The sequence below is a fragment of the Prunus persica genome, chromosome G6, assembly GCF_000346465.2.
Source record: "Prunus persica cultivar Lovell chromosome G6, Prunus_persica_NCBIv2, whole genome shotgun sequence".
NCBI classification, from domain to species: domain Eukaryota; kingdom Viridiplantae; phylum Streptophyta; class Magnoliopsida; order Rosales; family Rosaceae; genus Prunus; species Prunus persica.
The window spans coordinates 15,555,098-15,627,186 of NC_034014.1; the positions used below are offsets into that span (position 1 = coordinate 15,555,098).

The 72,089-nt window shown below is 38.3% G+C and overlaps 2 protein-coding genes across 2 annotated transcripts; one reads left to right on the forward strand and one right to left on the reverse strand.

Moving 5' to 3' along the window:
• Positions 26,295–31,164, forward strand: LOC18778246 (carbamoyl-phosphate synthase small chain, chloroplastic). The gene is made up of 10 exons (XM_007211668.2): positions 26,295–26,644; positions 27,222–27,354; positions 28,891–28,979; positions 29,059–29,119; positions 29,208–29,275; positions 29,386–29,514; positions 29,596–29,705; positions 29,815–30,162; positions 30,405–30,570; positions 30,778–31,164. Exons 1-10 carry the CDS (start codon positions 26,515–26,517, stop codon positions 30,825–30,827), a joined length of 1,284 nt encoding a protein of 427 aa, XP_007211730.1. The 5' UTR covers positions 26,295–26,514; the 3' UTR covers positions 30,828–31,164.
• On the reverse strand, positions 33,709–36,803 carry LOC18779708 (actin-7). The gene is made up of 5 exons (XM_007211382.2): positions 36,654–36,803; positions 35,599–35,669; positions 35,106–35,499; positions 34,409–35,022; positions 33,709–34,280 (listed from the first exon to the last, which is right to left on the reverse strand). Exons 2-5 carry the CDS (start codon positions 35,656–35,658, stop codon positions 34,215–34,217), a joined length of 1,134 nt encoding a protein of 377 aa, XP_007211444.1. The 5' UTR covers positions 35,659–35,669; positions 36,654–36,803; the 3' UTR covers positions 33,709–34,214.

Sequence of the window (72,089 nt, forward strand, 5' to 3'; positions counted from 1 at the left end):
TAACAATTCTCGTAGTTGAGTAAGTAAATATATTTCCAGTGAGCTATCTCTATGTAAATCATAGAAATTTTCAGAGTCCGCATATCTAATAACGCTTGGGCTATTTATAAGTTCACTTGAAAGAATATGCCCATACATGGTGTTATGCGGAAATAGCATCAAATATACCTCACATCATCCCAAAATGATGGTGATGGAGTTGAGCCTTATCTGGAAAATATGATGTCCGGTCCAATATACTTCCGGAAAATCCTTAAAGTGCCCAACGGATAATCCTCATAAAAATGCTTCAATACTTTCTTAGTATAAGCAAGAATCTCGTTGGCATAATGCTCGATCTTTAAGTCGAGACAAATATTTCTTGAATTCTGCAGAAGTTTTAATCACATCAATGTACTCACTGAGGTAATTTATGCATATTAATATTGAGTACAAATTTTGTGCTTCAAGCACATGTCCTTTAGGGACTTGCTTTATGTAATGTCAATCCTCTCAACGGATTTTGTTTAAAAGGGATTAAACTTTATGACACATTATATAGCTTTAACCCAGCTATTTATACATCTTTAGGAAATCGCTTCTGGCGATATGCTCCGTGCATTTAATAACCCTTAAAGATAATATGTTGGTCTCCGTAATTGTGTAATAAGGGGGGGCACAATTGAATCTGTAAATATGGAGAAAACCCAACATTCCTTGTTTCTGCCAGAAACAGTGTGTCATACAAAGTAGGTATATTCCCTTTTATTCCGAACACCCAAGTATAACATTCAATATTAACAAATTTTAGGGTTCGTACTGTGGGTTGTTCCTTCACGTTCATTCTTATCTATAATGGAATTACCTCATTCCATTTTGGCCAATGATATTGTCGACATTTAATAATTGAACGTGGTTCCAATCAACACAGCCCATTGATGATTTGAGTAGCTACTCCAAAACCAAAAATTGTCATTCATCAATTCATGGTACTGTGGGTTGTTCCTTCACGTTCATTCTTATCTATAATGGAATTACCTCATTCTATTTTGGCCAATGATATTGTCGACATTTAATAATTGAACGTGGTTCCAATCAACACAGCCTATTGATGATTTGAGTAGCTATTCCAAAACCAAAAATTGTCATTCATCAATTCATGATCCCATCATTCTCATTTGCATGCGCATGCATCAATTATAAGCATTTCTTTGCTTTTGGGTACCCAAGCCACTTCAGAGGGCTTTTATTATGTGAGAATGTGGATTATAACCTCCAATGGAGCGTTATTTTATAGTAGGGCGTGGATAATCTCCATTTAGGGAGTTAGAACATTTAGAACCCATATATCTGTCATGCTGCAGGCATGCCATAGATTAATACATACATGTCAATTAATTTATGGGACTTTAACCCATATAATTTGCTACGCATTAGGCGTGCATAATATCAATATTGACATGTCAAAGGATTGTCCTTTCGGGACTTCAATCCACATCATTTGCTACGCAACAGGCGTGCATCATATTGATCACTGCTATACCCATATTTTGTTCTTATGGGACTTTAATCTGTGCAGTGTATTATCAATGTATCCAACTTGCAATCTGTAAAATTTGCGTTAATAATTCATGGATACATACAAGCCATTCTTTTGGAACGGACTTATCTCCCCATTTGGTTACCTTTCAAGATAAAATATCAAATAGGTATATAAGCATAAAATAACACAAGTATTGCTTACATCCTTAGGTGGGAGAAACTTTTCTCAAGTATCATTCAAGCTCATATCGGCCCAGTAAATATAATGTAGCGCTTGATGATCTAGTTATATCCTGCAAGAGCAAAATCACAACTCTTTTCTCTGTCAAAAACAAATAACCCTCAGAGTTAGGATCACTCCATGGATTCTTTCTTCAGATGTTCATTCTAAAGAAATAAAATCTCTTATGAACAGAGAGTTATAAAAAGAGAAAAAATAATGCAAAAAATAATGTGATATTGATTGCAAGAGAAGGTAAGCAATCAAGGAAGGAAGCTGGTGGGAGCAAACAACAAGCTCTCATTTCTTCTAGTTTAGAAGAACTTCCGGAGATTAGAGCATAAGGTTGCCTTCACAGTTCCCTGATGTGGCGGAAACGTGATCAGGGATAGTCTTGCTTCCTGAATGGATGATCAGAGATAGTCTTGCTTCTTGGGCATATTGAGTGCTTACTGATAAGAAAAATAAGTAGATATCGCATCACTAGGTATGGAGTAAACTGGATGTCTTCTGCAAAGAAAATTTCGTTAGTAACACATTTATACACAAATACAATGAATAGGTAGAACCGGTGAATTTCAAATTAACCATAGGAAAATTGCGAGATTCTCGGGATGCTTTTGAAAAAGTAGCTCCGTGAAATCCGTAAAGCAAGATCGGCTTTGAAAATAATACTTGAAAACGCCGAAAGTGCCGACAGGCATTATTAGAGGCCACGTGAAGTTTTGGACTCTGGGAAAGAAAAAGATAATATGAGGATTCGAGAAGATATTGGGGTCCTGAAAAACAGTAGCCATATTTCCTCCTATAGATATGGCCTTTGCAAAACTTGATTGGAGCAACTGCGTTTCAACTCAAATTTCTTCATTTTCTGAAACTTTAGTTTTCCTAAGACTTTCTTCTAAACCTTCTTAAAAAAATGGCTTCCTTCAGAAGCTTCCAGAACATAATGTAATTTTATAGATTTTACAGGGCCTGCACCTTCATTGCAGGTGGAAAAAATCTATCTGTTGTATGTTCCTGTAATAATAATTGCGCACATTCTTAAACTTGCACCTGTGGTTTTTACGTCTTTTCAAAATGACGGTTTGGAACCTTGTGCCTTATAGGTTCAAATAACCACATTGTCTCTCCTAAATTGCATGGTAGCCCGGAACTTTTGGCCTGGGCACAAACTCAGAATTTATTTGCCCTTTTCAAATGGACATGAAATGTGAATTGAGTAAAAGCCATGATAATATCGCAATATAGTAGTGAAGAGCATTAACTACTATATACCCACAACTTCAAGTTCAGGATCTCTCATATATTTGGATCCATGGGCTTCCGGCCCAGATATAACAAAATATGTGGGGAGCCTCAATTCATTATTTGAGGTTTATATTGATATTATCCATTTCGCGGTGTATTCTTAACAACCGGAATTCACAAAATATATTTCTTCCTTGAGGTGTCGATTATAACAAAATCGAACTTTAAATTCATCATCTTCTTATGCCAAAGAAATATGTGGCATACCACAATTTGCAATAATACCTCAAGGGGTGTCCATTTAATTGTTGGAACTTCAGGTTCTCAACACTGTTAAATTTTGAACTTCAGGCCAAAGCCACATATTCTCATGGTATGGACATTTTTACAATTTTCTGTACATATTTCGGGACTTCAAGCCCTTACATAATTGTCCATATTTTGAGGAACTTCTGGCATCTCATTTAATTGCTCATCCATGAGTTTAAGGAACTGTATATAGTGACGGTTTGTATATAGTGACGGTTTACCCAAAATGGTTCATATTTATGCATACGTCACTATTCATGTGAATAGTACTATTCATCAAGTCATGAATACGTATCTATTCATCTGCCAGTACAGTTATCATCAATGTGTACGACACCATGAAACTACAGGTTCCCTTTTGTATATAGTGACGGTTTACCCAAAATGGTTCATATTTATGCATACGTCACTATTCATGTGAATAGTACTATTCATCAAGTCATGAATACGTATCTATTCATCTGCCAGTACAGTTATCATCAATGTGTACGGCACTATGAACCAATACGGTACTGTTACATCATTAAGGAACTCTAGGTCCTTATTTACATGTCAGGGATCAAGGACCCTTAAGTCCGATCACATGTTTACAAATACAGTACCGGAGAGACTGCCAGCTCTCATATTAATATCATCATCAAGGATCTTCAAGTCCTGATGTAATTGTATGATGAGGATCAAGGAACTTCTGGTCCTGATCTGCATACTGTAAAAACTCATCATACAGCACAATTAATCCATAAAATAAATTGCTGATAAATAAATTACTGGTATGGACAATAAACCCACACCACACTTTAAATAAATGTAAATGTGCGGTAAAATAAATTCATAATTTAAATTGCTTGCTGTATGGACGTTAATCCCGCACCATACCTTAAATAAATTAAATAGCTTGCTGTATGGACGTTAATCCCGCACCATACCTTAAATAAAATTAAATGTGCGGTAAAGTAAACGTGCTTGTATGGGCACTAATTCTGCTCCATACATTTAAATAAAAGCAAAGGCGTGGACGATAAACCCGCACCACCCTTTAAATATTGTCGTATGGGTAATAAACCTACACCATACCATAAATAAAATAGATAAGCAAAGGCGTGGACGATAAACCCGCACCACCCTTTAAATATTATCGTATGGGTAATAAACCTACACCATACCATAAATAAAATAAATGTGGGAACAAAAACCACCACTAAAAATATAAGAAAGTGAAAATTACTGTAGGAAGCTTTTCCAACCCCCCTTTTTTTTTCTTCGTTGGAATCTTATCAACACCATGATTCATTAGTTTGAAAGCTAGACAAATTATGTTGGCTTTTCTTCTTTACATCAACATAATGGTTAGTAGTATAAATAATAGTGCAGCACAAAAATTATACCTGAGAGCTTCTCGTGCTGATAACGTGTTATAAAATGACCTGGAATATGTAAGAATATTGAGCTGCACGTAAAGTAGATGAGACACAGCATTTAACGAGGTTCGGCTATGCCTACGTCCTCGGAGAGCAGCAGCAGTAACTTTTCACTATATAAAATATATGGCTACAACTTTAGTGTTTACAACATGTGTGGCTCACTGAATTTTCTCTCTGCTCTCTCTCTCTTCACTCATTCACCCTCTTTCTTCCTTCTCTTCCTCTTGTCTCTTTCCCCTTCACTTTTTCCTCTTCTTTGTTTCTTTCCGTTTCCCTTTCTCTTCTTTTCTCTTTTCCCTTATTTCTTTCCTCTTTTCTCTTCTCTCTTTCCTCTCTTCTTTCTTTCCTCTTCTTTGTTTCTTTCCTCTTCTTTTTCCGTTTCTCCCTTTCTCTTCTTTTCTTCTCATTTCTTTCACTTTGCAGGTTGCCTATTTATAGGCAGATTGGTGCAACTCTCGTGAGTGTGCAGTCAGAAAAAGTTGCCGACAAACTCTACCCAAAGTCTCCAAATGAATAGTTAGTGGGCTCCACACAAAAACTTTACAACAGTCTTGATCATGTTAGACCCTTTTTGATTTCTTCAACTCATTTGTTTTTTTTTTCTTGGGAAAATGTAGGAGGGTCGACATGTTACACTTATCGACAATTGGAACAACATGCATATGCACAGGAATAAAGGCGTATGGATCAATGAAGTTGCTGAGAATAAGGGGGTAAATGGTAAATTTTCCTATACTTTTAGTAAGCTACATGTTCAACTTATTTTTTTATGTTTTATGTTTGACTTTTACTACACACAACTAGCACTTCCTTTTTTAGAAGAAAAATGAAAGCAGCAATGAGAAATGTACACTTCAGTAGGAGTCTGCGATTTCAAGCAACCCTTCTGAACCAAATCTCAGTTTTAGATGTGCACCAATTGAGGATTATGACTGTTTACACCATTCAAAACTAAAATAAACGGGCACCAAGGTTGACACGCTTTCTCCCCCTGCTCAAGTACCCCAAAGGTACACACAGATAAAACCTTAGAAGGAGAGTGACGTCAACACCTTTTAACAAGTCAAAGGAAAACACTCTTTTGAAGCGGCAACCACCTGCCGAAGCTCCCGATTGCCGAACCTAATTTCCAGGAACACGTGTCACTTCCATAGATGCTTGCACAAAGTCCCACATCGAAACTTTGTGCAATACTCCCATTTTCACTTCCCTATAAATAGGGAACAGTGCCCAAGTAAAAAGGGGTACTATTTTCTCACATTTACTGTTATTCTGCCAAAATTACAACACATAGCTGACTTAAGCATCGGAGAGCCTTCGGCAATCACCACACCGGTGTCCGAAACTTGACGACTACTTCTTCCTCCATGTCTTCTGCAGGTTCTTCTAACTCTGAAGGTCCTCACCTTCTTCCCTGCTGAAGATCCAGCACTTCTCTACCAAAATTGACCATCCCCAAAAAGAGCATCAACAGTTTGGCACCGTCTGTGGGAATCGACCTCTGAATCCCACTTCCCTCTACCAGCCCACTAGCTCCCTCTCTCATCAAGCCCCCTCACCTCTTCCACTCCCCACACTCTGCTATGTCGAGCGAGGCCAGCCTCGATACCCAGCGCCACACCCCCCCGTGGAGATTCCTCCCAAAAGAAACCTTCAGCGGAGGGGAATCTCCAGGCAGAGGTGGAGCGCCTCCACGCCAGTGTGGCCAAGATGACGAAGAACTACGAACACCTTCGTACCAAGAATGTCGAATTGAAGCACGACTGTCGAGCCTTGAAGCGCAACTAGAAAAAGACTCACCACCAGGGCGTCCAGTAGGATCTTACCCAGGGTGTTGAACACACCCAACCGAACCAGCTAGTGATCTCAAGTCTAGTCCTGACAAGGCCAAAGGCCACCTTCATCCAGAGACGACTAAATCACAGCTCCTCCACATCTCCCAAACGAAAGATTGACCCCATGTTCCGACTAAGATCTACAAAGATTACAGGGACCATATCTTGAAGCTTCAGCCAAAGCCTATCCATGTTCCTGTCGACCTCGATGACCCATGGATGGCATACTAGGCCCCCTACCGAAGCCTACCCACTTACCCACCGAGGAGGGAGCGGGGGACTCGGATGACTAGGAACCTTATCACCTCGAAGACTGAGAGTTTTACCATACCGAAGAGTTTAAGGAGTAGGAAGCTTACCCAACCCCTACCCACCCACACCCTAAGCCTTCGGCACCCGGTCTTCTCCCTCATGCTGACCCGGCCATGAGGCTTCTCTTTGAGAAGGTCCGACTTCTTGAAAGTGAACAGCGTCCCAGCCATCAGCCCCTCTGGATGAAACCACACCCTAGCCCCTTCACTGAAAGTATCCTCAACTATCGTCAAGAGAAGGATATTCAGCCACTCCGCATTGCCTTCTACATGGGCAAGGAGAATCCCCTCACCCACATCCACTCTTTTCAATCCGGCCTCGAATGTAAGGGTCTCAACGACGAAGGCATGTGCCTCATTTTCCCCTTTACCCTCAGCGGTGCTGCTCTAAATTTGTTCTATTGGCTGAACCCTCGCACTATCAACTCCTTCGATAGCTTGAAGCAAACCATCCTCGACCATTTGATGATCCAGACTGATCGCTTATACTTCGTGGACGATCTGTATATGTTTCGACAGGGTGAGGACGAACCCCTACGGCAATATGCCGCCCGCTTCAGCCACGAGTATTCTCGCTACCCAGAGACAAACGACCAAGCTGCTTACGGAGCCTTCAAAAGTGGTCTTCGTGAATCCAACTCTTGTTATCTCATCCATAGCAACCCATGGAACAGTTAGGCCAAACTTATGAAGTAGGTAGCAATCCATGCGAAGGCCGAATACATTAACTCCAAGCGTGGCCCATCCAACTCGTCACGGAGCACTTTTGGTGATCCTCCACCTGCTTCAGCACCTACCCCAGCCAAACCTCACCATTCCGCTCATGCCCCCGATAATTAGAATCCTCAGCATCTAAAGAGGAAGGATGGCTACCAGTACACCTTCAGCAATAGGAAGCAAGGCCAACACCGTAACCACCATCAATCCGGCGGCAACAACCCTTCAAGGACAAATGGTCGTGCCCCGCTCCCCTTCAAGCCCAAGCCCAGGTTCGAAGTATTCACCACCCTCAACACCACTTACAAAAACGTCCTGGTCCATGAGGCACCCATTATACCTAAACCTCCCCCCCCCCCCCCCTCCGAAGACCAACCAACAAGCCCATGCTGAATACAGGCGTCTTCTGTTGTTTTCACCAATTTACTGGCCTATGTTAATGGTTCCTCCAACGCCCAGGGTTGTGAGGCGACCCTCTTCCTTATCTTCCCAGATAAAGTCATCCTCGGGTACGCCCTCTGCTTCAAATTCCACGCCTCCAACAATGTTGTTGAGTATGAAGCACTCTTAGCCGGCCTTCGGGCTTGCCAAAGAGATGAGCGCTAAACAAATCCAAATGTTCAGCGATTCACAACTCGTCGTTCATCAAGTCAACCAAGATTTCAGCGCCAAACACACTTCCATGATGGCATACCTATAGCATACCTATCACCTGCTGACAACTTTTGATCCTTGACTTTTGCTTATCTCTATCATCACATGTTTTCATTTTTGTCAACACAATTGATACCAAAGAAAATATGTCTAATATCATAGACAAATCAAGGCAACCTTGCCGCATGGCAAGGCAAAATGTTTATACAAAACAAAAATAACACATCACTGTTCCAAAAATAGACAAAATACATAAAGCAGGAAAAGCCTTCAAGCCTCGGCAGGCGGTGCATCCATGGCAACAGGCTCAGGGGAGTAGTGATGGTCTCCTCAACTTCGCCAAGGTCTCCTCCTAGTGAATCTGCTCATCCACCAACCGGTCTAGGATATAACTGTTTAACTCCTTTGAAGTTCGGTATGACTCGACAGCTTCGGCTCGGGTAGTAGCTATTTCCTTAGCCTTCTTCTGTTCGGCCTCGGTGAGAGCCCGCTCAGAAGACGTCAACCTCTTCTTCAGCTCATCCATCTACCTTGCAAGGGCCGCCTTTTGCAAATCAAGGCATTCCTCTCCCGGATAGTCTCTTGCGCCTCCGCTATCTTACCCTTGGCCATCTCCTCGTTCCTCTTCATTCTTTCGATCTCCTTATCTGCCTTAGCTAGATTGACGTACATCTCGCCAAAGGCCTACAAAACAAAGCTTTGTCAATTCAAGAAAAATCAACATAACAAATAAGAAATTTTTACAAAGACATAACTTACATAGGCAGGCGTGAGGATCGTATTTTGCACTCGTTCTGCAAATGAGGAGGTCTGCGTCCTCGTCAAGGCCTCGGGGTCACTCTTAACGCCTTTCAAGAAGACGTTGACTAAGGGCACCTCCTGTCGGTGCATGGCCAAGCTCACCTCCTTTTTTTGCCGAAGCAACCCGCCGAAGTCAACCGCCTTCATCCCCTCAACAAAGACCTCCTCCATACCAAAGGGAAGCTTCGGCAGTGCTCGAAGATCAAAGGGCAGAAGCCTCGGTTCCGTCCCCTATGATGGGCCTCATCCAAAGCCTTCCTCTTCCTAGCCAAGGCTTCGAAGATAAGCCCCTAATCATCATCTTGAGGACGTTTTCCCGTAGCCTACCTACCACCTCCTTCTTGGCTTTTTTCGCTTGAGACGCCTTGTCCTTTTCTCTCTTCTCCTTCAGCCGCATCTGCTTCTCTGCTTCGTCAATGTGCACGACTACCTTCGTCACTCCTTTTACAACACCTGCCACTACACATCAAAAAGCCGAGTTAGTCACAACCATAAAAAGCAAAAAAGATGAAGCAGAAGAAGACAAAAAACCACAATATTTCAAACACTTACTCCCTTGCAAAAGTCCCGACTCCAGAAGATTATTCGGTATGACTAAGTTTCGGTATTCCTGACAGTCTCCGATAGCAGCAATCTCACCTTCCCAACTTCGCCTTCATTCTCCTTTGAGATAGACCCCCACATCATCGAACCTGCAACAAAGTTTAGATACCACTCAAACCTCTGTACTCACAATAGCAAACAACAATGGAGACCTAAGAGTGAAAACGGTTAAAACACAACAAAACAACAATCAGTCTTGAAAAAGGGGACCCCGGACTTGTAGACTTGAAATGGCTAGGAATGTGTTTAGCAACGATCTTCCCCGACGGACACTCGCAGTCACCATAGGCTAGACACCATATGTTACTCCAAGATTTTTGAGAAGAAGGCAAGTGACTAATGAAGTAACTTCTCTCTTTCGCCTTTCGGCAATTGGCTTGCACCCAGCCAAAGTTGCCATGTTGCCTAGAAACTGAATAAAGAGACATGAACTGCTCAAACGTTGGCTCCCCCAATCCTGCCAACCATTAAGCAATTTTTTTCCATGCAGTAAAATCCAGAAGTTGGGATTATATTGCCCCGGCTCATACCCCAGTTTGGCCAACATCATCTGCACCCACGGATGAAGTGGTAGTCTGAAGCCATGGTTATACATATCTGTAAATATGAGCACACATCCTTCTAGAGGATATCTCACCACATTCGTCGCAGTCTGTATCCTCAAATCCACCGAAGTTGGGACATTATAATCTGACCGAATCTCCGCCAGTTTTCCCTCTGTCATTGTATTCTTCCTCGGCAACGGGACACCAACCCGTACTTCCAACCCCTCCGAAGAAGAAGCTACGGCTACCTCCACATACCATGATGGTCCTGCCTAACTACTTGAGCCCACCTCTGGTGTCTAAGGCATGGCCCAATTCTGATCAACCACACCTTTAACACACTATAATTCCTCTGCATATCCCTATACTCAGCCTCCCGAGAATCCACTGAAGGCTCCCTCCCCTCACCCTTGAGCCCTACCATCCTACTCTCTTTCACACCTTCTACCACATACTCTGACTGGGAACTCTCACCTTCATAACATACGTACAGGCTCAGCTCATCACTGTCGGTATCTTCCCCACCAAAGGCAGGGGGTCCTGACTTTCTCTACCCGAGCTCTCTGACATATACAATATGCAGAAACAAGAAAAAGGAACTAATCCATATGCAAGAAGGATCGAAACACAAAAATGCAAATAAGGATGGCACACCTACATGCTCTTTGCACTACGAAGGATATTCAACAAGTTCATATCCATATTCAATATGTTCACCCCAATGTTCAACATATTCATACCAAACAAGACAATTCAATCCAAAAATTCAAGAGAAACGAGCTCTAACCTTGTTTGCACCACCACAGAATGGCTGCCAGAAATCATTTTGACCACCGCACCACCACAAAGGATCACCTCGAAAATCTCCTTTTCTCCTCCTCACTTTTCCCAAATTTTTCTCTCAAAAATCTCAAGTGTTTTACCTTCTTCACCCAAAACTTCTATTTATAAGGACTCAAAAATACCGATGCCTCGAGTTACGCAAAAACTTTAGCACCGTTTTACCTTCCCTCTCAAATTTTGAAAACCTTCTCCAAAATTCAAAAAGAAATTCAAAAAAAAAAAAAGGTGGTTCAAACCAGCCTTGCAGAAAGGCAAGGTCCGTGCAGAAGGAAATGGGGCTCACGAAAAGTACTTACAACATCACCCCTACCGAAGCAGCCTCCCTTCGTGCCACAACCTAGGCCCCCCTTCATGCACAGCCCACACCGAATCGCCAAAACCGCAGCCTCACGAATTTCTCAGCAACACCTTGCCGAAGGTACAAACTGCACACTATGCCTCGTGAATTTTTCAGCCACAAACCGCACTCCTCCTTTCAAATCGTGCTGAAGGTGGGCAAGGAGGCTTCAAGATTTTCTTCCCAAATCAACCCTGCCATTCAGTAGGGCCTCTACTGTTGAACTGTTGGGCTCGAAAACAAAGCAAATCATTTCCAGATCACCCTTCAATGCCGAACTGTTGGGCTCGAAAAGAAAACCTGCCATACCGAAACCGGGTGTGCTTGGGAAAACTACTGAACGATAGGGCCAAGGCTTCACGAATAATCCTCCTAACCACCCTTGCAGAATGGCTGCGATGATGAACGCTGCAGAGACTTGGTTACCGACGATTCACGAACAGTGCAAGGAGGACTCACTTCCCTTCTTCCAAAATCCCTTGCGCACGTCCTTTTGAAGCTATTGCCGAAGCCCATGCCCCAGCCTTGCTGAAGCTTTATTGAAGCCAAACTCAAATCCTTGCCAAAACCCACGAGGCCCAGCCCCTTGCCAAAAGTAGAGCCAAGGCCAAGCCTTGGCCTCTTTGCCGAACGGCAAGGCCCGTGTCATAAGCCCTAAGGGCTCACAAAAATTTTCCCCTTGTTGAAGCTTGAGACAAACCCCAAGCCCACCACGCCCCTTCCCTTTGCCGAAGCTTGAGTCAAGCCAAGCCCAAGCCCCACCATCATTCCTTGCCGAATGGTAGGGACTGCCAAAGGCCCAAAGGGCAAGCAAAAAACCTTCTGGTGGCCACACCTCGTGCCTAAGCCCAGACCTACCTTAGCTCCTTACTGAATGACAAGGATCATGCCAAGGGTCTAAAGGCCTCAAAATTTCTCTTGATGACACTAAGGTCACGCCATAGGCCCTCCTCGGCTCCATGCCGAAGGCCCAGCACTCTTTAAAAACCTCTCAAAGGCTCGTAGCAATCTCTGGCTCCGAAGCTTGACCATTGCTTCTTCTCCTTGTCTTCTGCAGGTTCTCCAAATTCCGAAGGTCCTCACCTTCTCCCTTGCTAAAAATCCAATACTCCTCTATCTAAGTTGACCCTCCCAAAAAGAGCATAAACAATGACTAAAGAATTTGGGATTAGATATGGTAAGAGGATACATAGATTGGGCTCGAATCTTCAAGTGGAAACTAGTTCTCGCTCTACAAGTAGATATGGCAAAAACTATGTGACTGAAGATGAGAGATATAATAAGCTCTCAGAAACTATGGAGAAACTTTTTGACATCATTAAGCAGCTGCAAGATGGGATTAATGACAGATCTAAGAAGAAGCGTAAACGCAACAGTAAGTGCAATGGTAAGGGACCTTGGCTCCGACTGGATTCTTCTTATTCAGATTCTAATGATTCTACAACTAATCACGGTGATAACTTACAAGGTACTAATGATGGTGTGTATACTAGTCTTGAAGATATTGGTCATGGTCATTAGGTAGGTTTTAAACCTTTTGGTTGTTTTGGGTGTGGATGACCTTGGTGATTTTGTGACTTTGATGGATTCAAATCCCACAATCTGACTTTGGTATGTGGTTTTTATTTCAAATCAAAGATATGTGTGATCAAGAATACGATTTGTAACTTTGGGCAGATTCACCATACTTTTGACTAGTAAGTATGATTGTGATCACACACATTGCTCATCCATATATTAAGTAGTATATAAACTTAGCTGAAATTTTATGTAGGCTTTGGTATGAATGGATGCATATGTTTATGTTGCTTGTGGCAACTGTTCCTAAGACTTAAAGAGATGAAGAAGTACTTTTGTGTGTTTTTGAAGGAAAGTGGAGGTACATGTGTAAGTTGTAACTTTTATTTATATTTTATATGTCTTAGTAGACATGACTTTGATCTCAGGTGCTATGACTATGGTGATTTTGTTAATTATGCCATGTCACTATATTTTCCTTATGAATCCCTTTTGCTTTTAAAAAGAAAATGTTGCATGGAGTATGATATGTTTTTATGGTGATATATATTATGTACTTTGTAGAATTTTTAGTTGGGGAAGTCTTATATATGGTAATTTTATTTGTGACATTTAATAAAAGTTTTATAAAAACTATATTAATTTAATTATGAAAAAAGAAAAAAAAACATATTATTAATATTCAATCAAATATATTTTTTTAGTTTTTTAAAAAATTTTAAAAACCTCAAAATCAACATCCTTGGCGACAAAATAATTCAATATTTGAGACAAAAACTTGGAAGTAGACAGATTTTCCTGACCAAAGCTTTTATTATAAGCGACCAAAAATATTGACATTAAATATAAACCAAGACCAAATTTTTATTTGGTTGCCAATAAACATAACTTTAGAGACCAAACTTTTACACTTTTGGAGACCCAAACTGTAGGACACCAATGGTAATTTATCAATTTTGCATGCCAAAGAAGCAAGGGATTGATGACGAAATTATGAGAAATGGGCGACGAGAACTATTGGTTGCTTATTAGTATCAACGACCAAAATAGTTTTTTTGTCGTTGTTTCTAGTATCTATGACGACCATTCTACGAAGGCTAGATTGCGACGAAAGTTTCGTTGGGAATATTTATCAGCGACTAAAACCATACATTAGGCGACGAAATATGTTTGGTCGCCAAAAGGTTTTTTCCTTGTAGTGATCCATATCAAAAAACCAAAAAATTTAGACTGTTGTCTTTGATAAATAATTAAAAATCAAAATCAAAACAAAAACAGTGTATGTTCTACCACCAGACTCAAGAACTAATTAAAGTAGCAAACAAAAATTGTCTTTATATAAGCCAAAAGTTTCAATTTGTTAATTTTTCGATAAATCTTGAAGAATATTTAAATTTTCCATGGAAACAAAGTTTGAGCAAGCAATGATTTCTCCACTCTATTAGTGTTTAAGCAAGCTCAGACCCTACAATCAATGTTTCTCACAAAGTTTGACTAACCAAACATAGAAACTATAGGGTTAAAGCTCTTACCTTGCAAATCCAAGTATGTAGACAGAGAGGGTTTTAATAATTGAGGGTATTTCCTAAAGATTTATGATATCTTGGAAGAAGAATCCAATGGCTTTTTCCTCCAACCAAATCCAAGGGTATCGATGCAAAAATCGAGAGGAAGAGGAGGAGACGCCGCTTTGTTTTCATCGCTTCTTCATACACGGCTCTTCACGCTTCGAGTCTGTTTTCATTGTTAAGTGAGTTTTGACTTTCGTTTCAACAAAAAAAAAAATTAAAGGTTAAGTGGGCCAGGCTCGAGCCATGCTTGAAGCAGGCTCGGGCCAAGCTAGGTCCATGTTGGGCTAGGGGTTGGCCCGGTCCATGTCTGGCTAAGGGCCGGCCTGGTCCATTATACCTAATTTTTGGATCCCGGCCAGGCCCAAGCTTTCGTCATGTCCCGAGCATGGCCCACTAATATTAGTGCTCTTGCGGTGTTGTGCCCTATTTAAATGGGCTGGGCTCGTGCCTTGCTAGGCCAGCTCATCCTATTTGGCACCTCTAGTTTGTATGATAACATTGTAATGAAATGTAATTTATGCCCTAGCTATAATGAAATGTAATTTATGCATTAACATTGTCAAAATGCACAAGTTCCAATCTCAAGTTTCAAGTCTCAAAATACATACATTGCAATCTGTAATACACTCAAAATACATATGTTCCAATCTCAATTCTCAAAATACATAAGCACTAATCTCAATTCTGAAAATAAGTTCCAATCTCAAACCCAAGTCACAATTATGACAAGTTCCCATCTCAAAATACATCAATTCCCATTTAAAAATATACCATTTTAGAGTTGAACATAATTCTTCCCATCTCAAAATGCAAAACATAACTAAACAAAAACTAAAACTGTGATCCAAATATCTTCTGCCTTCACTTGTTTTTGCATAATTGTTTTCTCTTTCTGCCTCTAGTTATGGGTTGACTTGATCTTTCTCCATGGGTACTTGTTACTTGGCTAGCCTACATAACTCAAATGTGCATTTCATGCAAGTTGATACTTAGAACCACCACATGTGCAGTTAAATGAATCCCACATTGATTATTACTAACCTGGGTAGATGCCTTTATTGAATTGGTGGATATGGACCTTCTTATCCTCATTGCAATTGGTTCAGTTGGTGGGTTTTTTGTCTGTAAACATCAAGGCAATTTTATAAGTCAAAGTAACCATACAAGCATAGCTTATAAATGAAGAGACTAAGGTTTAGAGACTTACATGAGTTGCTTCTTTATTTGTCTTGTTACCCTTTGCAGCTTTTCTTTTTCCTTTTCCTTTTCTTTTCCCCTTGGAGACAGATGCTTCTCCGGTTTTCTTCTTTTGATTTGGAGGCAGATGTCTACGATGAGTCTTGGTGTTGTTATCTTCTTCTCCACAGTGGCTGCACCTCATAGCAATGCCCTGTTTTCCAAGCCATTTCTTCCCACATTTGGCAGTTTTCTCCTCAGGCTCCTTTCTTCTTAGTTTCCTTAGTCTTCCTGGTTGTCCACTATATAAAGATGGCTTAATAGCTTCATGCTCAGACCTGCCCCATAGATTTGGACCATTGATTGGTTGTATAAGGTTATCATAGGCTCCAAGGTAGGTTGCTGTGCTATAACATGAATTGACATACTCCTCAATTGGTTTACACCTTTGTATTGTACTACAACAATACCATGAGGACATGATAAACCAGACAAGTCCCACTCCCTACAAGAACATGTGTGTCTGTCTAAGTCCACCACATATTGATCTCTTTTTCCACCATCCACCTGAAATTTAGAGCCTCCTGACCACATCACAGTGCATTGCCCAGCTATAACTTTTTTATCTTGCAATAGCTTAAAAATCTTAGGGAATATTTCATAAGAACAACTCATCATCTTGCTCCTTTTGGATGTGATTCTACTCATCAGTAGAATTCTTATCATCTCACTAAAGTGATGATTGGCTTATCTCTTGTAGCCTTAATTGTGTTGTTGAATGACTCACACAAGTTGTTGATGAGCATGTCACATTTAACTCCTGAGTTGAAGTGGGATTTAGACCACTATTGTGGAGGCTTAGACACTAGCCACTCCTAGGCCCTAACATCAACAGTCTTTGGATGATCCATTACCTTTTGATATTGTTGAACTGTAGTGGCTCTTGCACAACCCCAGTAGCTATCCTTGAGTGCCTTGCCCTTGTACAGTTTGATGTAGCTGCTAAATAGATTCTTAGCACAAAAATGATGCTCAGCATTAGGTACTACATCTTCAAATGCTCCAAGCAATCCTTTTTGCCTTTCTGAAACACTGCATTCTTGCCATTGAAATCACACTTAATTTTCATAATAGTTCCTGGATTAGCTCTCTTCACTTCTTCATAATAATCCCATAGCCTGCTATATTGTGAATCCATAGTCATCCTTTTTACTCTATAACACTTCATGTGTGATACACCAACCACCCATTCCTTATAAGCAGCATCCACAAGTGACTTTGGTGGGATTTGAGGGCGATGAATATGTCAATTATCCATTTGGTGGTGGCTTGTTTATTCTCCTAAACTCTGGTACAAATATGGTTGGGATTGTAAATCTTCACAACTAAGGTCCTATCCACAGAACTCTTAGCAAATACATAAATCTGCCATAGACATGGCTTTGTCTTACACGGAATCTTTAGTTTGTATCTCTCATTCCTCTTATAGGTGACATCTTTCCCATGCTTCAAGCAGTGTGCTTTGATTTCCTTTCTAAGCACATGACAATCAGAAAACATCAATCCTAACTCAAACTATAGATCGTGCTTGTCTGTCTCTGAATTGTATTCTGTGAACCTCTTTGACTCTCTATCTTCCTCCCCATCTAATATAGCCCTGAGCTCAACATTAATATGGTCACCTTCCTCAATATCTTCTAGTGGCTTAAATTCATTGCCAAAAAACCCCTCCAAGCCATTCCTAGATTGCGGCATATTTACACCTTGTTCATGCCCACTTGCACCTTGCTCATGCCCACTTGTACCTGCTCATGCCTATTTGCACCTTGCTCAAGCCCATTTGCAGGGTCCTTATGCTCATTTGCAGGTTCTTAAGTCTCATTTGCATCTTCAGTTTGGGCCTCATATGCAATCTGCCCTTATTTCTTTGTGCATCAAAAACCTCCAAGCCAATCATCTCCTGGTAAGGTATTTAGGTCAATATCATCATTCTCATGCATTACATAGCCAGTATCAACCAATTCTGAGTCATCAAAAGGATAACCATCATATGAATTAGAAGAATTAGATGCTTATATTACAACTGCCTTTCCTATCCTAATTGTTCTCCTCTCCCTTACCAATGCCTCCTCATCTCAGTCATATTTCCAGCCTCAAAGGCAGTTTCAACTCCAGTCACCACTCCATTCTCAAACCCAGATTCAACTCCACTTGGTATAATTGCTAGGGGATTGTCCTCATTTATTTCCTCAATTTCCACTTTAGACTTCGTAATTGTATCCACCTTTGAAACACTGGATTGGGATGCTTGACTTTTTAGGAACTCTTCAACGTCACAGTTTACATGCTCTAGATATATCTCAAACTCTCTAAATTCAGGAACTAATGCACACATATCTATAACACTTCATCATACTGAAGCAAGGTGGGAGAGTCTGAAGACCCATGTAACTTATAATGGTATAGTATAATTCCCTCCAGATAACCCAATTCCTTAACCATAGAACCTATTTCAACCATAGAAAATCTGTCCTTACCAACGTAATCAAAAAAGGCAATATCACTACCAACATAAAACTTGTCACTCTATCTACCCCCATGATACATGGTGACTGTGAACATATCAAGATCGTCTAAAAATACCAAAATGCACATGTAATCAGATAGGAAATATAGTATAGTATTCATTGGGACCACATAGTTCATTGCATTTACTATACAAAGTGGCAAAGACCCACCTTTTAGTACACACCCCGATCACAACTCATAAAAGGAAACAACATAAACAAATGGGAAAACCCCAAACCAGCAAAGCAAACCCTAAAAGGGTAAACTATAAAAGCACAAAACACAAGAGCACCACGCCGATAAACAAAACCCAAAACAAGGCCCCATCATTCGGAACTTATAAATAATACCCCCAATTGCAAAAGTAGGGTGCGAAACTTACCGTACTTTGGTCTCACCGTTTGTCGAGGTTTGCTACACCAAGCCATCACCGATAACAACTCAGACTTTCAAGATTTTATTCCTTTAACCTCTTCAATCCACAAGAATCAAAGGCTTTTGGCAGTGGAAAAAAAAAAAGTTCTTTTTTCTGCACTATGAAATAGTTTTGTTTTTTGTTCAGATTTGGGTTCAATTTGGGGAAAAGGGCTTCATCGTCGTCTTGGGGAATGCATCGATTCCTTCTACATTTGAGCATAAATCAGACATGGCAAGTTGGGTTTTGAGCAGCTTATGGTGACCATTCAAAATGATTCGTATCAAACAAAATATCAATGTCAAACAGTGCCACATCATCACTTAATGAGGCTCGTGATGGACTAAGTAACAGAGGGTATCTTATGAAAGGTCTCCATAAGTTCAGGTACCAGTCAAACAGGTTTTTAAAGGTTGGGTACAAATTTGAAATTTCCCCCACAGTTTGGGTGGTTTATTGTAGTTAACCCTAAAAAGAAATTAGAACTCGCTTGTTAATTATTCTGGAAAAAAAGGGGTTTGTGCTAAAATAGTCATTTTTCACAATTTTTATTAGGAGCCGATTTTCTCACTCCTCTTTTGTCCATTTACACTCCTTTTGTTAGAAATTGTAAGTTCCCACTACTTTTTTTATCCACTTACACTCCCTTGTATGTCACACACGCAACAATAAAAAAAATTCTAATTTTTGTGGCTAACGCCAGCCTGTTGTCAGCCTTGCTTTCCCCTAACGGATAGAAGCCACACATGGCACTTCCTAGGGTATCCGATCCATTCTTTCTACTCCAATCCAACAGTTGCCAAATTTTATGTAAAAGAATTGAAAAAATTTGGAAAAAATACCAAAAAATTATGAAATTTATTATAAAAATACCTACCAATATTATTCACTTTCCACACTAAAATCTTTAAACAAATTCTTTGCCTTCCTATATTATTCACTTTCCACACCAAATTTTCTACTACTAAATTTCATTTATGTAAAAATACAAATGGCCTCTTCCATAGAAGCCAGAGGATCTTGGACAACAACGGAAGATGTTTTGTTGTGTGAATGTTGGGTCCAAGTTGGTCATTGCCCGATCACAGGCAATGAGATGAAGTTCTCTCATATGTGAAGAAAAACTCATGCCAAATTTTGTGAAAGATCGAGCTCAACTCGTACGGAAATGGCCTTGGCTAATAGGTGGAAAATTTTGAATAAAGAGTTAGGGAAATGGAGAGATGCATTGGCAAAAGTGAGGGACAACGTTTGGAGTGGCGAAAATCTTGGCAACATGGTACATTTTTTGTAATTGCCATTTTATTAAATTTAATGTCATATATTTTAGAAATTTTCTTGCATTTTCAATTTGTTTTTTATTATAGATTATGCAAGTACAAATGTGGTTCGGTATCATTGGCCAAGGTAAAAAATCTTTCAACAATAACCAATGTTGGAAGGTTGTAAGAATTGTTTGAGATTCAAAATTATTCCCATAGGTCCGAATGGTGTGTTGAATGAGACTCCGTTCTACAATTCACACTACTACAATTTTGTTAAACTACGACATCCAATAGATAACCTTTATATAAAAACTGTCGTAGTATTTCAAAAGACGACAAATGTTATAAAACCGTCGTTTTAAGGTACCTAATACACCGATTTATTGAGTTGATTTTTAAAATTACGACGATACCTTACTAGGACCGTCGTGTTTTTAGGAGGCGCTAAACGAAAATTCACTTTAAGTTCGCAAGCACGGAGCTTTTCAAAAAACCCTTGCTCACTCAAAACACTATACTGTCTCAAATTCTCTCATGAACCTTTTAGAAAACCCTCTCCCTCATATCAATGAAGCACATCTCCCTCTCGCCGTCCACTGAACTAGCCAAGATCGACATCTCCTTTACGCCATTTAGGACACTGAGTTCGCCGAGATCACCATCTCCATCGCGTTGTTTAGTCCACCAAGCTCGCTACGTTCGCCATCTCCCTCGTGCTTCCCATGGCAGTTACCCTTAGCCCTCAAATGGATTCCCATCTTCCATTTTACGAGCTTTAGATTAGATCTTCCTCCTTATAGACCAAAAAGGTACGAAGCTACTTTTCTAGGGTTAGCTTAGGATTCTTCTGATTTGATTTCAATTTTTATTTTTTCTTGTTTATGATGGTTGTTTATTTGAGATATAGGGTTACGATTTGTTTGTTCTTTAATTTCGGTGCAAATTGATGTATGTTTTTGTGGTTAGATCTGACTTGATTTAAGCTGTATATAGTTCAGTAGTTGCATTTTTAACCTTTTTGCTTTTATTTTGTTCAAAAATTCTAGTTCATATGTTTTTTTTGTACCTTTTAGTGTTTTGTTGTCGAGTTGCAGGGCCTGGAAAGTGGCCCTAGTTTTAAGATTATGCAATTAGATGAGTTTCTTGTTTGGCTTGAAATCCTAACCATGATTTTGGGAGGCTAAACATGTGTCAAAAAAATACAAGATTATGATAAGACTATCCATTTGTGTAAAATGATTGGTACTAAATGGGGCTCTACTTAGAACTCAGTGATAATCTTAAATTTAACTTGGGTTTTGAATTTCTCTTGTGTTTGCAATTAAATTTCTTGTTTTTATTTCTGGATGTGCCTTGTGCAGGTTTTACATTTGCAAACGCACATGTCAACGCTATCCATGAACTCTCAGTTGTAATGTCAATTGATTTCTCTAAGACAGTCAATGAAGTCCACCGAAGCTTGAGTGATCACTCCTCTGCTCATTTTAAGAACTCTTAGGTTTTACATTTGACTTACCATTTGGCTCTCATCATGACTGTCTAATTTGTTAATTTGGCATCTGCATATTTGTTAAAATCATCGTCTATGAAGTAATTAGGTGATGACATAACTAGATACTTGCTACATTTGTTAAATCAACTCCTATTTCTGCCTTTCCCCCATCAAGTTGAAACCATGGTTGATTGTCTTACTGCCCCATGGTACAACAACTACAAGTATCATTACATGGAATTCAACAAGTAATTCTCTAATGCATAATTTCTGATTTAACAAAATCTCTGCTCCCTGAAACCAATAAAGAAAAAGTTATGTTGGTTAAAAAATTCCTAAGCTCCTCTAGCTTTTGTGGATCAACTGAATTGGTATGAGTAAATGAAATTTTGTCGGAAAATATTCCTAAATAGTTGAGATGACAAATGATACTAAAAGCACACACTATTTTGGCATTTGTACTTAGTATCTTCAGCATTGGAGCATGAGTATCTGGTTTTTTATTTGGCACCATATGGATTCAATTGTTAGACTTATAATCTGAATTCAATGTTATTATCTCCCTTGTTTCACTTGTATATGTTTAGCTAGTACTGGAATAGTTTATGTGAGGTGGATGGGGTAAGAATTATGGTCTAAGCTTTTGATATGCTAACTTTTCTAAGCAGCTGCTTTTTCTTAGTTATGATTGCGTGGCTACTTTTTCCCCAGTTAGGCTAAGTCATTGCCTTGTCTATTGTAACGATCCACTAAAGTGATGTAACTTTGGAAGTTATGGTCAGATTTTCTTCAATTCTGTTGACGTATTTCAAGTCCTGGCTCTTAAAGGATCTTATCATGGTGTTATACATGCTTCCTCCAACAACCATGGTATGAATTTTCTATCACAGGAGACTTGAAATATTCCAAATCTGTATACTTATATCTCAACTTTTGGAGTTAATCAACATCCAATAGAGAATATAGTACTCTTTTACTCCAGGTTTTCATTATTCTATTGATCTATGATTCTCATTGTTTCAAGTTAAGTAATTATATTAGGTAGCACTACATTAATAATCCTTTCATTATTGGTAATGTTATATGGATTGTATATCTCACTATTAAATTATTTTGGCTTGTTAAGCAGTTTCCTAGGTCATGGAAGTGATTCTAACGAAGCTACTCCTAGTGGTAAAAGTTGAAGAAATGCAAAGGAAAATTGGTGATGATGAATGTATAGCTCTATATACATATGGGTAACTTGACTTGAAGGATAATTAAGTATATGAATTTTGGTGTATTTATTGTAATTAGGCTGCATCTTGCAGCTAGCGGCCTAGAGACTTTCATTTTTTAGATTTTATTTTGTTCTATTGTACTCTTGATATTCTATTTATGAAAGAAACATTGTTTGGGTATATATATGTATGGCGTGGGTAATAGCATGTTTGAGTATATATTTCTAATACCATTGGAAACAACAACAAAAAAACTAAAATGTAAAATTACGATAAGTTTTATAGTTAATAACCGCCATCTTAGAGTTAATAGACGATAAACCGTCATCTTTACATCTTTACATTTTTCAAACAAACGACGTCCGCTACATATAAAGACGACGGTTCTTTCAGAAACATTGTTGTCTTTATATCTAATAGACGAGGTTCTTTCAGGAAAAAAAAAACTATCGTCTTTACATCTAATAGACGACGGTTCTTTTAAAAATCATCGTCTTTACATTCAATAGACGACGGTAACCGTCGTAGTTTGACATTCAAAAAATGGCGGTCAATTTAACGACGGTTTGAAAAAGAAAAAGACGACAGTGTTTCCCCATCGTCTATTTCAATTGAATTTGCCGTTGGACTCCCCGATGAATCAAGACTCACCAATCCAAAAAGATCCAAGGCCTATTGGGAGAAAGGCAACAAGGGCCAAGAGAGGGAGCACTTCGAACAATGATTGTGTAAAATTTTTGGAGCAAATTGCTATCAACGACACACTGAGAATTGAGAAAGACATGAAAAGAGATGAGGCTGACAAGGCAAGAGATGAAGCATTTGCAAGAGAAAAGGAGTATGCACATAAACAAGACATGGACAGTAAAGATCGAGAAACCATGGCCATGGATACAAGCCATATGTCCCATGAAACAAAGTCATTTTGGAAGCAAGAACGAAGGGATGTTATGAGAGAAATTATTTTTCTTGACGTTGGACCTAGCAACATGAATTGGTTAAATAATGAAAACCATTAGGTTGTATTGATAGAGTTGCTATTTCTTAATTAGTTGTATTACTCTTTTATTGAATTAGTTGTATTTCTTAATTAGTTATATTGCTTGTCTTTTATTGAATAAAGAAAGCATTCAATAATATAGCTATTTATTTAAAAATATTGCATCCATCAAAATAAAACATAATTTATTACAAAACACAAAGAAAGCATAATTCAAAACAAAACACAAACTAAGCATAATTCAAAACTAAGCATTAAACTTGACTTTATTGACCGTGATTGTCTCTCAACGCCCAGAAGTGCTCCATCAAGTCAACTTGACGTGTTTCGTGAACATAAGAAGATTGCATTTCCATGTAACGGTTAATCATATGGTTGTCATAATGACTGTCCCTAATCAACGGTTCATGCTCCAGTGGTTGTCCATTTGTCCCACAGGCCGTTCATAAATTCTTGTCAATGTCGTGTTCATCGGATCGGGTTCGAACATCTCTTGTTCATCATAATCATACTCATCCTCCACAATCATGTTATGGAGGATGATGCACATCATCATAATGCTCCGAAGCACCTCTTCATCAAACATACAAGCAACCTCCCTAATGATTGCCCACCGAGCTTGGAGGATACCAAAACATTTTTCCACATCTTTCCTATAACCCTCTTAATAGGCAGCAAAGTATTTTTCCTTCTCCGATTGGGGATGCAAAATTGTTTTGATGAATGTCGTCCACTTCGGGTAAATTCTGTCTACTAGATAGTAGCCACCTAAGTAGATGGTATTGTTGATTTCATACGTAATCTGAGGGGATTGACCTTTCAACACATCGTTGAACACCGGGGATTGACCGAGTACGTTAAGGTCTTTTTCAGATCCCGCAACTCCGAAAAAAGGCATGTCAAACCTAGGTATTGAATGATGCAACGACTTCCAGAATGATACATTTTTTGCCCTTCCTATTCTCATAATGTCCATGCCAAGTAGTTGGGCAATTCTTCCACTGCTAGTGCATGCAGTCGATGCTTCCAATCATGCCTGGGAAACCTCAAACCTCAGCTTTTTGTAGAAGCCTTTGGAGGTCCTAGGCATAGGTTTGCGGAGGTAATCTGACCAATCTCTCTAGGATAGTAGATTTCCTCATCCTAGCAGTCCCATCCACCTAGTCTGCAGATGTACCAAACGCCAGCATCTGTAAAGAAGCTGTAAGTTTTTGCTCCAGAAGAATACCTAAAACCCGAGTAGCATCGTACTTCTGAACGAAGTATGCATAACAATTGCAAACATTATTCATGTTTTTATTGAACAAATGGGGTTGCATTCTATATCACCCTAGAAAAATCAAAACTAGAGTACAACGAATTTGGGATAAAGTAATCTTCCAAGAGATTCTTACCTCGAGAGTGCCTACGTCTTTCCATGTTCGGGTCATGGTCGAGTTGTGAACCATGGTGGTGTTGGCTTGATTAATCGAGCATACCCACTGCCATGGCACTTGATCATCATCTGATTGCCACTCCCTTTCTTCTTCAGCACGTTTACGCATTCTTTCTTCATTTTCTCGCTCGGCCCTCTCCAACAACCTCCTCGTGTAAGACATTGAAAGTAGAATGTGTTTTGTAAAATATGAAAAAATGAAAGGATATAGAGGATATGGATAATTGCTGTCAATTATAGCAACTAAAAATCTTATTCAAAATCTAAAATGTGAATTTTATAATAAATATGGACACATGGCAATCGAAAATTTTATCTGAAATATGCAATGTGAATTTTATAATAAATATTGACACGTAACAACTGAAAATCTTATCCGAATTAATCGTTAAGTATAAAAAATAAAATAAATTTAAAGTGAATAATAATTGCCCTTTGCCATGGCAATGGGTGGAAACCCAGCTTGCCTTTTGCTAGGACTCGCACTATTCACATGAATAGTAACAGCCATTGCCTTTGACCATGACAAATAGGTAGAAATGCTAGTAAAAAGTATTTTTTAAAAAAATAAAAGGGAGTGTAAATGGACAAAAGGGAAGTGGGAAAATCAACACTCTTTTTACTCTATAATAGCACCTATGTCAGAGTCTCAGACAGTGTCTCCTTAGAGCAATTCCACCACACCACCCAGCTCGGGCATGAGGGGGCCTAGGCCCTTCAAGCTGTTTCTAGCGGTACAAAACAGCCCAGGCAAGGTGTGGGCTCCACCAATCCCTGACAGGCCTGAATGCAAGAACAACTCGAGCTGTTGCCTGAGGTCTATGACGTCAGCAATGAAAACAAATTTAGAAAAATAGAAACAAATTTTGAAAAAAAATAATAACAATTTCAGAATTTTTTTTATTTTTATAAATACCTAGCCATATTCTTCACTTTCTATACCAAAACTCTATACAAATTCCTCTTATGATATCTCATGTGAATACCCTTGGGTTGCCATGGCAATGAGTGGAAAACCAACAAAAAAGTTGCTATGACAAGCACTATTCATATGAATAGTAACAACACTTACCTCCCCTTACCTTTTGGCATGACAAATGAGCGAAAATGTTCTTATTGTTCCTACCTCTTTAATGCAAGAGGTATTTTAGAATAAAATTTGTGAAAAAGAGCTATTTTAGCCAATTTCACAAGAAGGAAAAAAAAACCCCAAAATTATAACACCGAATAGAGGGTTTTTTTAGTCATCCAAGTTTTTAAACCTTGTTAACATAAACGAAGTGAGCTAGCAAATGCCCCAAAAAATTAAAGCAAAGCGTAGCGTTGCTCCTGCTGCCGGCGGCCTGGACATAAAAGTTTCTACAATCTTTTGGCTGTCAGAAGAAACTTCTTTTTCTCTTTGGTCGAATCTCTCTGATACTTCAGTCCTGAACTCTCTGGAACACCACCACCATCACAGGCACAGAGAGAGGAGAAGAAGAAGAGAATGGCCACAGCTGCTTTCAACTTAGCTCTAATAAACCCGTCGACTTTCATTCTTCCAAAGTCTCCAAACCCTACAAAGCTTAGGGTTCGCACTCTCAGATGCTCCTCCGCCACCGCAAACGCCGTCCCAGGTACTGCGAGTACTCTTTCATTCCCCTCATTTCTTTTGTTGTTCTTGGTTATGCCAACTGTTCCAGCCCATTCGTGTGCCTCAGGGTTGAAATGTTCTTTATCTGAAATTTTTTTTTAATTTTTAAAGATTATATTTAATGCACTGACAGTTAATTTCACAGTAATTGTATTGAAGGGCAAGTAGATTGGGTGCGCTGGAAATTTTAATTGAAAGTAAATATACAAAATGATGGTTTTGTTTGGTTAAACAATCCACAAGTCATTCAGCTATGTAATTCTTGTTCTTATGTTCAGAAAACATGTTTTGGATGAATAAACAATCAGTTGAACTGCAAATTTCGGCATCATATGTGTTGCACATTAGGATTTTTTACATTCTAAGGGAAGTTTCAAGAGTTTATAATGTTAGATGTTGTTAGTTCCTTACTAATACGGGGTTAATATTGCAATGTTTTTTTTTAATCTTTAATACCGAACTTTCTCCCTTCTCATTTGTATTTTTCGTCGCTGTTCCACATGAAAATCTTAGCATGCTCCTTATACTTTGATCTCTACATATTATTTTTTATGATTTAGGTTTGTCAGAGGGACCTTGGAAGACTTCAGATGCTAGACTTGTGCTTGAAGATGGTTCAATCTGGAGAGCAAAGTCATTTGGTGCTTCAGGAACCCAAGTTGGTGAAGTTGTATTCAACACATCCTTGACCGGGTAAGATGACTTAATGGTGCATTTCCAGGAAGTTATCTTAACATGTCAACTATCATGTCACTTTCTTTCTTGTGGGATTTAGCTGCTATAATACAAGGGGTTTCTCAACCTTTCACCATGGACCCTCCTATATTGACTTGAGCAGTATATTTACTTGCACGAGTATTTCCTAGTCTTTTTGAAAGCTATTGCAATTTAAGTTATTCCAGCAATTACTTCCTTACTATGGTATCATTTCCTTTTCCTGATTTAGTTGATTCATTTCTAAAGACCAAAAAAAGACGGAATTTGAGTCATTACCATGGTGCCGATATTCATATTTTTATAGTCGAGTGGTCAGGCCTGTGGTTTTCCCCCACGTGGTCTGGGGTTTGATTCATCAAGATAGCCTAGCTATTTGCTAGAGTTTCCTGCCTCCCAACGATTGTTGGGTTCCGCATGAGGCCCCAGTTTTGAGTTCAAATGAGCAAAGCGGGTTGGTGGGATTTCTGAGTATATATAAATAAATAATAGATATTTGTGTGCCCAAGGGTATAGGAATATGGAGAGGTTGATTTTACATGTCGTGGCTTGTTTTGATTTCTCAGACTAGTTGATTTATTCCTTCCTAGGTGCAAAATAGATGGAATCTGAGTGATTATTGTGGAGCTGGTGTTGATATTTATGCGGCCCAGGCCAACAGGAGTTTGGGCAGGTTGAATGAGCAGCTTATGTTTTCCTCTGTGTTTATACATGTAGATATATTTTGAATTTTTTTTATAAATTTTTTCAACCAACAGTAATAGTTAACTCCCAACTATTCTATGGGCCAACAAACATGCATGATTTCCCCGTATTGGTAGAAGAGATATATAGGCTCCACGTCTACTTACCTGGATGGCATTGCCTTTTAATTTCTTCCTACTTCCTAATAGGTAAACTACATGCACATACCAGGCACTCAATCCTGAAACACACCCACCACACTTGTTGTTAAGGGAAAGGAGGGTGTTGTTGGGCCCATAGACCATTGGCTAGCAATTGTCGTTCAAATGAGTCAAACTAAGTGCCAAGTACCTTCCTGCACATTACATAGTTGTGAAATGTTCTTTCCTACAAGCCATGGTTTCTCCACCTCAAAATGTGTGAATATGTTAACTTGCATGGATACCGTCTATTAGTCAAATTACTACATAAGTCAGTCACTAAATGTTTGAGTAATTATTGAGTCGTCTGAGTACAACCTGGCCAACTTATTGAAATATTATACATCTCCTGTCTTTCTTCCATCTGAAAGTGAAGATAATAAATATTGTTATTTTGTTACATTGGAGGGAATAAAACCCTTGCCCTGTCCAAATCCTAACTCATTATCCACCCACCATCACCACTTGGGCTAACCCCAAGGGCGTGAAGATAATCACACTTTGGGTAAAGAAGATCAAGTGCTTGCATGAATGGAAGTAGTTACCACAGCTTTGGTAGGGTTGAATGTTTCTAGAGTTGCTAAGAACATACATGGAGTCTGATATATGGGCATTCTACATTTATATGCAGGTATCAGGAAATTCTTACAGACCCTAGTTATGCTGGTCAATTTGTCCTGATGACAAACCCACATATTGGAAATACTGGTGTGAATTTTGGTAGGTTGGTTTTTTCTGTGTCTTAAAAATTTTGTTGACTTGGATATGTGAATTATCATATTGATGGGTTTCCTATCAGATGATGAAGAATCAAACCAATGCTTCCTTGGTGGTCTAGTGATCAGAAGTATAAGCATCAGGTATGCTTCCTTTTGCTAACTTTTCTGATTAGCTCCGCTCACTTTTTTCAGTAAATTGGTTTTGTTTATTGTGTTGCATGTTTTGCAGTACTTCAAATTGGAGATGTGCAGAAACACTTGGTGATTATTTAGCCGAAAGGAATATCATTGGAATTTGTAAGTTAAATCAGGCTCTAATCTTTTTCTGAATCATGTTAATTGGTGTGATATGCTTTATCTGTGCAACTTCTGACTTTTTCTTTTGATGCTGGCTGATTATATAACAGATGATGTTGACACACGTGCTATCACCCGCAGACTAAGACAAGATGGAAGCCTTGTTGGTGTTTTGAGCACAGAAGAGTCGAAAACAGATGAGGAATTATTAGAAATGTCTCGTTCATGGGATATTGTGGGTAAGGATCTCATGGAGTTAGTTAAAGAAGTTGGTAAATATTGCACAGCTAAAGGCTCATGGTTTTAATTTAATTTTGCAGGGGTCGATTTAATAAGTGGTGTGTCATGCAAGGAACCTTATGAATGGGTGGATAAAACAAATTCAGAGTGGGAATTTAACTACGGTGGAAGAGATGGAAAGGCTTTTCATGTAAGTTCTCATAAAGTTCTATTTGAATTTTGAATTACTAAATTGTTGCCCCAATGTTGCCATGTTGGTAGTTCAGTCTTGATTTACTCTTTCTGTGTATGGATTGAAGGTTGTTGCATATGATTTTGGAATCAAACATAACATACTTAGGCGCTTGGCTTCCCATGGCTGTAAAATTACTGTTGTGCCTTCAACATGGCCAGCATCAGAGATTCTTAAGAGGAAACCAGATGGGGTTCTTTTCAGCAATGGCCCTGGAGACCCGTCTGCTGTTCCTTATGCTGTTGAAACAGTCAAGGAGATACTTGGAAAGGTTCCTGTTTTTGGAATTTGCATGGGTCATCAATTGCTTGGCCAGGCATTAGGTGGTAAAACATTTAAAATGAAGTTTGGTCACCATGGAGGAAATCATCCAGTACGTAATCTTCGTAGTGGACATGTTGAGATCAGTGCTCAGGTAACTAAATCACACAAGTTTCTTTTAAATAGAATGTGACAATATTTGAGTACTGTTATATTTGAATAAATTTGAAAGAACTCAATTGGCATCTTGAAGTAAGCATGCCAAGTGATAGGTAATACTGTATATTGTGTCTTAAGCTTGTTGTGCTAGAATTTGTTTTCCATTTTTTTTGTAGTTAATCATATGAGTTACATCTATGAATTTAAAAACTTTTTCTGCATTTTCTTTTGTGGCAGAACCACAACTATGCAGTTGACCCAGCTTCACTTCCAGAAGGTGTAGAAGTCACTCATGTCAATCTCAATGACGGAAGCTGTGCTGGTCTTGCCTATCCTGCACAAAACATCATGTCTCTTCAATACCACCCTGAAGCGTCCCCAGGACCTCGTGATTCAGATTATGGTAATGTGAATTATGTTTCTATTTTACAATTATCAAATACACTGTTGCAAGGGGAAGGTAGAGCTCATAGCATGTGATTTTTTCCCTCGTCTTCTTTGTTGCTAATTTTCTTGCCCTACACACCCTTTTCCATTTCTTTTTGATGGTGCATGCATACTGTATGACATTACGAAACCAGTATTGATTAACGGAAATTTTTTACTGCAGCTTTTGGGGAATTCATAAAGCTGATGAAGAAAGTGAAAGTAAATGCATGAAGGCTATGCCCCAACTTTATTGATGGATGACATGCCTAAGGTAGCGAAGGTTCGAATGGTAGTACAATAATCGATCTACTGCTCTTATCTATTTGATTTGCGGGTGCAGTTTCAGGTGCAGAAAACTAGTAAGGAGTGTGCTTCCCCCTTTTTCATTTTGTAGCATCGTGATTTTGCTAGTGGTTGTGAAGTAGTAAAGAAGATTTAAGTTGCTTAGACACCCAGTGAAATTTATAAAACAGCATTCCTGTCTTGGAGTTGTATAATTGTTACCTAATTGGTTTTGTTTTGTTTGCTTTCTTATGCTAATTGGGGTTAAATATAATGTTATTCTATAGATGATCGCACACACCTATGAAAATAAGTTCATGCATTGACTGCAACCATCCAACTTACCAGAACTGTCCTTCAGTAATTGTCCATCCGCCATACTATTATGATTACAGTACATCGACCTAAAAAGAGAACCCCAAACTGTGAACATCTCCCCAAGACATGAGCTCCTCTCCCAACCTGTCAAGTCCCCGGTTGTGGACGGTGAAAGCATTGGAGACAGTAGGCTTGAGATTGTATGACTTTGCGAGCGTGCCACTATTAGTAGTGTAAAACCCTAATAGACTTGAATAAGAATTAACTTACGCACCAAGAAACCGACTTTGATCAACAATTTCGAAATTGAATGGGAAAACTAGTTCCATGTTCTTTTTCATGACTCAAGACAAATGATGCACTATGGTCAAGAAATGATAACAGTCGAGAAATGATGTCATAACTTGCACTATGGTCAAGCACAACGCCTTCAATTGATGCAAATCAATTGGAAATTGATACGAGAGAGAGATCTAGCAGAGAAATTATCAATAAACTGGCTAGCCTTGAGAAAGGGATTAGGATTTGTATCGAGTTGATTGTTGAAAATTTGTGTCATTGACGTGAGCTATCTCCTCTCTTTTATGTGATTTTTACCCTATCAGGAGAGATCATAGTCTATAAGGTCACGCCTTTGTGAAGATCAGACCGTAATCTTTTAAAATCAATTATCTAATTGATTTGCGCCAAAAAAAAAGCATGAATTATACTTGATTTCCTAGGTAATTATTAATTAATAGATAATTCCATTTTTAGCCATTTAAAATAGCCCAAGGAATCCATCCATTTCAAATAACGAAAACCCAAGCCACGACTTGGCCCAAATGGGCATTAATTTAAGATGTAAAAATCAGGCCCCAACAAGAGAACACAACAAACAAGAGAACACAACAAATTTTACAGAGGATACACGTGAGAGATACCATCAAGAAAAAAATATGAAATTCCAATATTCAGCACGAAACTATCTAAAATTTTAAGAATTTTTAGTTAAGATTGGCGAGGGGGGGACACTTCAGCGCACACAACAAATTTTAGAGGGCACGCACCTGAGAGATACCGCCAAGAGAAAATACCAAATTTTAGTATTCAGCACGAAGCTATTTAAAATTTGAAGGATTTTTAGTAAAGAAGGGGAAGAGGGAAACTCACACACACAAGTACTATGGAAGCTTATCCCATGACCACTTGGGAGAGCACACCAAAAACTAGAGCCAATCCAACTAAACATTGTACCAGAGTGGAGAATGAAAAATTATTGAACCATATCTCATTTGAACGCTCTAAAGAGACGATTTTATGTTCCATTAGTTACGAATAGCTTTTTCATCAACTTGTGTGAATTTTTATGCCTTTAATGGTTAAGGTTCACTTTGTTAAAGCGATAGTAGGTTTTAAGAGCTCAAAGAAGTTGATGATTGGGATGTAGATTATGAAACATAACATCTAGTCAGAAAATAAATTTTAATTAAAAAAATTCTTTGGCCTCACAATAGTCAGTTCATGTTAGGTTGAGCTAGACTTCTCACGTTAAAAGTTCAAGGGGAGGTGGCATTAAAATTTCTCAATTTCTTATTTGAAATCCTCTACTGAAATGAAATCCATACAATTAATTTGTTTTGCTAAAAATTGGAAATAATATTTGATATTCAAATCCAAATACAAATGGCCGTTACATTTTCTTCACTTTTATTTAGGATCTTGATGCCAACACCGTGCCCTCCTCCAAAACAAGTTTTTCACTTCATCAACTCTAAATCTAAATCCCAACACACAAAAATTATTCCGTTTCTGATACCTATCATCGCTACATAAACTCCCTTTATACCCAAAAATATAGGTATTGTAGAGATCGCCATACTCTGATTCTTTGATTCGAGGAAGAGATCAGGCATCCAGCTTGTAAAGGAAGTAAAGTAAGGATTCAAATTTCTTTGGTTAGGTTGTGAAAGAAGTTGATATTCCACTCTAAAACCAAGCTCGAAACTCACATTTACATTTTCACCTTCACATTCTCACAAAGGTTGAAACAAGATGAAAAGAGCAAAAGTAGCTTTTTAAGTGAAAAGGAGGTTTCTTTTGGGAACTAAAAGAAGTTAGCTGGTCATGTTCACGGAATAAATGCCTTGTTGCGGTTCAGATCTTTTTCAAATTTATTTACCACATACTCATTTTTAGGTTAGCGTAGAGTTAGCAAAATGCTCTAGTACCAACTCTCATCTTCTTTTTTATTTTTTTAAATTTTTTAAATTTTTAAAATTATTTTTTTTTTTGTTGCATTTGTTAGAATATTTGAGTGGTAGTAGGTACACAAGTAGTTTCACAGTGAAGTACGTATAAAGACAAAATTACAAAAAATTAAGAAATAAAACCCTTGGCAGGTCTCGCATACAATTGGCAAACGACAAGCCATCTATTCGTTTGAGGCCAAGGATTACTTGACAAAATAAAACCCTGACTAAGAACAAAAACAAAACGCCAACACACCTCAAAAGAACCAATTCAAAGCACAGAAGAGCAAAGATTCCTCTCAAGCTTTCAAGCCAGTATTTAAATATAATTTCCATAGCAGTTTATGACCACAAACTGACACTACCATAAAATTTCAGATACAATAAAACTATTAATATTAATGTTCTCAGGAAAAAAGACCGTCAAATATAGAACAAAGGGGAAATAAAAAGGAAAAAATGAAAAATGAAAAAAAAGAAAAAGCATCCCAATCACTCTCCTGCTACAAACATCCTACTGAAAGAGATGGTTGAACCAAAGATTAGGCAAGGCGAGGATGGATTTCGACTGATTTTCTGCCCACCACATATACAGAACAACATTGCCATTGCAAGCAAAGCCTCTCACATGGATGAAAAGCTATGATACATCAACATCAGAATCTACTCCGTCCTTCACTGACCCCACCTCAACACATATCGTTGCCAACCAAACTGACTTCACATGACACGACACGAAAATCCAACTAAATTGAAAAATAACTCACCATCAAAACATTTGTAGAACTCAGAAGCACTTCCTGTGGACAATGGATGGACCAGACTCATCGTACTCACCCTTGGAAATCCACATCTAATCCATTGCAAGAAAAGAAAAAAAAGCATATCAGTCTCAAGCAAAAACTATACATAGCATAGGAATAATAAAAAATGAAGGAAAGGAAATCATAAACAAATAAGAGACACGACAATGATAATCACCTGCTGGAAGGTACTGAGGGATGCAAGGATGGACCCTCCAATCCAGACACTGTACTTTCTCTCTGGTGGAGCCACAACCTTAATCTTCATGCTGCTTGGAGCAAGAGCAGTAATCTCCTTGCTCATCCTGTCTGCAATACCGGGGAACATAGTTGACCCACCACTGAGCACAATGTTTCCATATAGGTCTTTCCTAATATCCACATCACACTTCATGATAGAGTTGTAGGTAGTCTCATGAATTCCAGCAGCTTCCATTCCAATGAGTGATGGTTGGAAGAGAACTTCTGGGCACCGGAATCTCTCAGCTCCAATTGTGATTACTTGGCCATCGGGAAGCTCATAGTTCTTCTCTACTGAAGAGCTGCTCTTAGCAGTCTCAAGTTCTTGCTCATAGTCCAGGGCAACATATGCGAGCTTCTCCTTCATATCACGGACAATTTCCCGCTCAGCAGTGGTGGTGAACATGTACCCTCTTTCGGTGAGAATCTTCATCAAGGCATCTGTGAGGTCACGACCAGCAAGGTCCAGACGAAGAATGGCATGAGGTAGGGCATAACCTTCATAGATTGGCACAGTGTGACTCACACCATCACCAGAGTCCAGCACAATACCTGTACAATGGGAAGCTCATTCAATGCCAGAACAATAATAATAAGATATCAAGATTCAGACTCAGCAAATAGTTTATACGAACCAGTTGTACGACCACTGGCATACAGAGAGAGAACGGCCTGGATGGCAACATACATGGCAGGCACATTGAAGGTCTCAAACATGATCTGCGTCATCTTTTCTCTGTTAGCCTTAGGGTTGAGAGGAGCCTCAGTAAGAAGAACTGGGTGCTCTTCAGGAGCAACACGAAGCTCATTGTAGAAAGTGTGATGCCAGATCTTCTCCATGTCATCCCAGTTGCTTACTATACCATGTTCAATGGGATATTTCAAGGTAAGGATACCTCTCTTAGATTGGGCTTCATCACCTACATAGGCATCCTTTTGACCCATACCAACCATAACACCAGTGTGTCGTGGTCGACCAACAATAGAAGGAAACACAGCCCTGGGTGCGTCGTCACCAGCAAATCCAGCCTGCATAATTAGTCATATTATATCACAACGGTTTAATTAAAGCTTCAATTAAACTTCAATGCACAAAGAACACAAAAGAGGCAAATAAATGACACTCACCTTCACCATTCCAGTTCCATTGTCACAGACAAGGGGTTGAATGTCCTCAGTATCAGCCATCTTTTACAAACCTGAAACCACGACACACAGAATTAATACAACAAAAACATACTACATAAGTGAAACCATATCAGTGATCAAAATGCCATGCCATGTTCACTATCAAATATCTTGTCAGTTAATTTAGTTCGTGTACAACAAAAAGGTAATCATTCTCATTATTCCTTTGTGCATTATAATTCCCTTACATTTTCATTCATAAAGAATCACCTTAAAAAACCTCATGCACACTACTCCTACAATATGTTATTCAATTCAATACACAACACACACTGATGAATACTGCCTAAAGTTTTAGATCCCATTCATCATAACCAGCCAAAAGCAAACAAGACAAAATCAAACCATCACCACTATAAATAAAAAAGACTTTTTTTCCATATTATCCCGATGGCTTAGATAGATTGCTACTACAATGCTCAATCAGCAAAATAAAAATAAATTTTTTTTTTTCAGAACAGCTCACTCTAATACCTACTTCAAACACACTGTTTATCCTGGGTTTTTAATTTCCACAGGCAATGAAAAAGGCTTGCATGAGACTTAAATCTCAACCATCAGAGTTCAAATTCAATGCTTTCACTGAATATATGAACAAATCAAAACATATCAAATTCCAACTAATTAAGATATACAGATCTAAAAGAAAAGAAAAACAGAGATATGCAAAACAAAGCAGATCACTAGCATTAGATCCAAAGAAGAGAGCACCAGATCAAACTTCAAAACCACCTCAATACAAAGAAATATTCAAAATCACAATCTGCCAAAGCGATCGGTCAAAGAGACTACAGATCACTAAGCTCATCCAAGATTTAACTCCAACAATCACAAACACACAAGAATCGGCAGCAAATCTTCCAGATCAGACACAAATGAACTCCAATCTACTCGTCAATTACAAATCAAGCTCAATTTTCACCAAAACAAAAAACAACACGCAGAGAATTTCAAACTACGAACATACAGAAATTGCAGAGATCCACTCAGATTACCTTGAAGACGAAGACAATCGAAGACGCCGATGAAGAATAACCAAGCCAACCTCGCAGACGAAGGCTTGGCTGTGTCTCTCTCTCTTCTTCAAGGCTGACTAGAAATGGTCGAAATGAAAACAGAGCAGAATTAGGGTGAGCCTGCAATGAGAGAGGCTCATATATATATAGCTCCGCGTTTTGAAATGCACATGAAATTTGGACCAAATTAAATGTTGCATATTTTTATTTTATTTCCACTTTTTCTAAATTTTAATTTTTTTGGAATTTTATTTTCTGGGTGAAGAATCATTTCGACCACGAGAAAAGATAGGGTGACCTGGCTGACAGCCTTTTCTCCAAATCCTCCTACTCAACCCATGTTCTGTTCGATTGGGGATGTTGGTTTTTTTATTTAATCTCAGCCGTTTGATCTGCTGCTATCGCCTCTTGATTGCCACGTCAGCTTCCGGTCCGTATGGTTCGCGTCATAATTCAGAATCTGGACGATTGTATTGGTCTGTCCTTGACATTAATATCCATTGCAACAGGTACTGTTTGGCTTGGCTTGGCTCAGCTCGGCTAGGCTCGGCAGTTGCCTTTTTTCGGGGTTTGGTGGGTTTCCTTGCTTCGACTCAATCGCGCGCCGGCCAGTTTCGCACCAAAACACTTTAAATTTCAAAATCAATGCAAACCAACCAACCAATTTAACGAAAATTAAATAAAATGAAAAAAAAAAAAAAACCACCAATTTTATTTCTTTTGCTACTTTCTTAAAAATTTTCTTTATCAAAATCATTTTGCTCAGTAAATTAAAAAAAAAAAACATACCCGAGTACAAATCCTCCTCCCTCCTCCTCATTTAGATTAAATTAAAGTGGAAAATCGTTTGTAATCAAACAAAAAAATTAGAAGAACCCAACACTACCCCACCAGAATTTCCTAATTACAAAAATAAAATAAAATTATTTTAAACACTAATACAATTTTAGCTTACACCGATGGACTGATACTAACAACAGAGCAATTCAACTAGTATTGGGACACAATACTGGCGAAGTAAAATGATTTTTAACTACTAAATAATGCTGACAAAGTTTTTGTCATTACTAAATTTACCAGCAAGCCACTGCACCAGTCCCTTCTAGCGTGGGAAGCGAAAATATTAAGCACTTAAATTTTTAGACACCAGGAAGCTAAATCTTGTCACTGACGAGTTCGATTGCCAATACTATTCTTAAATATAATTTTTAATTTCAATTTTTTACTATTAATATATATGTAAAAAAAAAAAAACTTCAATTGTTTACTTAAACTCTCTCTGCTTCCTCCAAACCGACCATCTCTTCCCTCTTCCCTCTTCTTTTCATTGAAGAATGAATTGTATTCTTCCTTAGAACCAGTGGAGTTGGAGGGATGTGTGGTAGTGATTTTCGTGTTTGCTAGTTCAGATTGAGAGAGAGAGAGAGAGAGAGAGAGAGAGAGAGAGAGAGAGAGAGAGAGAGAGAGAGAGAGAGAGAGAGAGAGAGAGAGAGAGAGAGAGAGTTTAAATTTGGGAGTTTTCTTTGCTCTTCTCAATTGGGGTTGCTAATTCAAATTGAGAGAGAGATTAAATTTAGGGGTTTCTTTGCTCTTTTCAGTTGGGGCTGACTTGGTTGTTCTTCTTTAAAGAGGGTCCCTGTTCCAATGAGATTTTTGTTCTATTTTGTTTGTTTATTTTATCTTTTCAAATATTTGAACATAGGTAATGACCCATGAATCCTTCCAATTAGTTATAAAAATTAGAATACTGATATTTTATTCAAAGATATAAATGATGCACTAGTTGTATAGGTGAAGACTGATTGCATCCTTTGATTTTTCAAAGCTCTTGTTTTAATTTTTTATTATTTGTTGATGAAGTCTGATATGGGAGTATACATGTATTAATCTATTGCAAGCGTGTTGAAATTTTGTTGGAAACTTAGAATCCAGGCGTGTTTCCTTTTACTTTTTTTCTATTATATTGTTGTTATTTGATTATTGTTGAATAAGATTGTTCATAGTATTGAGATTATCGGGATTTTATCTATGAGTTGATATATTTTCTTTAATATGTATACTTTATTTGTTGTTATGACGTGAGTCTTTAGCTATTAAGTGGGTCTAGTTGTTTGGTGTTATATTTCTTCTTTTCTTCAGTTGAAATTTTTTTTTATATATAAAAAATCAATAGGAACTTTCATTAACCTTCAACATAAGGCACAAACAGCCAATACATCAATACATAACAGGAGAGCATAAAAGGTGCCCTCGTTAAAATCTTGCCATTAAAAACCCCCAAGGAGAAAAATCTGGTCAAGGAAAAAAAGTGCCACAGCACCTCCGACATGAACTAAATACATAAAAACCTAGCCCAACTCCATATCTCTAGCAAGGCTTGACTCCAGCCAAGGCGAAGCGACATCTTCCCAAACAAAAGTAGTCCCTTCTGTTAATCCAAACTGTGCCAATGCATGTGCCACTCCATTGACGGACCAGAGTTGAAAGAGCACTCTTGAAACCGCCAAGTCCACCATGAGTAGGCGAATATCCTCCACCACATTCCCAATATTGCTTCACCAAGTGTTCCTTTCCTTAAGCATGCTCACAGCTTCCTTTGAGTCAGATGCAATAACAAAACGACTGATTCCTGTGGTCTGCATTAGAAAGAGTCCCTCCCTTATGGCTGCTAGCCCAGTTCCAATCACATCTAAACCCGCCGGTCCTGTACACTACTACAAAAAGTGAAAAAGACGACCAGAAAACAACGACGGTCTAAGTGAAAACCGTCGTGGTTTTTAAAAAGACGACGGTTCTAAAAACACCGTCGTGTAATACCACCTTAGACAACTAAAAAATGGAGATTCAAATGGCTGTTCAAAAACAACGACGTACCTAATTAAACAACCGATGTCTATTTGAAACAGATTTCCGCAGTGTAAAATCAAAGCCAACAAAGAACGGCAGAAGTTATGAATCGATCGACGTAGAAAGTAAAGACGACGATTTCAATAAAAGCCGACGTTTTTACTCATAAAATAACACGACGAGGTTTTCGTATAAGATGCCGTATAATTACAAACAAATCCACGGCTTTAAAATATAAAATATCGCCATATTAAATTAATGTACAACGACGGAAAATATAAATATATCGACATCATTCTCGTATAGTTCTACGACGTTATCTTTAAATCGTATAAAATTTAACGTCATATTTATTCATTTTATACGTCGTACCTTTAATTTAAACCGTCGTCTTAATAAGAATTTTTGTTAACAATTTTTTTCTTTGATTTTCTTATCCTACGTCGGTAGATCTACTTAATGACAAGAATTGAAATAACCACGACGGTTTATATAGAAAACTGCTGACATAATCAGATTTTTCTGAGATTTCAAGGGTTACGAAATCTTACCAGATGGAACTCTGTTCCACATCATAATCTTAACAGATGACACAGATTTGCAATCAGAGAGACAATTTTTTGGAAGTTGATGATGTGTGTGCGTTTGTGTATCTACAAATCTTATACCTAACGTCGTTGCAAATTTGCAATCAGAGAGACAATTTTCAACGACGGTTATATTATACCTAACGACGTTTAAAAAACAAATCAACGTTGCTCAACAAATATATTACGTCGTCTTAGTCTTACTTAAGACGACAAAAAACGACGACAGTAATACAAAAACAGTCGTTGTTTTTATATTCTTATTTTATTTAAATCTGTCATCCAAAAAAGAAACTTTACATATTCCAGAACATTAATTTCCTTCATTTTAAATTTCCTCCGGAAAAAAAAACTCTATTTATAACGCACTGTAATTGAAAAATAAACTGAAAGGTCACGGGAAAAAAAAATTCTATTCATAATTTAAAAATTCAAATCCACGTCAGTTATATTAAACCTAACGACGTTAAATGAAAAGATTCCACGTCGCAAAACAAATATTGCGTCGTGTTAGTTAAAAACGACGGCATAACAAAAAATCGTCGTTGTTTCAAACTGAATTAATTTAAAATTTCTTCGGGAAAGCAAAATCTATTTATAATTTCCTTGGGTTAGTAATATTGCGTCGTGTTAGTTTACAAATTCTAGAACATTAATTTCCCTCATTTTAAATTTCCTCGGGAAAGAAAAATCTATTTATCACGCTTTGTAATTGAAAACTAAAACTGAAACAATTCGGGAAAAAAAACTCTATTTATAATTTAAAAATAAAATCCATGTCGGTTGTATTACACTTAACGACGTTTAACAAAATAATCTACGTCGGTAATTATAAATCTACCGCCATCTTACCTTAATATAGACGACGAGAAAAGACGACGGTAGAATAGAAAACCGCCGTTGTTTCAGTTTCTTTAACAGTTTGGTCCTTTATCTTTCTGCAGGACTTGTATAGTTCAAAGCATTGACAATGTCTTCATCATATCTCCCAGCAACTACTGATTCGATTGCTCATGCTTTAGAGGCCATCTGAAGCCATTTCTATTCTTTATCTCATTCTTGAAACCCATCTTCTTCTTCTGAAGCTCTACGGATAAAGGAAGAGGCTATCACAAATCTGACGGATCTTCTTAGCCAAGAAAATCAAGCAGAGGATCAGGCACATCTGATCTTCAGATTTCCCTGAGAAGCGAACTTTCCTTCGACAGCGAGTGGAGGCCAGGCTTGCATCTCTTTTGATGGAAAGCAAGGAGTATTCAGAAGCACTAAGTGTCCTATCAGGCTTGATCAAGGAAGTGAGAAGGCTAGTTGACAAGCTTCTTCTTGTGGACATAGATTTGATGCGAGTAAGCTCAATTTCTCTTTGAGAAAGACATCCAAATTATTGTCTTTGAGATGTGAGAGACAGTGTCTCTGAGAGAGGAAGAACTTGGAACCCTAAATGTAAACCGAAAATGAATGAAAGCGACAAATTTATAGAATAAATTTTTAAAACCAACGGCGGTCCTTACAAAAAAACTGCCGTTTAAATTGTAAAATCAACGTCGGTATGACCGACGTATATTACAGAAATCCACGTCGGTACATTAATAAAAACGACGTGTTAAATAATCTACCATGACGCGAGTTATTACTTATGTACTTTAATTTTTGAGTTTACTACGACGGTACTTACAACACTACTGTCGTATTTATTTACCACGTTCGAAGTTAAATGTACCGTCGTATTTTGTAATTTATACGTCGTAGTTATATGTAACCGCCGTATTATTTTTTTGAAATGGTTTTATATGTAAGCAACTTTTCGTCTACCTGACTTACACATGCACTGTTTCCAAACCCGATTAAAAATTTCAATCTCCCAGAGAAAACTTTTAGACTTTTTTCCTTGTCAGAGCACTGTCAGAGTATCTCATCGTCTTCCTCTCGTCTTCTTCGTCGTCTCTGAACTTAAACATCGATCGTCTTCCTCTTGCTTTCATTGCACGCAAAAGGTAAGCTTTCATTTTCACTATTTTGGTTGCTGTTTTGCATGCTCATACGTTTTTTGTTTGAAAAATCTTTTTACCTTTTTTCTGGCCAAAATCATTTTACTTCTTTCCAAGTTCGATAAAATATACAGACAAAGAGGGAAAGTTTCCAACTTTGAAGACAACTACCTCAACTAAATAAGACGACGGTAGCTTCTTATTTACGTGGTTAAATATGTAGACCACGACGGTTCGTCAGTCGTTCTAGCGTCGTCTGAAAATTGACAAAGTTGTTTTTAAAATTATAGTCTTTTTTTTATTTGCTTGTTTAATTGCAGGTTTGATTTCTCTGAATAATGGTTTTTGTTTTTCCCTAATTTGATAAAATATAAAGAAAAAGAAAGTAGGGTTGGTATCTAATATAGACGACATTATCTTATTGTTTTACGTCGTATGAATGTTAATACCACGACGTCATATTAAAATACCGTCGTCTATATAAGATTCCAAAACTTTCTTTCTTGGCCTTGTATTTTATCAAATTAGAAAACAAAAACCATGGTTCAGAAAAATCAAATCTGCAATCAAACATTCACAGAGAAAGAAAGAAGGGTTTTGGATCCTTATATAGACGACGGTATATTACTACTGACGTCGTGTGAACATCAATACCACGACGTTATATAAATATTTCATCGTTTATAGTTAATTATCACGTCGGCCGGTAAATATCGACGTAATAAGTTATTATTACGTCTTATTTTATATTATTTCGTCGTTGTTTAATTACCTTGGTTTTAAACATTTATTACGTCTGAGATTATTTCATTGCGTCGTTTAAAATCATATCATACGTCGTATTTTATTAATAACCGTCGTTTGTGTTCTTAATCTTTTCCTGAAATATTTTCACTTGCAGTTTTGTCTGTAAAAATGGTTTCTCACCAAGACCAAAGTAAGGATTCTGGCTCCAAGAAAAATGGAGGTAAGGAGCTTGGAATGGTACCTCCTCAAGAGAAGTCTTCGAAGAAGATGAAGTCTTCAAAGAAGATGAAGTCTTCGAAGAAGATGAAGTTTGCTTCATCATCTGCTGAGACAAAACCAACCAGCACGACAACAATCTCTGATGATTCAAAGTCTGGTCGAGGTATGAGCACAATGCCTCGTGTTGTGAAGAGAAAACTTCAGAAACTGAGGCCAATTGTTGAGTACAATAAAAGGGGGAAAGGAATTGGCCAAGCACATAGTGAGATGCAGTCCTACATTGGTGTGTTGGCACGCTCCAGAGTTCCACTTGTGGACATGAAATGGGCTCAAATCCCCAAGGATATAAAGGAGCAGATTTGGGAAGCAGTTGACATTGCTTTTGTGGTAGGTCAAGGGGGCAAGAACTCTGTGTTAGCTTCTGCTGCCAAGAAATGGAAGGATTTCAAGTCTACACTAACGAGGCATTATATCCTTCCATACACCAATGACAGGGAGAGATTAAGCCAACCCCCTGAAACATATAAATTCATAGAGAAAGCACAATGGGATGCCTTTGTAGCTTCAAGGTTATCCAAAGATTTTGAGTCTGTGCATTCTCAACATGCACAGATTAGGGAGAAACTTGAGTACAATCATCGATTGTCTCGAAAAGGATATGCTGGTTTGGAGGATCAATTGGAGGAAACCATGCCTGGGGTAGAAATTGATCGATCTACCTTATGGAAGAGAGCTAGACAGGACAAACATGGTAACATCCCGGATCCAAAGGTGGCAGAGAAAGCAAAATTAATTATAAGCCTACTCACTCTGTTTTAAATTTTTATTAAACTGTGAATAATTCTTATTACGTCTTATGTTATATTTTGCGTCGTGTGAATGATATTACCACGTCGAAATTTTGTTAAAAACGTCGTTAAAGGTCTAAATCAGGAATCACTACTCTGTTTTCTGTAATTATAGCATAAGATGTCGGTGGTTCATTTTCGCGTCGTTTGTATTAAATTACTACGTCGAAATGTTTTAAACAAGGTCGTTAAAGGTGTGAATATTGAATCATCCCTCTGTTATCTGTAAATAAAGCATAAGACGTCGGTGGTTTATTCATTTCGTCGTTTTAAAAAACTAACCACGTCGGTATAACTACCGTCGTGATAAATTATAATAACGTCGATTTATATGTTATTGCGTCGTGTGAAATTATATAATACGTCGTTTGTATATAAATAACCGTCGTGTGTTTTTTGTTCTTACTTTTTTATATATCTTTGTTTTAGGATGAATTGCAAAAACAAGTCTCGGAAGGCAAAGTCACTGTATCTAGCAGCAATGATGTGCTGACCATGGCTTTGGGCCCCGAGCATCCAGGCAGAGTGAGAGGAGTAGGTGCTGGGATTTCACCAAGGCAATATTTCAATTTACCCAAACCACAGAGAGTGAGCTTTGACGACCGTTTAAATGACAGTTTAAGAGTTCTCCTTCAAGAAGAGACTAAAAAGATGGAAGCTAAGGCAAGGGAAAAGGCTTTAAGGATGGAGGCTAGAACGAAACAATTAGTAGAGGCTGAGAGGGAGCATTTCCTGAGTCAGCTTTCCCAATTAATTCCCAATTTTGATCCAAGCATGCTTAAACCCAGAATTAGCCAAAGTCCCAAAAATCCAATGTCTGACAAAGCAAGCTGCTCTGGAGGTGATGTGAGATCCCTACATTTTGAGGATGATATTGCCAAAAATGGGAAACATCAGGAAGAAAAGGTAACATATCTGAACTTTGAATTCTCTGTTTTTTTAAAACCATTAGACGTCGTTATTATTAATAAAACCGTCGTTTGAAATACATACCACGACGATTTTAAAAATAAACCGTCGTTTGTATTTCAATACCACGTCGTATTTAGTTTACTTGTTTTACACGCCATTAAACGTCGTTATTTTTAAAACTTTGTGGTTTTTAGACGACGGAGTTAGTCATTCCCGACGTAATAGATGAAGAGAAGAAAGAAGAAAAACAAGATGAAAAGGAGAAAGAAGATGACGACCAGGTATGTTCACATAACTTTGCCTTTTTTATTTGTTTTTCAAAATTCCAGACGTCGATATTTTTCTTTAAACCGTCGTTTGTTTACAACTTAGACGGCGGAATTTTTTTCTAAGACGTAATAAATTATTCACCACGATGGTTTTTTCACAGTCGTTTAAATTCTTTTCAGACGACATTTTATTCCTTAAACCGCCGTTTTTATTGAATTACCACGTCATTTTTTTTATTTCTTTAAACAGGTTATTAAAGTTGTTGATTATTCAAATATGGAGGCGCCATCTTCTTTAAAATCCCTTTGTCGTTATGTGGAAACGACACTCGTGCCTCAGGATAAGACCCTGCACTTTACAATTGATAAGGAGGTGTTTGGTCTAGAGCGCGATACCTTCCTCCTGCCTGAAGATATGACACAATTTGCAGGCATGGAAGAAATAGGAGCTACTGTCATTGCTGTATATATGAGGTTTGTCATTCTAAAATAATACGTCGTTGGTTTATTTATTGCGTCGTCTTAACTAACTAACCACGTCGTTAGTATGTACCGTCGTGATAAATATATTATAACGTCGTTGTCTATTTCAGTACGTCGTGTGAAATTTTATAATACGTCGTTTTGTTATACATAACCGTCGTGTGTTTTTTTGTGCTGACTTGTTTATATTATTTTATATATTTAGGTACTTACACGATGTTTTGAAACAAGCAAATATGTGCAGCATGGTTGGCTTTATCGACCCTGCTACAGTTAGTGCCAGCTCTGGCACAATAGCTGACAGATCACGACTGGTAGCAGCTCGACTTCAGAGGACTGACGGTGAACAGATTTTCATGATGCCTTACAATCCAGGGTTAGTCTCCTTAACAGGATTTTGTTTTTATAATTTTCAATAAATGACAGCGTATAAACTAACCACGTCGGTGTTTTATTTTATTGAGTCGTTTGAAACTACTAACCACGTCGGTAGTTATTTATCGTCGTGATAAATATATAATGTCGTCAATTGCTACTTTATTTCGTCGTGTGAAATATTATAATACGTCGTTTTTGTAAATAACCGTCGTTTTTATATTAATTTTGTGCAGCCGTCATTGGATCTTGCTGATTGTAAGAGCAAAGAGGGAAACCGTCTATTTTCTGGATCCTCTGCCAGGAAATCGTGTGGTCGATGAAGAGGCCAAAAACATCGTGAACAGTGCTATAAAAATTTATAATTCTCACATAGCCAGATCAGGCCGTAAGGCAGTAATTTGGAAAACTCTGTCAGGCACACCAAAGCAACCCAGCAGTGTCGAATGCGGGTATTATGTGATGCGCTTCATGAGGGACATCATCAGGGATCCTTCCTTGGGGTTTGAGAAGAAGGTAAGAAGAAATTACCTTCATACATTTTACGTCGTTTTTTGTTTATCAACGACGGTCATGTAAAATTACCGTCGTTGAATAGATATACTACGTCGGTTATGAAAAATATCGTCGTCTGTGATTGAATTTCTTTTTATTTATAAACCCTAATAGTCATTGTTTATGCAGTATGCCAAGGGAAAACAGGAAGCGCCATACCCCCAAGAAGCAATTGATGAAGTCCGGAATGAATGGGCAGAGTTTGTTTGCCTTCACCTGGAATAGGGGAATTATTGAACACTTGATATTTATGTATAATGTACAAATTTTGTCTATAATATATAATGTAAAAATTTGTTGAGGTTTTCTTAAATTAAAAAAAAACAAACATACAAATTGCGTAACCGACGTGTAATACTTTTCCAACGACCTAATAAAGTCAAAAACCGTCGTTTTTTGTTGTTTCGTTTTAAACAAATCCGACGTAAAAGGATATTTAGACGACGTTCATTGAACAATTAAGTCGTTTATGGTTTACAACGTCTTCAATTTCTTAAGGGTTCAGGGTAGTACTTTGTAACGACAGCGGTTAAGTCGTGGAATATATATTTTACGTCGGTTAGTTAAATATCCGCCATGGTTTCTCATTTAAACGACGTCATTTTAACAACTTAGTCGTCTATTACAATTTACAACGTCTACAATTTATTAACACTGACGTGGTTTGTTGTTGTGATAAGAATATTTTATTATTTTTATATCAAAATATTCAAAATAAATTTAAAATAAATCAGAAAAATGCAAAGTCAACTCCTATGAAGTCATTGATATATTTTCTTCCCCCTAAACCTTGAAAAAATTCATTTTGAATAACAAAAATTTAAAATGACCATCCAAAATAAAATTGTTTTGATGAGTCATAAAATCACTTCTAGTTTTATGGTTTAGGGTTTAGAGTCTAGGGTTTAGAGATTAGGGTTGTTATTTATTGGGGTTTATTTTTAAAGTATAATTTTTGGGTAGTCTAGGGTATATATTAGGCTGTAAAACCATAAACCCTTTTATAAACTTAATTTTTAAAATTATATAATTTAGTTTTAAGGTTTTAGGGTATTAATTGTTAACGACGGTGGTTGAGTCGTGGAATACATATGTTACGTCGTGCAGTAAAATATCCGACATGGTTTCTACTTTAAACGACGTCATTTTAATATGTAAGTCGTCTATTATAATTTACAACGTTTTCAATTTCTTAACCCCGACGTGGTTTTTCAGTCGTCTTTATATCAAAATATTCAAAATAAATTTAAAATTAATTCAAAAAATGAAGCGTCAAAATAAACGGCGTTACGTTCAGTGTTTCCGTCGTGGAATATTACATTTACGTCGGTTCTTGTAGAACTTTCGCCATGATTTTTCTTTCGACGTTTTAAAGAGCGCGCGCTCTAAAAATTTTCGCGCGCCTTAAATTTTTTTATATTTGGCTCTTATTCTTATACTTCTAACCCTGAACCCTAAAATTTTCAGATTTCGCGCAACATAACATTTCGCTCTCTCACTTCTGCTCTAATTAAAAGTTGCACTCTCCAGGCTCCGTCGAATCTGTGAGCTCGTCCAACCTGTAAGTACAAACCCTATCTTCCCCTTGTAAATTCATTGAATGATATTAGGTTGTTTTGTTAAAGGGTTTTAGGTATATGCTTTGCGATCTGTTAATAATGTGCTTATAGGTATGGGTTCATGGATTTTCTGTTTAAGTTCATGGATTTTCTGTTTAATGGGTTCATGGATTACATTATCTGTTATGTTGAATTGGGAATGGATTTAATTTTGTCGGATCTTTTAATCACCTTATGTTATGTTGAATTGGGAATGGATTTATTGTTTTCATGCTTGGTTTCATGTATATGTTGGTTTCTTGCTTGGTTTCATATATATGTTGTGTTCTTAATGGGTTTTGGGTTCTTGAAAATAAACTGAGACACGACGCCTTTTTAGGCATACGACGACGATTACACGACGGTTTATGAAAAAACCGTCGTTGTATTACTTATACACGACGGTTTTTTCATAAACCGTTGTTTGTATTACTTATATTAGACGACGTCTGTTGAAAATTCGGCGTCTATATATGCCAAATACGTCTGTTTTTGTTTAAAACCCGTCGTCTCTGTTGTGTATTACTTGCTATTAGATCTTTGTATAATCTGCTATAGTGATGGTCATTGCCTGTATTTTCACTTTATTATAGATAATAGGTTATAGTGTCGGAGATGGATAAGTCATGGATGCACTCGGATAGAAGATCGAAGGCATATGAGTTTGGGGTGGAAGCATTTTTGAGCTTTGCTGTAGAAAATCTTCTAACTACAACACATATCCGTTGTCCATGTGTTAAATGTGTTAATTTGAAGTTGTTTGGGGTTGAAATTATAAGGGATCACTTATACTTTAATGAAATTGACTAAAGCTATAAGAATTGAACATTTCACGGAGAACCTTGGGAAGCAACTACTAATGCTAGTAGAAATGTTGAAGAAGATGATGGCCATAGTAGGTACAGTTTTGTGTCTGAAGAAATTGATATGGATGATAATGATTTTGGTGATTTTGGTTCCGATCCGTATGAGTTTGCCAATGTGATTGGGGATGGAGATCAACCAGTGTACCTTGGTTGTAGAAAGTACACAAAGTTATCGGCATTAGTGAAGTTGTATAATTTGAAGGCAAAACATGGGATGAGTGATGTCTGTTTTACAGAATTATTGATACTTCAAGGCGATTTGCTTCCAGAAGGAAATACAATACCAACCTCTATGTATGAGGCTAAAAAGACTTTGTGTGCATTGGGGCTGAGTTATGAGAAAATGCACGCATGCCCCAATGATTGCATCTTGTATAGGAAGGAGTATGAGGATTCAACTAATTGTCCTACTTGTGGTATCTCAAGGTGGAAGGAAGGCAAAGATTCAATCTTGAAAGAGGGTGTGCCAGCGAAGGTGGTGTGGTATTTTCCTCCAATTCCAAGGTTTAAAAGGATGTTTCAATCACATGAGACAGCTAAGAGTTTAACTTGGCATGCTGCTAGAAAATCAATTGACGGTCAGATGTCTCATCCAGCGGATTCCCCGTCTTGGAAACTTCTTGATGATAAATGGCCTGAGTTAGGTAATGAGCCGAGAAACTTGAGATTGGCTCTTTCATCTGATGGATTCAATCCCCACAGTTCTCTAAGTAGCAGATATAGTTGTTGGCCGGTTATCTTAGTTACATATAATCTCCCTCCATGGCTGTGCATGAAACGAAAGTTCATGATGTTAACCTTATTGATTTCCGGTCCTAAACAACCCGGAAATGATATAGACGTCTACTTGGAGCCTTTGATTGATGATTTAAAATCTTTGTGGGATGAGATTAGAGGAGTGTATAATGCACATAATGGAGAATACTTTACACTCAGAGCTGCATTAATGTGGACAATTAATGATTTCCCCGCCTATGGAAACTTATCTGGTTGTGTTGTTAAAGGATATAAAGCTTGTCCAATATGCGGCGATGATACACCTAGTCACAGGTTGAAAAATGGCCACAAAATTTGTTACATTGGGCATAGAAAATGGTTACCAATCAATCATCCATATAGGAGGCAACGTGCAGCTTTTAATGGGAAACCTGAATATGGCATACCTCCCGAGCCATTAACCAGAGAAGAAGTGCTGCATATGGTTGAAAATGGTGACAGAGTTTGTTGGAAGAAGAAATCAATATTCTTTGATCTCGAGTATTGGAAATACCTTCCTGTGAGGCATGCCCTAGATGTTATGCACATTGAGAAGAATGTTTGCGATAGTATTATTGGTACATTGCTGGAGATCCCTGGAAAAAATAAAGATGAGATTGCTGCTCGATTAGATTTATTGAACATGGGGGTCAAAACTGATTTGCAACCCGAGTATGGAGAAAGACGTACTCGTTTGCCTCATGGGCCTTGGAATTTGTCAAGAGCAGAGAAGAGAGAGGTTTGCAATTCTTTCTATGGTATGAAGGTCCCTGAAGGTTATTCTTCAAATATTAAAAATCTTGTATCTTTACAAGATTCAAGACTTCTTGGCCTTAAATCACATGATTGTCATACCTTAATGCAACAATTGCTCCCTGTGGCAATTCGTTCTGTTTTGGAGAAGCCTGCAAGGTATGCAATAACTCATTTGTGCTTCTTCTTCAATGCTATATGTGCAAAGACTGTTGATGTTTCCAAGCTAGATAAGTTGGAAGAAGATGTAGTAGTTACTCTGTGTTTGCTTGAGAAGTACTTTCCCCCTTCATTCTTTGATATCATGGTTCATCTAGTAGTACATCTTGTCAGAGAAGTTCGTCTATGTGGGCCAGTATATTTTAGGTGGATGTATCCGTTTGAAAGATATATGAAAGTGCTGAAGGGGTATGTTCAGAATAGTACTCGTCCCGAAGGTTGCATTGCTGAGCGGTATATAGCTGAAGAAGCGGTAGAGTTTTGTACTCAGCATTTATCTGATGTTAGTACAGTTGGAGTGCCTTCAAGCCAAAAGATGGGACTTTCAAAGCCATTATCAGGTTGCACAGTGAGCGTAGTTGATCAGGACCTGTTGAATCAAGCACATCTATATGTCTTGGAGAATACGGAGGAAGTCCTACCTTATATCGAGTACGTATGAGTTTTATTCTTTAAGTTTCTATTTTAAATTATTTCTTATGTTTATCTTCTATATTTGGGATCGTAATGCTTGAATTTTTCGTGTCATGTAGGCAACATATGATCCACATCAAGACTGCTTATCCAAAATTTAGAAAGAGAACAAAGTGGCTGCAGCATAAGCACAATAGCACTTTCATTCAATGGCTACGCTTCAAGGTATATGTTGTTGAATAACATATTTCTCTTTTAATTTTCTTCTTATTTCTATGTTAGATTGAATTAAGATATGATTAATTTGCAGGTTCAAAGTGAACTTGAAGAAGACAATCATGGCGTATCAAAAAATTTAAGGTGGTTAGCAGCTGGTCCAAACATGGCAGTGCCATTATATAGGAGCTATCTTATTAAAGGTATTAAATTCAATATCAAGGCACAAGATGATGTGCGGACAACTCAAAATAGTGGAGTTTATTTACTTGCACATACCATGCAAGTTGCTAGTGCCAAGGATAAAAACCCAATTCTCTCAAATATGGGTTTCTATGGTGTCATTCAAGAAATTTGGGACCTTGACTACCAAAAGTTTACAATCCCAGTCTTTAGGTGTGATTGGATAGATAGTTCTGGTCTTGTAGTCGACGAACTTGGATTTACCCTTGTAGATTTGAGTAAAATTGGACATAGGAATGACCAATTTGTTTTGGCTTCTCAAGTCAAACAAATATTTTTTGTTGACGACCCGATGCATCGTGGTTGGTCGGTAGTGTTATCAATGCCTAATAGAGAATATAATGATGTTATTGGTGATGAAGTCTTAGGTGATGTGATAATTGAGTGTGAGCCATTTACTAGAGGGATGCCAAATGTTGACACATTTGATGAACTGGTGGGTGAGTTAGGCGGTCAAAATATTCGAGATGGGTGTGAAGATATATGGATTGAATGATGCTTATGTAATTGACAGTGTATGACATTAATTTTGTAATATATTGTAATGTGATTTCTTCACTTTCTACGTTCAAATAAAACACGACGTTATTGTCAACCAGTTATTCAGCATATTTACCGACGTCTTAAAGCAACGTAACAATGAAGAACCACGACGCTATTGTGAAGCAATTATTCAGGATATCACGTCGGGGAAGGATTAAGAACCGCCATGTAATTCAAAATAACACGACTCCAATCCCATAATACCGACGTCTAAAAAACGAGATATATATCTGAACGTTAAAAAATACGACGTCATCATACATTTTCCACGTCGCAAGTTCTTTTATAAACGAAGAGGAACGAAATGAATTCCGACGGTAATTCATTATAACCGCCGTCTAATATCAATTAAACGACGTTATTTGTAATACGGCTCTCATCATAATCAACGCCGTCTATATGTTCTGTAATACGGCTCTCATTTATTTGGAACCGACGTTGTTTAGAAGTTCAACGTCGTCTATATTAATAAGTGCGTCGTGAGTAATGAATACATATAAATACAACGTCGACTATATAAATGCCACCGACGTTGTTTCGCATTTCAACGTCAACTATATAAATACATACGTCGTAAATAATGACACTGACAACTATTTCCACGTCATCTTTTTTAGAAAAATCGAAGTGAAAAATTTATTTCACGACGGTTGTTTGTAAATAGGAGACGTAGTAGATTTCAATAACGTCGTCTTCTCATGTATTTAAAGACGTCATATTTTTTCTTGTCGTGAAAATTATATTTAACGGCGTAGTGTTTTAGTTGTCGTCGTTGTATGTCTATCTTGTGGCCTTGTTCTTTTAATATGTGTCATATTTTTCCTTTTTAACGACGGTGATTTGTTTGAGTTGGTCGTCTATTCTCATCCTCGACTATTTTTTAGAACTTTAGCAGACTAAACACGTCTGTTTTTATTTTTTTCGACGTTGTTTTATTTAACAACGTCTAATATTTATCGTCGTCGTTTGTTTCTGAAAATAGGACGTATAAATTTTGTAATACGACTCTCATATATTTGTAACCGACGTTGTTTCGTTGTTCAACGTCTACTCTATAAATACATACGTCGTAAATAATGACACTGACAACTATTTCCACGTCATCTTTTATAGAAAAATCGAAGTGGAAAATTTATTTTACGACGGCTGTTTTTATATAGGCGACGTAGTAGGTATCAATAACGTCGTCTTCTAATGTATTTAAAGACGTCATATTTTTTATTGTCGTGAAAATGATATTTAACGGCGTCTTATTTTAATTTTCGTCGTTGTATGTCTATCTTGCGGCCTTGTTCTGTTAATATTTGTCATATTTTTTCTTTTTAACGACGGTTTTTTTAGAGAGGTGGTCGTCTATTCTCATCCTCGACTGCTTTTTTAGATCTTTTTGCAGTACAAAGACGTCGTTTTGTATTTGTTGATGACGTTGTATATTTTAACAACGACGGTGATTTAGCGTCGTGGTTTATGAGGGAAAAGATGACGGTGGATTCCACGACCATTGAAAAACCGAATACACGACGGTGATTTACCGTCGTCTTTTTGCTTTTTTGTAATAGTGGTAGCAACAAACCACATAGGAAAAAACCATTGTAGTCCCGTATGCAACCCCCCAGTCGGCCTTCCTTTCCTACGGCGTCATTACAGTTGAGCACAAGGGTGTGATAAGGTGGGCGAATCCACTAAACCAGGAGGGGAGAAACAGCAGATTTTGATATCTCCATGCAATTTTTGTACTATACTAGCTACTCCATTGTACGCTGCACCAAGACCACAACCTCAGCTGTAATTCTTCCCTGCAAAAAATCATTTCACATATGCTAGATTTTCCATGCACAGCAAGCGAAACGGTCCAGGTCGTCATGTGAGAGCTCCTTTGCAGCCAACTGAAAGAGATTAGCAAAAGACATGCCATGGGCCTGAATATGTGCCACAAAACTTGTATAACACCAAAAAACTTTATTCTTCTTACAACTCCACAACACATGACCCGAATCTTCACTACCCACCCCACACCTTGTGTATGCTGGGGAATTCACAATCTTCCTATGAAAGAGATTAACTGCAGTTGGAAGAATATTAGAACAAGCCCTCCAGATAAACAATTTCACCTTATTTGGCACCTCCACAGCTTTCAAATTCTTTTCCAGAACTCTTGTTGTGAACATTCATCTGACACACCTTGATCTTCTTTCCCTTCGCAATGTAACCAGTTTTAACTGTTTATTTTTTGCAAAGTACCAATATTTGCCATCCTCCATATGAACAACAGCTCCTAGAGCAATCTCGAAAATCTCCTCCCGATCATCCTCATGAAAACATGCGGCCAATAAAGCTTAATTCCAGCCTCTAAAAGGAGTAATGAGGTCGGACACCCAGGTGGTCGACGCCAACCCTCCATTTTGTATCAGATAAAAGGTAAAAGGCTTAGGAATCCACCGATCTTTGAAGACATGTATGGAAAGCCCACTCCCAACCCGCCACACAAGCCCATCATCCACAACTTCTCTACCCCACATAATAGCCTTCCAGATCATAGAGGGTGAAGACCCTGCAATTGCTTGCATAAAATCTCCATTCGAAAAATAACGAGCCTTTAGCATTCTCCCCACTAGAGAGACAGGGTGTTCCAGAATGCGCCACCATAGCTTTATTGAAAGCTTCAAAGTTTTCAAAACCAATTCCTCCCAGACACTTAGGTTTGCATAATTTCTGCCACCCCGTCCAATGTATTCCTTGGCCTCCTGCCCTTCCCCACCAGTAACGTGCGAGCATCGCAGACGGCTCATGACACAAGTTCTGTGGTAAATCTGAAAACACCCATTGTATAAGTAGGTAGTGCTTGCCCCTCCGCTTTAATTAATACCTCTTTACCTACTGCTGACAATAATTTTAAATTCCAAGTAGATAATTTCTGCCATAACATGTCACGAACATGGTTGAACATCTTATTTTTGTTTCGTTGGGTAAGTGTAGGTAGCCCCAGATATCTCTCATGGCTAGCCACAATTCGAACCCCGAGCATGTCTGAGATTAGTTGCTTTGTGATGGGATCAGTCTTGGGATTAAAACAGGCAGCAGACTTGTCAAAATTAATGATTTGACCAAATGCTTGTTCGTACACTCTGAGAATCTGAAGCAAATTGGACACGTCAGATAAATGCGCATTACAGAAAAGTATACTGCATCAGCAAAAAATAAATGGGAGAGAATGGGAGCTCCTTGTGCCACAGAAACCCCTTTAATACGTTTCAATCTGAGGCCGTTTGTCAGCAATGCCTATAAACCTGCAGCACAAATCAGGAACAAGTAAGGGGACAGTGGATCTCGTTGGTGCAAACCCCTTGTGTCATACCCGTAGCTTCTCCATTCACTTGAACTGAATAAGAAACTGTAGAAATACAATCCATAATCATGTTAACTCATCTGGCATTAAAACCCAATCTGCTCAGCATAACTTCTAAAAAACCCATTCCACCCGGTCATACGCTTTTAACATATCATGTAATATCCCATATAAACCAACAGAGATGGGGTGATGTCCCTTATATATACATGCCCGCCTTCATCTACCACGAGGCTTTTTGGGAGCTCACTGACTTCAAAGTCATGGGAACTCCAAAGTTAAGAGAGTTTGGGCTAGAGCAATCCTAGGATGGGTAACCTACTGGGAAGTTGCTCGTGAGTTCTCAAAAACAAAACCGTGAGGGAATGGGGCCCAAAAAGGGACAATATCTTGCTACAGCAGAGTCGATCCGGGGTGTGACAATTTGGTATCAAAGCCACTTTGCTATGTGGTGCGAGTGTGCCGATGAGGATGTCGGGCCCCTAAGGAGGGTAGATTGTAGTATCCCACATCGACCAACGGAGAGAGGGTGATGTGCTTTATAAGTTCATGCCTGCCTCCATCTAGCACGAGGCCTTTTAGGAGCTCACTTGACAGGACCCGCCCCGGAATTCCCCGGAAACCAGAGCGAATCCCGTCTTTTTCCGACATCACCCCGATGCCGGGCCCATTTACTAAAGATCGAGACTTTCTACCAAAATTTTGGCAGAGTCTCCCCTGTAAATTAAACATTTCCCAAAATTCAACAAGTTCAAAATTTACAGTTTAAAATACCCAACTGGCAGCATGCTTTAAAGCGAATAAACAGTTTACAACAAAGGCCTTCGGCCTCATAAATCAACCCTAGCATGGGCGATAACAGAGTATATCTAAGGAATTCGATTACAACAAAAACAAAGTTCAAAGGAAATTAAATGAAGAAGGAGTCCTACGAAGGCTCAAGGCTCGTAAGCACACAATCCGGCTCGGCTGCGGAGCTCAGTCAACTACTGGCGAGGGGGCACAAAACAGAAAAATGTGAGTAGACAAAAATAAAGTTCAGTTCAGTATAAACGAACATAATATAACCCCACCGTTTAATAAACCATGCAAGAAATCCAAATGCTTCCCAAAACCATCATAATCAAGTATATTCATATAAAGTCAAAACAACACCGGATGCCAAGTCCGAATCCATAAAGAATACTTTACAAACCCACTATTCAAATATTATAAGTCCCAAACTAAACTTTCGAAAGCCTACCCATTGGCATGACCGGCAAGGAAGTATCCTCACCGAAAAACAAGAACGAATGAATAGGTATATTTATGTAAATATATAATATAGGAGATATATATATATATATATAATATAAATATGACCATCACCTAATTGTACAGGGGAAATTCACCATGTGACTAGGGAGCGAGCCGTCCAACTGGGGGACTAACTCTCAGCCAGCACGTACAGCCGATACCCTCAAAATGCGTACGTCTGTGACCAGTCCTAAGCGCGCAGACTACCCAATCAAGGGTCTACAGCAACATCCTGTCAAGGATGCCTCCGGTTCCGACATTTCCAAGTATCTCAAGTTTCCGTATCTAAGTTCCAAAACCGGGGGAGGTACATAGGGTAGTGCTTATAGCACTCCAAATTGACATTCTATACTCATCACTTTCCACAATCTCATCTCAACAACCCAAGTACCCCACACATAGCCAAACATATATAGAAATTCTCAAAATCCATATATACATACTCAAGATACTCAAATATGCCCAAACCCCAAAATATATTTCCAATGCATCATAAAAATATCACTTTCAACAATTGAATAAATAATATATCCAAAATACCATTTAAAACATCATGCATAATATTTTCCATCATAAAACCATGCATAAGATTTGAAAACAAAGTCCACTCACAAGTAGTCCCACACTGCTTGACCCTGAGAGGGTCCCGCCTACTGCGTACGCATGCTTTTAATAGATGGTTAGATCGCTCACAATCGGACAATTATCGTAAAATCTCAAACTTTAAATTATTGAATCGGAACATCCGGGGCTTCGATTCATGATCCGCGAATTCCTACACGTTCCTAGGAAAGTCTAGAGTAACATATATTGGAATGGAGTCGATCCAACAGTCTGAACATGTCAAACCCAGATAACTCCTAATATGTGAAATTCGTTCGGGGTTCGAACTTCAACCAAATTGGAATCCGAAGGTACCTATGCGCTCGTGCGGACCAGGAGAACACATTGGGATAAAAATGCACCTTTGTTAAAGTGCCCACGCTCTGCCACACGCACTGGCAGCTCGTGGGTGTCCAAAGCGATAATGCTTGGCCGAAAAAACTCAACATCTTGGCTCAAGACTCCTACCTTAGGTATAACACCCTATTTGGAGTCACTTTTGTTCTTGGGCCTACCCCAAATAGTGACCGGAAGTGGCCGGAATTGAAAATTCAAAACTGGCCGAACCCTAAATCCGAAAGTAACTAACCTAGGCTCAAAATTAAGGAAATCCTACCCAACCATCAGCTAGAGCATGGAAAATAGTCGAAAATACAAACCTTACTCGTCAAATTTGCAGGAGAAATGAGGGAGAACGAGCGATTTGAATTTTTGGAAAAACCAACTGGATTTTCTGCAATTTCAGGCGAACGTCGGTGGCGGTGGCGGTTGGCTTGGCTGGGGTTGGAAGAGGGAGGTCAGCCGGTCATTTTGGGACCAGTCTCGGTGCTAGTGGCGGCCGATGTGGTGGTGACGGCAAAAGAGAGAAGAACTGGCTGAAGGAAAAATTCACGGGGGAGGGGGTTTCGCAGGGGGAGAGAGAGAGAGAGAGAGAGAGAGAGAGAGAGAGAGAGAGAGAGAGAGGAAAATCTGATTTATTAAAAACCAACTTTGAAATATTTACGGTTTTACCATTGTTGATGTTTTGATCGTAACTTCTTCGTTACAACTCTGAATCGAGCCCACTATGTGTCTACGGACTCATCTCAGTACAATCTAACTAAAAATACCAGTCGTTGCTCCAAAATCTTTCCTGGTAAGAAAATAACCAAAATACCCATACCCCAAGGGTAAATTCGAAATTTCAAAATTAATTTAACTTAAGTAATTTAATTCAGGAATTTAATTTAAAGTCGGGGTGTTACATCACTGGCTTCGGAGTCATGGGAACTCCGAAGTTAAGTGAGTTTGAGCTAGAGAAATCCCAGGATAAGTGACCCACTGGGAAGTTGCTCGTGAGTTCCCAGAAACAAAATCATGAGGGCATGATGCCCAAAAATGGACAATATCGTGCTACGACGGAGCTTATCTGGGGTGTGACATATCAAGCTTGAGGATCATCTTTTTCAACTTACTTCCACCCCGCCGTTTAATAGCATGGATACTCTTAAAAGCCGCAATAATGTTTTTAGTGATAAGCCTTGTATGAACAAAGGCACTTTGATACTCGAAAATAATAAAAAGCATGATCAGCTTCAATATGTTTACCAATGATTTAGATATAATTTTATATAGCACTGTGCATAAACTGATTGGTCAAAACTCAGTCACCTTCCTTGGACTGTGCACCTTCGGGGTGAGAGTCAAAAGTGTGTGGTTCACTTCCTTCACACTGGCTCTCCCATTCAGAATATATAGAAAGCCACAACATCATTACCCACTATATGCCAGTACTTCTGATAAAACAAAGCAGGCATGCCATCTACTCTAGCGATTTGGTAGAGAACATTTGATTCAAGGCACCTTCAACCTCATTTCTTGCGAAGGGCCAGTTTAGACTCTCATTGTGCTCCAACATTACAGCTAGCCATACCACCTCAATGATGTGAGAGTTGTCAGCCGTGCCATTTGTCTGAAATAATCCTTGGAAGTAGTCACAAATGTTTTTACCAATTCCCTCTCTGGACATAAACCAATTGTCACTGTCATCTAAAATCCTTTTTATCGAATTCTGTCTTCCTTGCATCTTGGATTGCTCATGATAAATTTCGTGTTCTAGTCCCCATATTTCAACCAGGATACACAAGACTTCTGACACCACAACATTTCTACTCTATCGAGCAACACATCTATCTCGTGGGATAGAGCTCTCTGTTGAAGAGCAATTGCAGCATCTTGTTCATTTCCCATTAAAATATCTAGCTTACTATGCAACCATCTTACTTTAGTGGAAATATAGCCTGCTTCTCCTTATTCCGCTGGGTCAAGGATGCCTAGCAAGAGTCCAATTTGCTCAAACTAGACCCCTCATCAGCCCTCCCAACCACTAGTAATGGTATCCTGACAACCTTCAACTGTGGTTCAAAGTTCCTTGAACATAAAACGTTGCTTCCTTGATAAGTTCATAATTTCACACATTTGCATGCCTTCTTTCCTTAGTAATTTTGTTAGCTTCTCTTTATTTTGAGTCTCTTACCTATGTTTGTGTGCTTTGTAGGTTAAGATAGCAAGGGGATGACATTTGATACAATTCATGCAGGTTAAGGGCTGAGTGGCACAAGAGGAATATGAGCTTAAAGACAAAACCAATTTGTGCCACACTCCTTGTCAGTCCAGTTTCGTAGGTCATCTTGCAGGCCTCATTTCAGTAACTTACACAGGTCGGATGAGGAGACATCCTTCATAGAGGTTGTTCCAATGGGTGTCTATTATAACATATCCAAATTTCAGCCCAATTGGATAAATCTGGAGCCCTTAACACGTCAAAGACTGAACCAAGTTCACAGAAATGTCATGTTGGCTGCTATCATATTTAATGTGGCTACATCCCTAGAGCCAAAAGGGAGCACGAAATTGCTCTCTATAAATAGAGAGTTGCACACTCATTCAAAAAGAGGGAAGAGACACACACATTCACTTCATCCATTACTCTCATACACACATTCAGATTCACCACAAAGAGAGAAGGGAGCTTGGAGCTGTCAAGGGAACTTCCTTGCTGCCATCATCTAGTTCTTCTCCTCTCTTTATCCTATCTATGTATTTCTTATTTTCTGTATTCATAGTTATGTCTAACTAATCCATTTAGTTAGGGCTTAGGATGAAGCCCTAGTCATGAATATTCAATGTTATGGATGATTTTATAGTTAATTGATTTCCTTGCTTTTATTATCAAGTTGTTAATCTCCAGTTTATTATGTGCTTGATGTATGTTTTCTTGGAGTAGCTAACTAGGATTTTATGCATCTAGCACAGGTTGGGAAGGGGTTTAGATTCACCAATTCTACTCTCCTTTCACAAGCAACATATGAATGGCCTAAGAATCATTCAAGGGGTTAATAACCATAGGTTGACTAGGACAGATACCATGTTCTAGGACTTGTGTGATTATCATATTCTCAAGGAGCTTAATGACTCTTGTATGCTTTACTCTAAGTAGATACCATGCTTAGGTTGCATATTAGAGATCACGTGTTGTGTAGATACCATGCATAATCACATGCCTTAGGAGAATCATGCATCCTGCACCTAGATACCATAGGCTTGTATGCGATAATCTATTGTTGATGAAGCTTGAGTCAATTTCTATGCATTCATAACTTGGATAGGAAGACTAGTGGTGGATTCCAAGGCTCTAACACCTCTCAATCATTGTTTCACAACTTGTTCATTGCTGCTAGTGTTTACTTTCGAGCACTTTCATTTCACTTTCTTATTTTCATTTCAACAACAAAACCCCCCATTTCGAGTGCGTGTGTGGTGCTAGGATTTTGTCCTAGACCTTGAGTAATTAGCAAGAGGCATTGTTGAATTCGACCTTGCCTTTAGCTAGTTAGTCAGTTTCTTTGTTCTATGTTTTTCTAGCATTCTAAGTAATTTAACTTGGAACCAAGTTACCATTCTCCGTGGGATCGACCTCGTATTTACATAAACTATACTATAAACGGTTCGTGCACTTGCGAGAATTAAAGTTGCTGTTTTTTAATAACTCATTTTAGTTGTTAAGAATAGGCTCAACATTCCTCCTTGCCCAACTATGCAACCCAAACCCAGTAAGGATAGGGATATGGTCCAATACCACAGAATTAAGATGATGGGTAAGCATATCCGGGAAAGCTAGAAACATTAAATCATTCGCCACCATCCTATCCAAATGTAGCTTAACATTGCCACCACCTTTCCATCGGTTGGACCAAGTAAGTTTATACCCTCTGAAACCCACCGTCGACAGACCACAATCCTCAAGAGCTACACCAAAATCCCTCATCTGTGACATAGCCCGAAATCGACGGCCTAAATACTCAAGTGCCACAATGATTTCATTAAAATCATCACAAACGAGCCATGGGCCAGTCACATCACTTGCAATCCATTGTAATAGATCCCACGAATGCTTGCGTAGCCTCATATCTGGGTTTCCATAAAAACCAGTAAACCTAAATGCAGTTAGCTCCAAACCGCCAATGATGGCATCAATATGACCTAGCGATGAAGAACAAATCGTTATATCCACCCTATGTTGCTAAAGGAGGGCAAGCCCCCCGGACAAGCCAACTGTGCACACACTAAAGCAACTAGCCCAACCTAGCAGCCGTTGAATGTATTCCATTTGACGAGCAGTTTTTTTTTTTTTGTTTCTAACAGGAAAACTACCCGAGGCTTTTTGTGTCTAAGAAGGAATCTCAGAGCCCGAAATGTTTGTGGATTGCCCAGACTACAAACATTCCAGCATAAGATCATCATTGCTCATGATGGGCGTAATTCCAGAGACCCATCATGGATTGACCATCTTGACTCGTCATTTTCTTTTGTAACTGCACTTCTCCTTTCCCTCATCCATCACCTCTACGTGGCATGTATCCTTTTGTTGGCCTGCTTTTCGTTCGATCACCTCCCATTGTAAAGGCCCCCTTACTGCCTATCTACTCTTTACCCTTAGAGAACAAAGATAATCCTAGTTGTTGTTCAACATCAACGCAGTCTACCAACGCCTTCTCCACAGTCCTAGTCTCTGGCAATTCTGTCAGTACCTCCTAGGTTCTTAATCCCCCAACGCTTACCGATAAACCCTTATGAGTTTCACCCAGCCCCTCCCCTATCGGTGCTGTAGTGGTATACCCTTCACCTTCACTAGAAAATCGTCTCTTTTTGAATAGACGTAGCACAAGATCACTTCCCAAACCATCTTCCTCCATGGCTGTCTCTCCTCGGCCATTTCCTCTCGCTTGGCGTGGGTGAACAACACCTACCACCTTGAAGCATAATTTTCCAACTGTGTCTCGTCCCCCCTAATCCAACCCGGTTCCTTGTCAAACTGTTCACCAACCTAATACAAAAAACATCTTTGAGCATAGTCTTCCACAGCCCATATTGTTCCATAGTAATATCCCCTTTTTGTTTCATCTCATAGTTTGAACCTACGTGGTCAAATCTACCACAATACAGACAAAAATAAGGCAGCTGTTCATACTCCATCTCTTATAGCTTTGCCGGTTCATCAAGTGCTAAACGAAACGTAACACAACGCTTCAGGGGCTCCGATATCTTCAACCCTACCATGATGCGCAAGAAACTGCCCAAACTTCAATCTATGATCCACAATGATGAAAGATCCAAGGTAGTTGGCCCAATTTTTCGCCCATTGCTGGAGTCAGAAACAAGGGGGGAATACGCCTAACCCTTACCCAAAAGTTATGGGTATCCAAAGTAATTGTCCTTGGATCAACGCAACTATCTATTGCCTTAAGCAACAACAGGGCCTTATCAAAAGTCCAAGGAGAACTCCTCAACACTCTTCTACAATCAAGATTAGACTTGAAGGAGAACAAAAAGCTCTCTAGTGCATCCATGGGGACTGCAGTGACATCTTCTTGTGTACGCTAGATATTCTTCATAGTACCAAACAACACCTTCTTATGGAAAGGCTCGGCTGTGAGTAAGCACCCAACCAAAAGAAAACGATCAGCCTTCAATTTACTCAGCTCATCCACGCCTACAATCTTAAAAGCCTCTGCCTCCAAGATCGTCAGGTTAGTGGTAAATCCTTGAATGATATCTTCCAACGCCTCTATAGCCCACTCTAAATCTCACCAAAAAACCTTCACAAGACGCGACGCCAAACCCTGGAGAGTCATGAGCCCGTCACTGTCGTTGCTCCTACACAGACAAAGACGCCCTATGAGCAGGGAAAGAGCTCTCCGCAGCAGGATGTGAGCACTAGATAATGCAAACTCTAGCCCCCAGACTTCAGTTGAATGAATGTGCAATTTTAATATATTCTTTAGACTCAGGTTTTTGTTATTTTAATTTGGTTTTGCTAGTGAATTGAAGTAGAGGGTAACGAGGGTCATCCAATGGATAATAAATTGACCCACTTGATAAGAATTTATAGATAGTAAGTATGAGGGATGATCTATGAGGAATAATTATATTTGATGCCCACACTCAATATTAGGTGACCTATGTATAAATGTTTAGTACATTTGAGGAGAAATTGTACGGAATACGCAGACAAAATGAGAATATTTTTAAATGACGTCTTTACCAAAGTGGGCTTTCAAATGTTGTAACCATTATCGCTATGAAAGAAACATCATCCAACTGCATCTTATAGAAAAAGGAATGGATCCCACATATATGAATGGCCCTTGGAGGCATCGTGGAGAGCCCATGACAGATTTACCATTCTAAGAGGATACAGAATCAATTCACAATGAAGAAGTTTGTATAGAAGACATTCATGATTTTCTCAATAAAGCCTTTGTGCAACCAATAATTGGAGAAACTGTTGGGACTTCGAGAGAGCCACCTATCTTTGATGGCCAAACACATGAGGCTGAAATGTTTTATAAGTTACTTGAAGAAACAAACATGGAGTTGTACCCTAGGCGTAAATATAAGAAATTGTATTATGTCGTAAGATTGTTCCAGATTAAACGTTTAAGGAACATGAGCGATAATGTCTTTACAATGCTATTACAATTGGTTAAACAATTGTTTGCCAGAGGGAGTTGGGACTCACAGTTGAGAGAATTGATGCTTGCCCCAATGATTGTATGCTATTTTAGAAAGATATATTAGACTTGACTGAGTGTACACTTTGTGGTGCTTCAAGGTACAAAGTCAATATTGTGGGAGGTTGTTCGAGTAAGAACATATCAGCTAAGGTTCCAGCTAAAGTTCTTCGGTACTTTCCATTAAAACCAAGGTTGCAAAGATTGTTTACGTTGAAGCATACCACTGAAGATATTAGATGGCATGCAACCGAATGTCCTAAAGATGGATTCATGAGGCACCCATCAGATTCTCATGCATGGAAGCATTTAGATTCCTTATACCCTGAATTTTGTTTGGAGATATGCAACGTGCGAGTGATGGGTTTAATCTTTTTTCAAATATGAGCAAACCCCATAGTACATGGCATGTTGTACTGTCAGTTTATAATTTGCCTCGATGTATTTGAAGCCTTTAATCGATGAGTTGAAAGAGTTGTGAGAGGTTGGTATTAAGACGTTTGATGTGGTTGCCAACCAAACTTTTAAAATGAATGCTGCATTGTTATGGACAATTAATGACTTTCCTGCCTATGCCATTCTTTCAAGATGGAGCACGAAGGGGAAGAAAGCGTGCCTGCATTGCATGAGGGAATAAAAGCTCGTAAAGACCTTTATATAAATGAGAAAATATTTTAGATACATTGTTAAATATTCTTGGGAAGACAAAGGATGGAATAAAAGCTCGTAAGGACCTTCAAATTTTGAATATAAGGAAAAAACACCACCTTTATATAAATGGGAAAGGTAAGGAAGTTTTTTATCCAGCACTTTTTGACATGAGGAAAAGGGAAAAAACAATGTTTTGTGAAGTCTTGGCCAATGTGAGAGTTCCTGATGGGTATTCTGCAAGTCTGTCTAGATGTGTTAATGTGAATGAGAGGAAAATACACGAATTGAAAAGTCATGACTATCATATTATAATGCAATAGCTGCTGCCCCTTGCAATACGACAGATATTACCAAAAGTTGTTACTATTGTATTGCTTGAGCTAAGTGCAACTATTAGATGGTTATGTAGTAAGAAGGAATCTGAAGTGTCATTCATGGCTTTAAAACCTAGGATTGCAGTGATATTATGCCACATGGAAAAGATATTCCTATCACGCCTAGGGGTGGCATTTTATATCGAAAAACTAAAAAATGGCAAAAACCAACCAACAATTTACCGCAATGGAACTGCAATCGCGGAAAACCGAACCTCATTTGCGGTATGAAGAACCAAACCACATTTGCGGTTGCGGTTATGGTATTTGATTTTCAAAACTTGCGATTACCGCAAACTGCAACTATATATTTTTTTTTTAAATTGCATTTTGTAGATAGCATTAGTGCTCAAACAACACAACGGGGTCCTTCAAATCCATTCACCACCACCAACACTTGAGTTTGTAACATTGGTGCATTGCATTTTCCCTATAGTTTGTAACTTTAATTAACTTTGAATTGGATTTTTCCTATGAGTTGTAACTTTAATTCATTTTTCATTGCATTTTCCTTTTGGTTTGTAACTTTAAAGGATTTGGAATTGGAATGCTTGAGAAGTTGAGGTTGTGAATGCTTGAGAAGTTTAACTTTAATTGGAATGCTTGGAATTGTAACTTTAATTTTCTTTAGGTTGTGAATACTTGAGAAGTTGAGGTTGTGAATTTATTTATTTAGGTTGTGAATTTATATTTTTGGGTTAAAGTATGCTTGAAATCAAAAAGCTTCAAAAGAAGCATCAAAATTAGGTCTAAAATGTGCAAGATTGGATTTTTATGACACAAAAAGAACTGGCGGTTTTAAACCACCAATTCACTGTAACCGACCGCTTTTTGCAGCCGCAAAAAGCGGTTTGTTTGCGGTTTCAAAAATCACCATACCGCAAATAGTCGGTCGGTTTGCGGTTTAGACAAAAATTCACGGTTACCGAACCGCAACCACCCCTAGTCACACCCCATTCTAAAAATAAAGAATATTCTAGAATCAAGGTGCGTGAATTGAAAGAAATAAATAAAAAAGACTGAAAAATTGGTTAAAATACATTACCATTATATTTATAAAAAAAATTATAATAATCTTACAAGTGTACAAGATATAAATAAAAGTTTATCACTCTAAATTAATCCAACTTCTCTAGTTTCAACTTTTCTTGCCCACTAATGGATTTGAAAAACAAAATAGGTGAGGGATGAGCAAACCACCGCTCAGTGAGTAGATTATGTAATATGTTAGTCAAGCAATGTCATTTTACACACTCTAGAAAAATATAATAAAAAGATACACAATCCAAATCATATCACCTCATTAATTCATATCTTGGTTATCCTTCACAAATTGTACCCAGTACGTGACCCATATCAGCCTCACTGCCCTATGTCCTCGTCTGGTACATTTATTCTTCGGATACCCCATCGCTGAAGTTTTCATGTTCCATGAATATACATACTTCACAAAAACTCCAAATAATATATATTGTGTGAAATATTGCACAAATTAGACATGCTTGACTTGAAAATAGAGAGAGGTTTGTAAATAGAATAAACCCATGATTTTCACATTTATCACAAAATAAGAACTTTTAGAACATATTACATAAACCACTCACCATGATAAGTATGAAATATTGCAAGACAAACACACACGCTCTTCATCTTGTTATATATATATATATATATATATATATCTCTCTCTCTCTCTCTCTCTCTCTCTCTCTCTCTCTCTCTCTCTATTTCATGGTAGAAATTTATCTTAAAGGATTGGAATGAATGATTGAAGTGTGGAAGCATGATACTTATAGGAGAGGCTATGGATGCACCCAAATAATATTTATATATACAATATTTTAAACCATCAAAAGATAAGATAGAAAAGTAAGGGAATAATATAACTCATCCCCCTTTGGCCAATGATATCATAATACCACCTCCAAAAGATAAGATAGAAAGATAAAGGAATAATGTGAGTCATCCACCTTTGGCCAATGATATCACAACATCACTTGTTACTAGAATGTAAGGTGGCATGACAATGATGATTTGATTAAAACCAATTCTAAGTCTCTACACGTGGATAACAAGAATGGTGTCATCTTTCAACTAAAGGGATAATCTCATACTAGGCTTAATATTTAATAACATATAAATCTTCACAATAAATATTTAAATAAGAAAATTTCATATTAATAAATAATTAATATGTAGTATGAATAATAATAATTATATATATTTTTTCTCTTTAGGTTCTCACAATTCCCTTCTTCCTTCTTTGTTTTGATGGTACACTTAATCATGCATTTGGCAGATGAGGCTGCAATCGCAGGGCCTGCCCCATATCGATGGATGTATCCCATTGAAAGGTAATTAGCTCAACTCTTATTTATTCTTTCTAGTTTTCCATTTTAATTTTAAATTAACATGTTCAATCTTACCATGTCTTTAGATACCTACAAACATTAAAGAAATATCTTTGGAATAAGAGTTATCCGAAAGGAAGTATGGAACAAGGATATCTTGTCGAGTATCTTAGCAACGTTGAGACTCGAAGGAATCGAAAGGGTCGAAATGCTAATGGTATTGGTCGTGGTGTCAAGTTTTTGACTCTTCAGGTCATTCTAAGGGTTCAGGTGAACAAATATATCTTGACAAAGATGTTTGGGACCAATGTTGCAGAGTTGTCTTGTTCAATTGCGATGAAGTTTTCCCCTTTTTAGAGTAAGATATATATAAATAAAAACAAGCAAGTTGTTGCTACTTTTTTTTTTTCAATCCTCAATTATGAACTAATAATTGACAAGTCATTACATTATATTGTAAAACATAAATTGCTTCCTGTAGGGGCTTTTTCGTTCCGGCAGCTACTGTGGGCCTGGGCTGCTGTAAAGAGCCAAGTGTGTGAAAATTGCCCATGGGTCTGAGTTCAAGAATCAAACCCCAAGAATGCTTCGAAAGGGTAGCTGAGCCTTAGGAAGCACCTTGGTTACCTTCACCAGCAAAACTAACAGTCGCTTACAAGTAAATTCTTAGCTTGGTATGAGAAGTTTGTGGCATGGAAGCAAAGTTGTCATGAGTTTAGCATTGAAGAGAGAAGACTGTGAGTTCCTAGGAGAAAAGGGGATGTCAAGATATGGGAAGTAAGGATTGTAAGAGAGTTTGGCTAAGAAAAGGAAAGAGAGGGCATTGGGTGGCTTAAGTGATTTTTCGACAACTCAATAGAGGTTCTGTCAAGTACTATAACAGTCTGCTATGAGAGAAAAATAGGGGGGGAGAAGGATGAATAGAGCACGAAATTGCTGGGTTTTGTAAGTAAGAGAGGAAGCTTGCTCTCTGGACATGGTTGTTGGTTGTTGGATAGGAGGTGCTTCATTTATAGCCGCTGGAAGCTCCTCCTTTCCAAGAAACCCTAATGGTTTCTATCCAATTTAGCCAAGTCTTTCCCTTCCTTTCTCCTCTCCTCCCTTGACTTATCCTATTTTGGTGAAATCATCTCTGCCTAATTACACAAAGACAGGGATTTTTTGGAGCTCTAGGCTTTTCTCGCAGCTGTTTCAGTAGGGGACTCCCATTCTCAGCCATCTCCCTTTTTCTTTCCTTCCTTCTTCCATAGCTAGATCTGATGGGGGAAAGAAATGGTATACACACTAATTTGAAGGGTGCTTTCCCTCCTAGTAGTCTACGCGCCAATACCCCCTGGTTCTTTGAATGCTTTTGCTTGAAATTCATTCCTCTCCCATGTGCTGGAACCTCCCAGCAGCTCTGCGTACGTGGATGTCTTAGCTCCCTTTGTGGCCTTTGTTCTCCAACCAAGTGCTGGGGCTTTTGTAGATCCTTATTTTAGTTGCGTGGGCCTTCTAGGATAATAAGTTGGTTTATCAAATAAATGGGCCAACTTTACCAAGTTTGGGCTATTTTGTTGAGGTGATGGGCTAATTTCTCTAGGATATTGGGCTACTTTCTCTCTCTCTCTCTCTCTCTCTCTTATGCTCACCCACATGTTTGGGCTCAATAAATGGGCTTGAGTTTCGAAGCTCCCAAGCAACCTAAGACTTCCATTTCTCGGCCCATCAATGAGCCTCATGACAACTTGTTACCATCCATACAACAACTCACTAAAGCAAGCCCCGGGCATTTGAGTGGCTTAGGCCCACTTAACCTTGTGGCGTGATTGGGTAGGAAATAATGATGTCCTACTTGGCATGACATGCTTTAATTTTATCATGATGCTTGACAGGGTAATTAGCGTGGGCTTGTAGAGTCAACGTATTTTATAAGCTTATCTCAATTCCTAGCATGATAGATTATTTATTCGGCATGGCACGTGGACTGCGACTTGTGTATGACAGACTTTCGTGTGCTCCAAATCGGGTATTTTCTTAATGAGGCATCGTACTGGGTCGAGAATTTATTCGGGCCCAACTGTGAATTTTTTGGGCCACAACACTTCCAAGTATTGAGACAAAGTAATAGATGAAAGACCGTAAGTATGTTTAGTTCTATTCTGACTCATTTTATGTTGTTGCACCATATTTTCAATTAAAGTTATTTACTTTAGTTGTTGTTTTAAATTATATGTTACTAAATTGTACACAACCCATGATATGTTTGATAGGACCCGACCCAAATTCTACTTTGGAATCAGAGTCGAACCTTGTGCGTCTCCGAAACCTGGCAGGTGCTGAACACACTTGACCAAATTGCCCTTCTAAGTCTCAAAATTCTTTTTCAAGTTAAACTTCTGCCGGAAATTCGAGAGAGTCTCCCCTGTAAAATGCTCATTTCCCAATAACTATCCACCTGTAAATATACAAGTTACAATGAAAAAGAAAGTCCCAGTCGTTCAGCATACATAAGACAAATAACTTGAATGGCCTCAGGCCTCCATAAATCAAATAAAATATTCCACCCTTTGAATAAGAACTCAACTTTTAGAATAATGTGAATCCTTTATCAACTTCCAATATAACCCGACTAAACAAACTTTTAGCACTTAATCCTGTGGCTGTACCTAGTAACTCTAGGTTGCCTACATACCCTTTCAAAGGGATCAAGCCATACGTAGTTCTTTTCTCTTTGTTTGGCAAAATCAAATGTGAAAAGAATTTTAAAAGAAAAAGGAAATAATAATGGGAGAATAACTTTTTAATTGGAAAAGAAACACAAGGAGAAAAAGAATGGGTATATAAAATCAAAATAACGACATAGCAAAATAAAACTTCACTTAAGAAAATAATCGTAAATTTTACAAAATCTTTAAAACTTAGAAAACTCTTAATCCTTGTCTCTTAAATGGGAAAACATATACTAAAACATTTGCCCATAGATACCAAGATAAAATCCTCAATTTTAGTTTAAAACATCTCAAAACTTAAATACTCTCCACCTAGGCGTACCCCCATTCCTGATCCGTCAATTCCGAAATTAGTCCGTCAATTCCAGTAATAATCTGGCAATTCCAATATTATTCCGTCAATTCTAGTAATAATCCATCAATTCCAATCATATTCCGTCAATTCCAATAATAATCCATCAATTCCAAGTTTCACATAAGCGACATATCTTTGCAGGCTGCAGAAACACAGAGTCAACCCGAGCTGCATTCCTCACAAGACATAGGGGACATTTCGTCAGCCTGACCGCATTCCTTGCAAGACTCAGGGGACACCTAGTCAACGTGAGCTACACATCCTCGAAGAACTTGGGGGACATGTAGTCAGCCTAAGAACTCATATCCTCGCACCACATAGTTCAGGCTTCCCCGAACCTCGTGGGGCAGTGTCATAAATGACAAAACTGTTTCAAAGGCAACTAGGGGGTACTCCAGTGATGGGTTTGAAAACAATATTCCACAATCCATACTTCAAATCTTTTTCCTCAACTTTCAGAAAATCAGTTCTCAACTACCTTTGAATTTACACCACTTGCTGTTGAGAACTAGTGCCCATATTAAATATATACGTGTAGTTAGATATGTTCTTGGTTATTTAACTAATTTATTATTCACAACAAAACCGATTAACAAGCCATTCTCAACTCTTCACAACCAAACTCTATAGTATCCTTAGAAAGCAAAAGCAATTGAATAATCCAATATCACCTAAATATTTGAATAATACAATATCACCTAAATATATACTTATCTAATTCTCATAATAATAAGAAATAATTAAATAACAAAATAAACTTTAAATATCATAATACCCAAGAATATCATAAAGCACCAACATAAATCTCAAACCATACATAATCAAAATAGTTCATAAACAGCCAAGCCTCGTTTACACGGTCGCTCTAGCACTTTTGAAAGGGTGAAACAACTTTGAAAGACTCATGGTCAACCGAGGGTCAAACTTCCTAAATTGGGTCAACTGGGCCTGCGGGACCAACAACCTTCGATTTTCGATCCGAGAGTTCCTATGGGTTCAACAAGGTTTACTATACATGTCCTACAAGTTTGGTCCAAATTGAAAGGTCGAATCGCTCCTGATCGCACGATCAGACGGTTATCTTTTATCTAAACTTTGAATTATTGAATCGGGGTATCTGGAACTCTGATTCTCGATCTACGAATTCCTATATGATCCTAAAAGTGCCTAGATCCACATATTTGAAAATGAAGTCAATCCAACAGTCCGAACATATCCAACCCAGATAACACCTAATA

Excerpts from the sequence above, each read along its gene's own strand:
- LOC18778246 (XM_007211668.2), top strand. The coding sequence starts at position 26,515 with ATGGCCACAGCTGCTTTCAACTTAGCTCTAATAAACCCGTCGACTTTC. Across the intron at positions 26,645-27,221 it reads CACCGCAAACGCCGTCCCAG|GTTTGTCAGAGGGACCTTGG; the intron begins GTACTGCGAGTA and ends TTTATGATTTAG. Across the intron at positions 29,515-29,595 it reads TCGTTCATGGGATATTGTGG|GGGTCGATTTAATAAGTGGT; the intron begins GTAAGGATCTCA and ends TTAATTTTGCAG.
- LOC18779708 (XM_007211382.2), bottom strand. The coding sequence starts at position 35,658 with ATGGCTGATACTGAGGACATTCAACCCCTTGTCTGTGACAATGGAACT. Across the intron at positions 35,500-35,598 it reads ATGGAACTGGAATGGTGAAG|GCTGGATTTGCTGGTGACGA; the intron begins GTGAGTGTCATT and ends CTAATTATGCAG. Across the intron at positions 35,023-35,105 it reads TGCCAGTGGTCGTACAACTG|GTATTGTGCTGGACTCTGGT; the intron begins GTTCGTATAAAC and ends CCCATTGTACAG.